Genomic DNA, 72,089 nt, shown 5'->3' with positions numbered 1-72,089 from the left:
GATTTGATTTGAAACCTGTTTCTTTTTTTCATTATTTGACAAAAAGTTTATTATAATGAAGTATATTATTAAAAAAATGAAAATATTTATAAATCGTTTTTATAAATTTATATAAATCGTTGAAGTGTCTATTTTAATTTTCAGATATTTTATAAGGTAAGCCATTAAATAAAGTATGTGTTTTAAAACAAATTTTGATTAAATAAAAAAATTGAATTTTAAACAAATTTAGATTAAATTTGTCGTTTTCATTTTCTAAAATCAATCTCCAATTATTTTGCAGACCAAAACATTTTAACAACCACAAATATTTTGTTAATTTAAATATATAGATAAATTTATATGATAATGTTTTGTGTATTGTTTGGCATAAATACATTGACTGGCAATAGGAATACCAAGAACTAAATTTAAATACATCGACTGAGGATAAGGGTTCGGTCAGGGTTTTATTCATGATTAAAAGGCATAAAAAACAAGTAAACTACATTTCGTTAAAAAGTATTCAGTTTAACTAGATAGTTTTAACGTCGCGTAAATCAGGTAACGTTCTTCCGCTCTAAACGGACGAAAGAAGAAAGCAGTGGTACGGGACCTCATGTATTACTACAAGCCACTACATCCAAGGCTGGCGCAAATGGTGTGTGATTCCCTCCACCTACCCCCTGTCAATGAATTTTATTTCATTATGTCTGCAAATTTCGCTCTTTCAACCCAGCAAATCAGCATATGTAGATCATACAGTATAATCGGCAAAATTTTGACTTTTCGTACTGTCGACAAATTTGAAAAGCGAGGACCTTTTTTTTTTTTTTTTTCAAGACCAAAAAATATTTATGGCATTTTTGCTACAGTCAATAAAAATCCTTGATCCGCCCCTGTTAGTAGTGGTGCAATCGTAAAAGTTTAACAAGAGGAATAATATTTGTTAATTTCCTCAATGATCTCTCTATAATTTTCTTTAATTCTATTTTTTTTATCAACTTCCTGGATGTCTGGGTCACATTTACATTTCAATGAAAAAAAAGAGACATTTTTAAACACTTAATCAGGTATAATAGGCTGAATAATAAGAAGAATGGGTTAAATAATGACAAAGAATAGGTTGAATAATGAGAAGAATTGGATTCCGGAATAGTTTGATAAACTTTTTCATAATAAAGTTTTTGGGTATAGTTTTATATAATTGAAGCTTGATAATGTTCTGATTATCAAGTGTCTGTGTGTCAGACAACAAATATATATATATATATATATATATATATATATATATATATATATATATATATATATATATATATATATATATATATATATTAGAGATGTCATGGATACCCGCTTCGGATCCGGTGACCCGGTAATTTAGCGATTTTACCGGGTACCCGGAATTGGCCATTTTGTTAATGTACCCAGCGCCGGGTATCTTTAAAAATATTTTTAACAGACATAAGGAAACTCGCAGAAGACTAAGAAAAGTCTTTTCATCGAGAACCTTTAAAATACAAAATAAACTAAAAATTTAAAGAGTAAAGACACACATTAATTTTTTGAGGTCTACTGTTCAGTAATATTTTACTATGTATAGTTGCTAACAATTTTTATTTATTTATTTTTTTATATTTTATGTTTTATTATTTTTTTATTTATTTTTATAGCTTAAATTGTTCTTTTTACATTTTATTATATTAATTGTTCTTTTACATTTAATACATATCGATAAAATTGGTTTTGTTAATTATGAGATCTTTTAGTTTTTTCTTCAGGCCAATAAGATTATCCAATTTAGTAAGTTCTATATTTTGAGGTATTGTTTTGTTGTATAAATAGGGGCCACTGTATACAATTGAAAATCTCGAAAATTTTGTTTTTTTTATGGGCAATGGTTCCGGTTCCTTGTGTGATATTTGTTGGCGTTGGTTTGAAAAAAGTTATTAGTAAAATGAGTTGGGACAAGTCCGAGCTTATATTTGAGCATAAATAAAACATTTTGGTAGATGTTAATTTGATAGATATTTAAAGCATTCAAGGTTTTAAGTAAAGGATCGGCATGAGTGAATTTATTTTTATTATAAATCAATCTTGATGCGTGTTTTTGGTGTGTATATAGAGAACTTAATTTAGATTTGTTTGTACTTCCCCAGGCAATATTAGCATATGTTAGATAACTTTGTATATAAGAAAAGTAGAGAACTTTCAGATTCTCCTGGGTAAGTATAGTTTTGACTTTGTAAAGTGTGGCGATACTTTTTGATATTTTTGTATTTAATGTTTTTATATGGGGTTTCCAAGAAATCGTTTCGTCAAGAATAATCCCAAGAAATTTAATAGTTTCAGTTCTTTCGATGTTTATGTTATCAATTTTTAGTAATGGTAGCATGCTTGGTATTTTGTTTTTTTGCTGGTTGGAATGAAACAAGATGTATTTTGTTTTTTCTTGATTTAAAGATAATTTATTTACTTTAAACCAAATGTTTAGACTCTCAAGGTCATCATTTGCAGATTCAAAGAGATTTTCAATTGATGCTGATGAATAAAATAAATTTGTGTCATCAGCAAACATTATTGCATCAAGTTTTTTTAGTGATTGTGGAAGATCGTTAATATAAATCAAAAATAAAAGAGGACCAAGAATGGAACCTTGGGGAACTACGCATTTTATTTTTAGTAAATTAGAATATTTATTACCGTTCAAATAACATATTGTAGTCTGTCGCACAGATAACTTTTAAACCAATCTAGGCTAGTATTTTTTATTCCGTATTTTCCCTTTTTTTTTTAGTAAGATATCATGATTAATTGTGTCAAATGCTTTGGATAGGTCTGTAAAAGTTCCTAATACAAATTGCTTTTTATTAAAAGAATAACTTATGCTATTAACTAAATTTAAAATTGCATGTTCTGTTGAGTGCTGTGCTTAAAAGCCGAATTGTTTTTTATTTAAGAACTTGTTTTGAATTAGGTATTCAAATAATCTATTGTAGATTGTTTTTTCAAGTATTTTAGAAAAGGTTGGAAGTATTGAGATTGGTCTGTAATTGTTTATTAGAAATGTTTCACCGGTTTTAAAAATAGGTACAATTTTAGGTACTTTTAATTTATCTGTTACAGTTCCTGTTATAATTGATGATTTAAATATTTCGAAAATTGGTTTGCGTATCTCCGAAAAGACATTGACGACGGTATTATTGCAAATGTCATCTATACCTGGAGACTTGTTTGTTTTAAGAGAGTTTATTGCATTTTCGAGTTCATCAATTTTTAGTTCTTTAAATGTTAATTCGTTGTTGACACTAGTTAGATAAGTTTCAAATGAGTTGTTTGGACAATTGACTTTTGAAGCTAGAAGCCTATGTTGACAAAAAAACTATTAAATATTTCTGAAATTGCATTATTATTGTCATACTCTTTATTATCTATGACAATTTGAGCAGGTAAACTATTTATTTTGCAGGTTTTTATCCCAATTATTTCTTTTATAATATCCCAAGTTTTCTTAATATCACCATTTGTGTTTTTTATTTTATTTGAGTAATAGTTTTTCTTTGAATTTTTTTTAATTTTTTCAAACAAGTTTTTATACTGTTTGTAAACATTTAGATTTGCCTCATTTCTATTTTTTAAGTATTTAATATAAAGTTTTTTGTTTTTTTTTTGAGGATTTTTTAATATCTTTGGTGATCCATGGACATTTTAAGTGTTTTTCTTTTACTAATTTTACTTTAATTGGGAAATGCATATTATAGTTTTTTAGGAAAATTTTTTCGAAGTTATTATAAGCAGAATTAGTGTGCCCAAGATTGCATTCATTGTATACCTTATCCCACTCTTCTGCCGACAGTGAGTCTTTAAATTGTTGAATAGCAAATTTGTTGATTTTTCTTTTATAAGTTTTAATTTTACAGCTATTATTAGATTTTATATCTTGCGTCAAGGAGAAGAAAATAGGAAAATGATCAGATATATCTGCCTTTATTATTCCTGCCTTTAGAGAAGTATCAAACAATGAAGTAGTTAATATATTGTCTATTGCAGTGATTGAAGTTGGAGTTACTCGAGTTGGCTTGTTAATAATTGGAAGATGTAATGTTGAAGCATTTCGTCAAAAAAAAGTTTAGTATTGGCATGTTTATCATATTGTAAACAATCTATGTTTATATTATTTTAAAACATCAAGAAATACAGTTTCTCTCAATACAAATAATATTGTTATATAAGAAATTTTCGCTGGGTTATAGATACCAGCATCATCAGCTTGTAAAATATTACAATAGTTTTTAATCGTTATAGTTTATATAAAATTGTTACTATTGACGTCAGCGGTTGAATGGCTTCTTTTGATTTTTAAATTTTAAAAATGGCGTCCAAAAAATAGTTTTGACATATTGGCCTTCATCAAGGTTAATTCCGCCGTTTCGCGCAGAGCACATATTGTTTTGTATTTCTAAAGCCTCTCTAATTTTTCTTTCAAACTTTTTATTTTCTACCTTTAACGTTCTTGTTTTTTCCCAAATAATATTTTCTTTGCAAAAGGTTTTATGAAATGCTAATGCAGATTGATTAATGCAAAAAATCTATGTCTCCAATACAAAATATTTTTTTTTTGCTCATTGTTGTTTTTTATAAAAATTTGTTTTAAATGATTGGAAAATTTAAATAAATCACCTTCAGGTGGCCGGTGACATGTGGAGACCAGTATGTTTTTTGATTTGTTGCTAGTTATTTCAATTGTAAAAACCTCACTATCGGCATCTGAGATAGAAAGGTCATCTCTTATTATGGTAACTTGATCATTCCTAATATAAGTTTTTCTTTCAGATGATAATAATTTGTAGTTAGGAATTTCTAAACTTGAATTTATTCTGCATGATTCGTCAGAACACCACGTTTCTGTTAGGCTTAATATTTTATTTTTATCATGATAATTCAAAAGCTTTAAAACGATTGATCTTGGTGTTTTATTATCTTTAACTGCACCGACTCGGTGCGCTCGTTCCACAACTACTTCACTTAATACATTTAGTTTTGTTTTAAAGATGTCTTTTACAGCCTTCTCACAATCACTCCAGTTTTATTCAGGGTTTTCTTTTATGCCATCGATACGTAAGTTATTACGTCTCGAGCGATTCTCTAAGTCAATAGATTTTTTTTTTCAACATCAAAATTTCATTATCATATTTTGTTTTTATATGAATAAATTCATCCCTAGCTTTTTCTTCTTGGAAATTTAAGCTGACTTTTATTTCGTCAACTTCATTTTCAACTCTTCTGATATTTAACTTGTTATTGTTTATTTCAGCGTCTATTTTGTCTAACCTTGCTGTTATAATTTTGAAGTTCGAACTTTTTTTTTTTTTTAAACATCTTCGCTTCCAACAAGGCTGCAAGCAGCCACTAATTAAAGTTGGAAGTTACTGAAAGAGAAAGATGAAGATTGTAGAGCAAGATAACGATTGACGGACGACTTAAAAGATTGCAAATTATATGAATCAGGAAAGCAAGATGAAGGAAGCGAATTCCAAAGAGCTGATGTTCGAGGAAAAAAACTAGACGAATAAGCGTTTTTGGAGCACTTAGGAACAGTCACAGAAAAAGGATGACACTTAATTGAATGACGAGTAACACGAGAATGAATTATAGTAGATGGCACAAGAGACGCTAGTTCTTTAGAGCAGTGCCCATTATAGTATTTGTAGAAAAGAGACAGAGAAGCAACATTACGACGATGTGATAATGGTTGGAGGTTGGCTGCAAGAGCAGGTCCAACAATGTTTACAATGCGTTTTTGCACCTTGTCTAAAAGAGAAAGGGCATCATTAGAAGATCCGCCCCAGATATGGCAACAGTATTCCATACAAGGCCGGATTTGAGATTTATAGAGATAGAGAATAGAATCCGAAGTAAGAAAGTGACGAGCTCGATAAAGAGATGCAACCTTAGCAGATGCTAATTTTGCAACTGATTTGATATATGGTTTCCAAGAAAGATTGGAAGTAAGAGTTAATCCTAGAAGATGAAGAGTAGGTGACTCATCGAGTACATCGCCGTTCATAAATATAGGAAGATCTAAATTATTGCGATAACGATTGGCTGAAAAAAATTGAGTTTTATCTGAATTAAAGTTCACCAGCCACTGTTAGCCCCATGCTGTAACAGAAGTGAGATCCTTTTCAAGCTCAAATGCCCCCTCCAAGCAATCAGAGAGTGTCGACTTCTTATCATGACAAGAATAAATAGTAGTATCATCAGCAAACAATGCCACCTTAGATGTGAGAATATCTGGAAGATCATTAATGTAAATTAAAAAGAGTATAGGGCCAAGGATAGAACCTTGAGGAACCCCTGAACTTACAGAATAAGAAGAAGAGTGTTGTCCATCGAGGACAACTTTTATGCTACGATTGGAAAGGAAGAATTCAATGATCTTAAAGATGTTGCCGGATACACCATAAGAAGAAAGCTTATGGAGAAGACCAGCATGCCAAACTTTATCAAAAGCTTTTGAAATATCAAGAGCGATGGCCTTAACCTCTCCACCTTTATCTAATGCACGATAAAACCTGTCAGTTATTACTGTTAGCAAATCAGCTGTAGAACGAGATGATCGAAATCTATATTGATGGTCAGAAAGTAAGTTATTATATTCAAGATGAGAAATTAATTGCTTGTTAATTAAAGATTCAAAAACCTTGCTTATGATTGGAAGAAGACTTATGGGACGGTAGTTAGACGAATCGGATCGCTCTCCAGAATTTTTGAAGATAGGAATAACAGATGCCGCTTTCCAGCAGGCTGGAAAGCAAGACTCTGATAAGCACTTGTTGAATAGTTTTGAGTGTATAGATGACAGCTCCGGAGAACACTTCAGCAAGACATTAACAGATATGTTATCCGGGCCACAAGCTGTAGAAGAATCTAGACAGGAAATCACTTTAGATACAGAAGCTGGAGTGATATGAATGTCAAGCAATTGATCAACCTGTTTGTTGGCAATATCAGTAGAACGCAACTAATGGAATCAAGAGATGATATTGATGAAATATTTTTAGCAAACAATTCAGCTTTGTCTTTAGGTGAGGTGACAAAGTCTGAACCATACAAGAGAGGTGGAATTATAGATTTGCCCTTATTATTGATATTATTAAAGATTCTCCAGAAGTCACGAAAGCCTAATTTTTGAGATGAGATGCGAGATTTCATGACCTGAGAATAGCGGGCTTTGGCGTTAGACAAAACCTTTTTACAATGGTTTCTAGCAGTAATAAACAGACGTCTGTTTTCTGGAGAATTGTTTTGCTGATAAATATGGAAGTAACGGTTTCGATTGGCAATCGCAGCAGCACAGTGTGAAGAAAACCATGGAGGAGAGTGAGGCTTGACCTGGAATCGTCGATCGAACTTATTATTGTAGTGTAGGAATCGAACTTATTGTCGTAGCAATCGTGTAGGAATCGAACTTATTGTCGTAGGAATCGAACTGTAGTTGTAGTGTAGGAATCGAACTTATTATTGTAGTGAAGTTTTTTTCATGATCTTTGAGTAATCTCTCCGTTTCTACTAGTATACTTTTTTTTTGTTCTTCTAATTTGCTTGTGATAATTTTTTCTATATTTTTAATATTTATTTCCATTTTTATTGTAAATAAAGTTATGCTCAAAAAAAGAAATATATATATTATATATATAAACGTTTACCACTTGTGACACAAAAATTATCTTTTGGTTAAGTCAGAGCCGTTTTTAGAACTTGTGTGGCCCTAAGCAACATTACTAAATAGGGCCCCAAAGTAAGAGAGATAAAGCCCTGAATGGATCATACACCAACGTCAATCATTACCGTTGGTATTTGTGTATATTTTCAAGATGATATTGTGATTTTGGTGATGTAATAAAAGACTTTTTTCAGTCATTTTTACCCACTGTGACTATCTTTGACTTGTTGCTACCAAAAACTGTTGCATGAAAACTAAAAAACAGCATCCTCACTTTTTGAATATATAAGTCAGTGTCTATGAACGAGTTCACAGTTACTAAGTTTTCTTTAGTACTTTAGTATTTTTTTAATGTAAATTTTCAATTTACATTAAAAAAATACTAAAGAATATCTCTTGAATAATCATTTCCTTGATCTTCATTATTACAGGTCCTTTCTCAATGCTGTTCAATTAGTTTGCAGTTTAATTACCGGAAAATTACCGTTAATCCTGTACATTTAACAAAATTCAGAAATGTACAATATTATTAATTTTTTCGAGTCAACAACTCGATAAACGATGGCAAACAACTTGATATCAATGTTTGCCATCGTTCAGGCGTAATGGCGTCCCAAGCAGCGTTTAGTTTAATCCAAAGTTGGCATAAACTTGTTGGAGTTGACAGATTTATGTTTCTGTTAACTTCCTTCCTCAAATTTTTTATCAAACATTGGTCCAGTGACTGTGCGGGCCACTCCAAAACATCAGTCTTGTTCGCGTTAAACCACACTTTTGGCGGTGTGTTTTGTGTTGTTGTATTGTTGGAATTTTTAAACCAAAGAAAGATTTTCCTCTGTATATGGCAACATGACGTTTTCAAATATTTCTTTGAACATGTGTTGATCCATTTTCCCTTGAATTCTTTGCAACGGGCCCACACCACATTATCAAAAACTAGCTCCAACAATCACCTCACCACCATTATGCTTTACAGTCTTAAGAGTATAGAGAGGGCTGAGTACTTAGTTTTGGGGACAACAAACATATTATTTTCCGTCGGAACCGATGAGATTAAATTTAGACTCGTCAGCCCAAAGCACATTTTCCCAAAAACTGTGTACGTACTGTTTTACAAACTTCAAATAACTGACGAGATTACCTTTTAAGACCAATTGTTTTTTTCGGGCAACCCTTCCAATTAGATTATTTTTGCGTGAGCGACTTTAGACAGTACTGACAGACAGATTGACTTGTAAATATTTAGCGGTTTGTTCTTTAATACTTTGTGCGCCAGCACAAGTATTTAGCTTATCCATTCAGAAATGGCTGCGTCTTTTCTGGGGGTTGTCTTTCGTTTGCGAGACTTGCTTTTTCTGTTACCTAATGAACCAGTATCATTAAATAAATTATTATCATGGATTTTGATAAATGAATTACAAGAATATTCTTAATTATTGAATAGAATGATTTTCTTTTGATATTAAAGAAGAACGTTTTTTTAAAAAAAAATGTAAATGTGTGCTATTTAAATAGCACACATTTATGTTTTCTCAAAACCAGAACATTTTCCTGACAATTTTAATTAAAATGACCGCAAAAAAGGTAAACGTGACCTTGTGACCACTAAAATGATCAAAACAAGCAATTTCGACAGATATAAATGTCCAATGAGTAGTTCCATTCATAAAGGTAAACATTGTTGAGGCTATAAAAAGTAGCTATAATTGCTATAAAAACATAAAGTTAGGTATCAAAAAGTAAAACCAACTGGTCTTTGAAGTGTGCTATATATTGTTGCCATTGTATATATGTCTAACTATTAGATTAACGTTTGTTTTAGATAACAGCTCAAAACTGCTAACATTATAATCTTCCTCACCTCATTGTCTGAAAATTATTCTAAAAGAGCCTTTGTCTGAAAAATGTTCTGCTTCTGGGTTCCTGTTCATTTAGCAAAATCAAGATTTTGCTAAATGAACAGGAACCCAGTTTACAAAAGATTTCTTTAATAATAGCAAAAAATTACCAGATTTTTTGTAATGTCAAAAACAAAATATACCAGTAAAAAAGACCATCACACTAATCAAACTAAGAGTAGCACTCATATAGCAGACATAATAGGCTAGAAGCCACATACTAAAGTTAAAAAAGATAACCATGTATTACTTGTTTTACAACTTATATTTTGCCAATCTACCAAAGAAATAGAGTTCAAGTCTTTAAAGGTACAAATCTTTTTGAGGGCGGAAAGTTATGGTAATCAACGATTTATTATTAATTACTAACCTATCCATTCTGCTGATATTTTAGTACAAGTACATAGAAAGATTGGAGATCAAGACCAAGACTCATAGTTTTCAAGACAAAGACTTTAAGATCCAAGTTCAAGACCAAGATTGTTGAATATAAGTCTCGAGACGTCTTGAGAACAAGACTTTAGTCACAGGACTTACATCTCTGTCGCTAACCACTTAATTATTAGGGGGAAAATAAGAAAAGCAAAAATGATCTTTAAGAAGATTGGCAAAGTAAAATTTTTTTATAATAAAACAGGTTCTACAACTTTTATTATATAATTAAACACAGTCACAATTTATATAAATTATATATTGCTTCAATTATATATTTTTATATTTCATACTTCACTATTATCATATTATATATTATATATATAATATATTAAATATCTATCCTTTTATCATCTCTGTTGACGGCTTTACAAACTATAATCTGTTCTGAGAATCACCACTTTCATGTTTACTTAACCGGACAACTTCGTGGGTCACCTGGATACACTGCGTCAAGACAACTTCGTCACATGGATACACTGCGTCTCAAAAGCTGTAAAAATCATTTAGCCTTTTACATCTGCATCACCATTTGAATCATTTTTATTTATGTGACCAAGATAATTTAATTTATTAACAAAAATCTACAACTGGCGCCATAAGTAAATAAAGAAAATCTGTTTGACACAATTTTACAGTTTTAGGTAACAAATTGTGGTATTATAAAGATATAGACAATGGTTTAAAACTTAAATTAACTAACAAACACATACAAATAAATTCTTACTCTACTATTACTGCCAAACTGACGGCTCAAAATTCAAATCAAATAAAAAGTTTGTTTTGAAAACATTTGGAATTGCAAAACATATGAGACATCTAAATTTTGTAAAAATTTAACTTATAATTTCTTTGAAAAAATACAAAGAATAAATAGGAATCTTGAATTTATTTCTATTTAAGCCGCTTGTGTAAGATTTTAAAAATTGGAAATGAGCTTTTAATAAAAGAGTAAACTAAGTGGTAAATATTCTTTTGAAGCTGAAGCCAAAATGTTTTCTTTACATTATACCAGTTAAAGCTTAACTAATAGTTCAGTAGTAGAGGATTTAAAGTTTTTGTTAGGTATCATAAGCTTGCAAATAAATTTTTTTAAGACCCAATAAAGGAATATTTTAGTGTTCAAAGGAAATTAGGGCGCTATTTAAATGCTAGCTTGGATCTAGACTACAGATGTAGCCTCAGCAATGCAATCAAAGAACTAAATGACTTAGTAAAAGATGTGAACTTACCGAAACACAATTTATATAACAAAACCGCTCAAAAATATTTTCTGGATTTTTTTTCAACTTATTAGTTTAAAACAGAGTATTTTATCAAAATTGAATTTTTTTTTCAAAGAATAAATTATTTTGAAAAAAAAAATTTATTATCAGCTAGTGATTATGAAGCCTTTTTACTCTTTGTTTTCGTTGGTGACGTTTTGTGCTCCACCGCTTTTAGCTGGAGTAAAAGTAGATGACTGTTTGAGATCATCATATTGATATCGTATTGATATCGAATTAATATAAGATAAGATAATATTAAGATAATATAAGAAAACATTAAGATAATATCATATTGACATCATATTTATATCGAAAATATTTTGTCTGTATTGGCAATCATGAACCCCCTTCAAAAAAAAGAGGGGGTGGTAAATTTTACATGGTCATAACTTTTGTTAATTTACTTATCTGTCGATAAATTTAAACTAGTTTAAGATGATAAAGTTAAAAATTTTACTAGATTAGTGCCTTAACAAAGAGCAGGAAGAAGGGGGGGGGGGCATTTTAGGGCTTTTGCACAACGCGTGAAAGTGTCCTATCTGAAACATCAAAATATCCTGCCCCTATGATCCTTCATCATCACGTCAAGTTGTAAAGATATAATATAGTATAAATTAAATGCTGTTTTCTTGTTTTACCAAGAAAAATGAGTCTAACGACAGTAGATATTAGACTATAACAGTCGTTTTTCATTAAAGCGTTTTAGTTTGTTTTTAAAATCATTTACAGAAGTTGCATTAATAACATCTTGATCTATAATATCCCAAGCTTCTACAACACGGTTGGTGAAGAAATTATGCCTAGATAGTGAGTTTCTTACATATTGTCTTCTTAGTTTTTGATCATGCCCTCTCGTAGTATTAGTTATTCTTTCAGGTTCGTTATGCCAGTTTATTTTATCTATATTGTTTTGAAATCTAAGCATCTGAGTGTGATTGTCTCACAACCTTCTATCAACCGATTTCAAAGGTTCTATATTTTGTAACCTTTGTTCATAGCTAATACCTTTTGGGAAACAAATTTTAGTTGCTCGTTTTTAGACTCTTTCTATAAGATTAATATCTTTAGCGTAGTATGGGTTCCATATTTGACATGTATACTCTAAGTGAGGTCGCACGAGTGATATGTATACTAGTTTCATAATATTTTTGTTGATATAGTTTTATTAACCCTAACTTACTATTAGCTTTGTCAACAACAGACTCAATAAGATGCTCTTATTTTAAATCACTTGAAATATATACACCTAAGTCTCGTTTTAACGATATCTCTTTAAGATTTTTTCTAGAGGTTCCTAACTCTTCAGTATTGCATTTTAGTGTGTATTTATTTTTTAGGTTATCATGACCTATGTGTAATAACTTTTGTGTCATCTGCATATAATTTAGCTTTGTTATTTAAACCCTGTGTTAAGTCATTGATAAAAATTACAAAAATTTAAGGACCAAGAGTTAATCCTTGCGGTACTACACTTTTTATAGTTTTCCATTCTGATACATATTTTCCTTTGTTTTCTGCTATTCAAAATTGACACACACCAGTTAATTAATAACCCCATTATACCGATTGACTCTAATTTGAGAAATAATCTTCTATGTGCAACAGAGTCAAAAGCTTTTGCGAAATCTAAAATGGCAATATCATCATAGATATCTTTTCTTTAAGATCAGTAAGCATATCTATGTTTCTAGCAGGTTTGTAATGCAGCTTTTTGTTTTTATAAAATCATGTTGGTCTTTGGTTATTAAATTGTTATCAACAAGGTGTTCATTATTGTATCTCTGACAAAATTTTCCATTAGCTTGCATACTATTGAGGTTAAAGAGATTGGTCTGTAGTTGTCAGCCTTTAAGTGATCTCCTTTTTTAAACAACGGTGTAATGTTTGCTACGAGCCAAAGTTCTGGTAGTGTTCCCAATTCTAGCGATCGGTTGAAAATAATGCATAACGGTTTGCTAAAATTTTCTGCACAATTATTTAGGACTAATGGGTGAACTTTGTCACTTCCTGGAGATATGTTTACATTAAGTTTAGATAATATGTTTGCTATATCAGTTTCACTGAACAAAGGAATCGGACAAATTGAATTTGTTACACTTTCACATGATGGAATAACTTTAGGATTTTCATCTGTAAATACAGAACAGAAGAACCTGTTTAAATAGTTTGCAATAAACTGTACATCATTAGATAACTCGTTTTTATCGGTAATAAGTGACCTGATGTGGTACTTAACTTTAAATTTACTATTGATTTAGGCATAAATTTGTTTTGGGTTTTGTTTTGATTCTACTTCAATTTTCTTTTCGTATGCTTTTATGCTACTTTTAACTAGATTTTTTTCTTTTTTTTTTTCTTTATATTCTTGATTTAGTTCTTTATTTTTAAAATCTGATATTTTGTAACAATACCAAAGGTTTCTCTTCAGTCTTATTTTGTGCTTAGGTTGTGCATTCATCCATAAAGATCTTTTATTGCTTCTGAAATTTATTTTGTTCGATTTAAGTTTAGGTATACATTCATCGCAACCCTTTTCGTAAATATTAATAATCTTTAAATAACTCGGATTGACGTCTAAATTTTGAATTCCAATTGTGGTTATTCAAATACTCTGTGAATTTTTTATAATTTCCTATTCTAAATAGTAGCTTTGTAGTTTCGATTGAATTTTCTATATCCATTTGATCATTTGGCATGGTGTTGAAATTAAAATTCAGAACTTGATGACCTCTTTGGGTGTCACCTAAAGGCTCAGTGTGAACTAAATCTGATATTTGAAATGGGTTTTGCTGTTAAAATTAGATCTAGAATATTTGTATAATCATTTAATTTTAGCTGTAATGTTGGTTTTATAACATGTTGCGTTAAATAAGTTCCTTAAATACAATTGATAAATAAAGACTCTTTCGGTTCAACACTAACACTTTGGTACTCGTTGTTCCATTTGCAATTTAAAGATGGAAAATTAAAATTGCCACAAATCAAGACATTAGTGTATTTTTTGTTCTTAATAAAATATTCATATCTTCTCTTGATAGAATTAGTTAAAAGACGACAGTTTTCAAAATCTTTGTTTCCTGGTCTGTATATACAACCACATAAAATGAATTCACCACTTACTTTAATAGAACACCATATTTGTTCAACTTATTTGTTATTGAGCACATTGTCTTTTATTTCAAAAGCGCTTATTTTATCTGAAGTAAATATGCAAACACCACCTCCTCTGCTTTTCTCACGATCTCTTCTGTAAAGATTATAACCTGGTACATTTGTTATTGATAAATTATTCCACTATGTTTCTGTTATAAAAATAAGTTCTGGCTTTTTTACTTTTATTTCAACAACAAGTTCATTTAATTTGTCTCTTTCTAGCGATGTTGTATTTGTGTATAAACATTTTAAATAACTGGGTTTACTTGAAATACTCAAATTATGAGGTGTTTGAACGCTTATGATATTCAATTTACTTTGAGATTAAACCATCTCACTGTTTATATTAAAAATTAAATTTATTTAAGCTGAATCATTGTTTGGTGAGTTAATTGGGTTTTTAACGTTTTTTCGTTGCTGTCATCTTATTTTTATCACTTTGTCTTTTTGGATACCATAATAAAAATCTTCTCTCTCTCTTTGTTTTCATTATTTTTTTCTCTTCATTCTTGCCTTAAAAACTTGGATTTATATCTTTCTGTTTCTGTTAAGTCTGGATTGTTAAAAACTTTTTCATACTCTTTTGAGTCACGTAATTCTTTTGCTTTTTTTAATATTGAATTTCTTTTTTTTTATTGAATTTATCTTTTAGTATAACTAAAAACGGGGCTTGTTTATCACTGTTTGATCTTAACTTAATATAATACTTTGTATGCTTACTTTAACTTGCAATTTGTTAATAACTTTTTCAATAGTCTTTTTGTCGTCTACTTTAACTTTGCTTATGTCTTCTTTGTCTAAAGCTTTTGCTCCATATTTCAATTCAAATTTTTAATATCTGGGGCAAAACCTCTAATATTGTCAAAAAAACATGTCAAATGTATATCAACCTGGGTCTCAAAAGAAACATATTTTTATAAAGATTTAAGGAAACATTAAAATTTTTACTGAAAATCTATTGATTAAAAAATATTGTTATAAGACAATAAAAAAAAACCTAAAACAATTTGTTCAAAGTTTTTATATAAGGTTGCAATAATAAAAATAAAAGTATTTACAAACGAAATTTTAAAATCTCCTTTTAATTTTTTTTTATTTAATATTATTTTAAAATCTCCATGAAGTAGAGTACACTACGCTTTTTTTGAGATACTTTTGAATAAATTACAATAGAAAAACAAAACAAAATTTTTTCACAAAATTTGTGCATAAGAATCACAATGTCTATGTGTATTTTGCGTATTACCACAAGGTTCTCTATTATAAGACTTATTCAGTCTTCTACGAGTTCCATTTAACAATATAATCTATCTTATCAAGTCTTTCATAATATATTCAACTAACTAAATTTAAAATTATTTTTATTATTTTGTTGTTACTTCTTTTTCAACCGAGTTTTTTCTGTTTTTTGTGACATTTTAGCAGTATTTGGTTGAATTTAATCTTTTTTAACGGAAGTATATTTTGCTTATATTATGATGTGTAAAACATTGCAAATAATATGCAGCTGTGAATATATATATATATATATATATATATATATATATATATATATATATATATATATATATATATATATATATATATATATATATATATATATATATATATATATATATATATTAGGGGTGTTCAGAAAAAAAATTTTAGAATTTGAAAAACCAAACCGTCTAGATTTGCAGCAAATATGTTTGAACTTACTCACAAAAAATTTCAGCGCCATTAAACCACTCTTTCCTTGCCCTCAAAGCACATGTTTGGAAAAAAAGGACCCAAAAATGACCAAAAACGGATTACTTTAAGTGTCTTGAGGGCAAGGCTAGCATAAATATTTATAATAAATTTTTTTTTCAGGGTTTATATAAATATATGTATTTTTGATTAAAAAAATATGGTTTTTTTCTTTCTTTTCAAAAAACAGTATAATTTACATTTTAAATTGGCTAAAAAACGTTTATTACGTGGTGCGGCGTTGTTTTTATAACCTTTTCAACAATTAAATTCAAACTTTGTTATTTAGATTTATAATACAGTTTGCAAATGTATATATTCAAAATAAGAATAGAATTACTCATTTTATGTACGTTTAATACCATTACCAAACAAAAGATGTTCTTAACTTATAACTAGAATATTTTTAATTTTATAAGTAGCGATATGAAAAAAAAATTAAGATAAAATGTGTTGTATATATCATTTAACAAGTGAAATAAAGCTATATAAAATATAGCAAATATTTAAATAATGCAATAAGTATTTTTCCGGCTTTTATAATATTTACAAATACATTCTTGGTTATTTAGATTAATGATAATGATAAATACTAAACTTTACGATAAATATGTATAAAGGAAACGAAAAGTGCAAGTTTGAAAACAAATTTAAGTCAAGATCTAATAAAAAAAAAGAAGTTTATTATTAAAGCAGCTAAACCTGAAGTTACAGATAATTACTAGCTTGTGAACAATTTAATGTATATTATATATTTAAGAGAGAGAGAGAGAGTGATCTAAATTATCTCAATAAAATATAATTAACAAAAACAAGTATGCATTTAGATATTCAACTTCCAACAGACATGGATATACAACATCTAGCATACATGCAATCTATACTGCCTAAAACCACCAAAAAAATCAGCTTGGTTACGTGCTCGCTTCGTAAAAATTTTGGAAGATGTAAAAATTTGGATTGTAACTATGTTTTAGCTAAGGTAAGAAACCCTGAATAAATGCAGGGTTTGAAGTTGAAAGTGACACTCAACTATTAAAAAATCTTATTAAACTTGACAAGCAGTATTCTTATTTAAAAAAACAAAAAAAGAGGCTCTCCTAAAGATTTAACAAATCAGAAAAACTTTGAGAATTACTTAAAAAAGGTTTTTTGGGTAGGCAAGTCAGATTTGAAGAATATTATTAGGACCGACAAAAAAAGATCTGACAAGTATAAGCTCGAAGACTTGATGTTTTAGGAAAATCAGGAAGGAGAAAGAAAGTTTATTCTTGACCAGAGAATAAGAAATTTTGTAGAAAGGTAAAACTTAAAAATTAAAAGTATTAAGTGATATTTTTCTTATAAAACATTTAGTTATAATTAATATTATTTTATGCTTGTAGACAGCAGAGAGTAACAGAAAGAAAAATAGAACGAAGAATGTGCAATCAACAAAATCTAATTATCAAATTCTGATTCATCTTATGATTCTGATTTTGAGCCTAGTAACTATTATCAAAAAGAACCATCTCAATCTAACTGTACAGTAGCTGCAGAAATTCCAACAGATGTGTATGCCGGGAACGTTCCCCTAATGGCTACGTTAAGTGATGTTTTGCCAAATGTTTTGCAAAAAGTGACAAGTGCCATTTTAACTGAAGCTGGTGTTGAACGTACAGATATACATTGCAGTAAATCAACAGCCTTTAGAAAGATGAAATTAGCAAATGAAAATATGTCAACCTTAACAGAAGAGGATATAAAAAATGCAATAGAAGCTTCTCCTTATCCATGTGTTATGCATTTTGATGGAAAAACTCTTTATGAAATTAATGTAAGAAAAAAGTTCAAGATTGACAGGCTGGCAATTCTTGTGAACATTGAGGGTGAGACGCACCTACTAGGTGTTCCTCCTTTAATTTCCTCTTCTGGTGAGGATCAATATACAGGTATTATGAACCTATTAAAGGAATATAAACTTGAATCAAAAGTAGGATGTCTTTGTTTTGATACAACTGCAAGCAATACCGGAATCAAAAATGGTCCAATCATAAAGATATCCAACAATTTGAATACATATTTTTAAAAACTAGCATGCAGGCATCACATAACAGAATTAAGAATGGTGCATTTTTGGAAACATACAACATATGAGTTGATTACAGGACCAGAAAACTTATTATTTCAAAAATTTAAGAGCCTATTTGAGCATCCTAATTTTAGTTATGCTCCAAGTGATCTGTACAAGTTTTACTGAAAGGAGATGAGTGATAGTATAAGTGAAAAGGCTGCTGAAGATTACTTTGAACTTTTGCAAAGCATATATAGAAAGAAAGGGGATAGCAGGAGAAGATAAACGTGAAGACAGAAGAGAGCTGGCTGAATTAGTTATGGCTTATCTATCACCTTCTGTTTATAAAATCAGGAAAACTGGAGCTACCCATCATGCCCGTTTTCTTGCTAAAGTAATATACTATCTGAAAATGCAACTTAAATTAAAGCAATTCTCAACTTAACTTTGTTCAAAAAAACAAATCTCGTAAAAGAAATCAAACTTATCGCGGAGTTTGTGGTCCGTTTTTATGCCAAGTGGTATTTAGAATTGAGTAATATGTCAAAGGCCCCTAACTTAGATATTATAGCTTTCCGTCAGATGCATCAATTTCGAAATATTTGGTGGAATCCAAAAGCAGTTGATGTTGTGCTTGGTTCGCTTTACAAGCACACTTGGCACTTGGACTCAACTATGATTCCACTAGCTCTATTGGATGAGGATTTGCCTTCGCATAAAAAACAAAAAATTGCAGCAGCAACTCTTTCATTTAAAATACCTTAGACTGAACACTTTAAAAAAAAACAAAAAAAAAAAGAAAGACATCAGAAAGAAGATAGAAAAAATGCTAGTACTGAGAAAGATCCACCAAGCTTAGTCCCTTTTGGTAGATGAGTTTTTTTACCTTATGTTTAGTTTTAATGGTTTAAGTGAAGAAAGAATAAAAGACTGGCTTTTACTTCCACCGCATTACTGGCATACACAGTCTTCGTTTAAAATTTTTAAAAATTACGCCAATAGTCTTTTGTTGTAAATGACTATTTGGAAAGTGCCGTCGGCATGATGTAGCAATATGTCCATCGTTACAACAACGACGAGGAAAAACAGAACAGATTGATATCAGTTGACAGAATTCACTCTGCTTTCAGGATTTTTAGGAAAAGCTCCACCATTCTTACCAAAAAAAGATAATCTGATAGTCTTTCCTCCTTAACAAAGAAAAAAAAAAAAACAAACAAAAAAGATTAATTAGATAAACTATAAGAAACTTCTACGAAATCTTTTTAAATATTAAAAAAAATTTTTTTTTAATTTAATAAATAATGTTGAATTGTGATAAGCATAAACCAGATATGTTACAAAATCAATATTTTCGGTAAATTTGAAAAAACCTTTTTTTCTTAATTGTTAATGATTTGTTTTTTAAGACCACTTGATAACCGCGTATTTACTGATGATGTAAGGTATTTTGGCATATGTTTGATTTTTTCAGAATATCATTGATACTGCACATAAAGAACATTTTTCGCAATAAAATCTCCAAATTTTGCAAAAAAGTAAAAAAATGCAAACTGTAGTTTTTGAAGACAAGTTAATAAATTGTAATCATAACTTAAGGAGCATTTTATTTTATTCTGATTAAAATATTACAAATAATAAACGTACATAAAATGAGTAATTCTATTCTTATTTTGAATATATACATTTGCAAACTGTATTATAAATCTAAATAACAAAGTTTGAATTTAATTGTTGAAAAGGTTATAAAAACAACGCCGCACCACGTAATAAACGTAATTTAGCCAATTTAAAATGTAAATTATACTGTTTTTTGAAAAGAAAGAAAAAAACCATATTTTTTTAATCAAAAATACAGATATTTATATAAACCCTGAAAAAAAAAATTTATTATAAATATTTATGCTAGCCTTGCCCTCAAGACACTTAAAGTAATCCGTTTTTGGTCCTTTTTTTCCAAACATGTGCTTTGAGGGGAAGGAAAGAGTGGTTTAATGGCGCTGAAATTTTTTGTGAGTAAGTTCAAACATATTTGCTTCAAATCTAGACGATTTGGTTTTTCAAATTCTAAAATTTTTTTTTCTGAACACCCCTAATATATATATATATATATATATATATATATATATATATATATTTGACAATGCTTTGGTTTTTTTTTAAAGACAACGATTTTACCCCAAATGCTAATGATTTGATTCCAAATATCTTTCAAACTTTATATGATGGTTAAATATGGGTTGCATTTTTGAAATATAAACGTGAAATGCTACACGATATACTGTTTGCTCGATAATACAAAGAAAAAAAAGTTATTGGTCTGTGTTATTAATGTTTATTTTCATATTAAATTTACTTTTGTTTTATTATTTTGTTTACTTTACTAGCTTACAATGCGAAAATTAATTTTTTTGTATCATCATTGAAGGTTTAATATTTATTGACAGAATACAGTGAGGCTACCTCGGATGTGCCTACACTGACTAAGATCTACTGCTTTTCATTATCCCCGTAAAAATAAGAACCCTGGTAAGAAAAATGCATAAACAATGTACGTTAATTACTTCCAAGGATACGAAATAAATGAACATATAATTTTTTTTACCATCAATTTCAAACACTTTTCATAGAAAACTTCATTTTTGCACCCACAGTGCGCAATTGCAGACATTGTATGTATTATTCTCAAGAATGGTGCAAACCAATCAGCAACTTATGTTGCACATTGAAATTATTGTTTGTTGTTGAAAATTGAGTTAAGTTATTAGCTGTCTTATATGTATCTTATTGCACAAAAGTTACGCATTGTTTTGCGCATAAGTTACACATTGTTTTGCACGTTTCACTTGTTTCGCACATGTTACACATTGTTTTGCACATAAGTTACATATTGTTTAGCACATACGTTACACATTGTTTTGCACATAAGCTTCACATTCTTGAGTCACTGAAGTTATTGCTGTATTATATTAAAGTCATAAAAACTAATAAACTTTTTACAACTTACAAAAACGATAGGTTTATTGTTTGTACTAAAAGTTTTTTTCTAGTTTCTTTAATTTTCTGTTTTTGTTATAAATTTAGGCTGTTTATCTTTTTTTATAGCTTTTTACCTTGACAATTTACCTTTTTTTTATAATTAATGCAACCTGGGCTAATATGGCATGTATGGAAACTAACTCCCTTTGATTGGTGGTGTTAAAAATACAACAGTTTTTGCCATGGAGTTTTTTTATAAATAATTTTCCAAAAATTTGTTTAATTATTGCAAAAAACTTGCTACATACATTCAAGCATACAAAACATAACGAATTGATATTTAATTATTGCAAAGAACTTGCTACATACATTCAAGCATACAAAACATAACGAATTGATATTTAATTATTGCAAAGAACTTGCTACATACATTCAAGCAAACAAACATAAACGAATTGATATAACATTAAAGTACAAAAAAAACATCAATGAATAAACATTAAAGTACAAAAAATGATATAAAGCATTAATAATGACAATATTAAATTTAAAATAAGAAATATAATATTATTGAATAAATATAGAGATGTGTAAAAAGTAAATATAATATGTAAATATAAATTAAAAGTTACAAATTTTTTCTTCAATTTACTATTCGAACCAATGAGTCTGGAGTAGCTCGAACTTTCCATTCAGACCACGAACCATCATAAACTGGAACTTTTCTATCACATGAATGGTGCAGCGCAAAAGATAAAATACAAGCTGAAACTGCCGAACCGCAAGAAGCAACAATATCTTTACTTGTATCAACATAGTTATCTGCAAAATATTTATTTATTAAGTCCTTTCCCAGTAAACTATTATTGACTTTATCAAATAGTCCTTCAAAAGGAATAGATAGAGAAGAAGGAATGTGGCCACCTTCTTTGTCAATACTACCATCATTTTTAATACCTAAAAACCTATTGCGATTTCGTGCATCTACTACCTGCACAGGTAATGTTGAATTTGAATTTTTCTGAATCCATTCAAAATCTTTTACCCACGAGTAATTTAACGATGCTTTATAATGTTTCTTTGAAGCTGTAAGTCATTAAAAAGAATTTAATTAAACCAAATTTAAAAATAGAAAAATTTACTTTTTAATCAATTTTAGGGGTCTTCCACAAAGGTAAGTACGCAGGTATTTGGGAGGGGGAGTTATCCAAATACGTACGAATGCGTACATAAGGGAGGGGTGTTAAAGACAACGAGTACGCGTGCGGTTTGACTATCTATCATGAAACTTGATTTCTTTTTTTAAACAAAAGCATTGAAATTTAAAATCAATATTACGTTAGGTAGCATAGAAATGTCAAATTAACTAAAATCCTTTTTGTTTTCAATGTTTTGAGAAACGAATGGGTTCAAGAAGGGTGATGATTTTGTAATAAATAGTGAGAGCCTACGCAGAGGGTAACAATATTTGGGTAACCTTGACTTTTATTGATTCTCAATGTATATGCCAATCGAACAGGAAACTGAGGACTTTTTAGAACAAACAAAAATTGGGGAAGGATGGGGGAAGGGAAGGGGAGGGGTAAATAATTAAAAGACAATAATAATTAAAATATATAAAAACAGCTTTCAAATACATTGAAACACAAATACAAAAACATGTTCTCTTAAAATACAAAAAACATCAAATCCAAATATAGGGGAGGGGTCGTTGAAAGCATCACGGTGCATTCAAGGGGGAGAGTAAATCTGTAGCTTTATTGCGTATGTACTTTATGGATACCCCTTAAATAATAAATTATATAATTACAGTAGAATTCCGTTAAATCGGAACCTCAAGGAGAGCAGGTATAGTCCGACAGGCGTATGTTTGAAAAAGTCCGATCTTACGAGATTTTGAGAAAATTAAAAGTTCTTTAATATATAAAAATTATTTCATATAATATAGAATTATCTCATTTTAGGTTAAATAAAATATATTATAGTATGTAGTATATACAGTAATATGTAATATATAATAATACTATATAAAGAAAAAAATCCGAAATTGATGTTTGAAAAAATTTGACCACCCAGAATTTTGTTTAGGGCATCAATTGCCTTACGAATTTCTTATATAAAATATAAGAAATTCGTAATATATATATATATATATATATATATATATATATATATATATATATATATATATATATATATATATATATATTAAAATCAAAAGCAACTTCAGAAAATTTGCTCTTGTGTTAGAGTTTTATATTTAAGAGTTTTATTTGCACTTATGCAGTGTGAGATAATGACATTGCATGAAGAATCTTTTATTGCAGCTTTTTTTAACTTTTTTAAAAATTGAATTTTTAAACAAATTAAAATAAAATGAATTGATTGATGAATGATTGAACTTGGGCAATGGAATAAGAATGAAATGAATAAAAACTCTATATTATTTTTAATAATATGTAAATATCAATTTTCGATGAAACACATGAGTTTGTTTTAAACAAAACATTGTTTCTTTAAATGTCACACCCAAGTTCTTTAGCAAAATACAAATTTTGACTTTGAAAATAGTTCCAGACAGAAATGTTTTAGTGTTAGGTATTTAAAGTCACTTTAACATGCTTAATCAAGCAGACTCGCCCCCTGATTCTTTTTGCAAGTCTTATTTTTTTGACTTTTGAATATATTGTTGTTTTTTCTTTTAACAAACCAATCTTTGCTTTTGAACGCCGTATTTTATTGATATGGATGCAAATGATTCTCTTTTGTCAACTTGCATTTTTCAGTTACAGTTCTTGTTTTGAGCTTTCTTTAAGTTTCAACATTTTATTTTAATAAGTAGTATCTAATCGAAGCTTAATCAAAATATTTGAATTATATTTGACATGAAGGTTACCCAATTAACTTTTGAAGTTCTAAATTTTACCCAATTTGAACGTTTGAAGTTCTAAATTCTTATTATAGTTTTTGAATTTTTTTAAGTTTTATTATAGTATATATATACACTAATAAGCAGTTCGAAATAAAAGTTTGACGTAATCAAAGTTTTTTACCTAAGGGACTCAAAATAAACAGAATTCTAATAGCTTGATTTAACTAGCATACAGTTTTACACCATGTTGATTAAGAAAACTCATAGGAAATTAAAAATCTGTCCAACTTAGTAAAATTCAGTATAATTCTGGTTCCGAGTTAGTGAGATTCTACAGTATATTAAATATAAAATATAATTGTTATAATATAACTGGTTATTTGTATTGCTTGGTGTTTAAAGACTTATTTAGGAAACAATAATAATAGAATATTTATCTAACTTAGAAATGAACAAAAATGCGATTTTAACATGGCGGGTCAAAGATGACCAATTTATATATAGTCTATGTTTTTTCTCAAGACCCAGCAAAATAAAACCAAAAATATAGCCTATGAATAATTTCATGCTAAAGCAAAAAAAAAAAATTAATTAAATGCAACCTTTTGAATTTGGATTTTTTTATATTTTAACATTTAATATTGTTAAATGTTAAAACTAAATTATAAAAGTTGAAATTATGTAAAAACTAAATAAAACATAAATTTAACATATATTTTAACATAATTGTAAAATAGTAGAAACTTTTAAACATTGGTTAAATCACAAAATTGCATGATCTAATTCCTTGTGAGTACCTAAGATTATTTCAACTTTAGATGTTTTAGTCAATTTTTAGATTAGAATATTTGTTTATATGTAAATGATAAAATACCTAAAAATCAATTTCAAATAATGGCAATTAACTCAAGCAGGTTGGGATGTGTGTTAAATTATCTCAATTGATAATTTTAAAATAAATTATCATGTGTTTGAAGTGCAGAATAATGAATAAAGAAAAATGTTGAACATTTTTATTTAAATTTATATACTTTTTTTATATTTATAATAAACTAAATAAATTAATGTTATTGATTTAGCAAATTACATTTTATTAAAATTTCTTGAAAGATTTTGTTAAATTCTTTTTTCAAAATTTCTCTGATATTTTTTTTGGCACACTAATTGCAATTAAGATATTTTATACTGTTTTACTTTATATAAATTTATGTATGTATGTATGTATGTATGTATGTATGTATGTATGTATGTATGTATGTATGTATATATATATATATATATATATACACATACATATATATATATATATGTGTGTATATATACATATATATATATGTGTATATGTACATATATATATATATATATATATATATATATATATATATAAATATATATATATATATATATATATATATATATATACATAAATGTTCAAACTAAAATGAGTAAAATATATTTATTAGTAAATTTTAACAAATATTATATATTTTTCTCTAACCTTTTTTTTTTTACCTGGAACTTTTACTCATATATATATATATATATATATATATATATATATATATATATATATATATATATATATATATATATATATATATATATATATATATATATATTATCTTGTTTCTCCGCGCAGCGGCCTTGTTCGTCGAGGTTCGTGTTTCGGAGTTATAGAGTTGAGAGAGGGTTATAACCACTATTAAGTAGCCTCCTCATCTGTAGTGGCCTTCATGGCCTTGAGGAGGTGAATAACAAAAAAACAAAAAAAATTAGATATGTATTTTTACTAATTTACATATATATATATATATATATATATATATATATATATATATATATATATATATATATATATATATATATGTATATATATATATATATATATATATAGAGATCTATAGTTTGTTGGCTTTGGGAAGAGCGGAAGGAAAAAAGTGATTCTTACGCCAACACATACGTCACTTTTAATTACTTTTGACTTTCGTCCAACATTTGCGTGTTGGACGAAAGTAAAAGCCATTAATTTAATTACAAATAAATCGTTTTTTAAAAAAACCACAAAAACGCAAACTTAATTGACCAGAATGTTTTTAACAATATAAACAATGTTTTTTTTTTAATAAAATGTTTTTATTTTTAATTTTTTTAATAAAATGTTTTTATTTTTATTTTTTTTTACTGTAAATCATGCGCGGAGTGTTGCTACATTGACTATCTTATAGCCTGACTCGCAAGGGAGTGCTGCTACATCGACTGACAAATAGCCTGACTCGCAAGGGAGTGCTGCTACATCGACTGACAAATAGCCTGACCCGCAAGGGAGTGCTGCTACATCTACTATCTTTTAGCCTGACCCGCAAGGGAGTGTTGCTACATCGACTGAGGGTTTGGTTGGGGCAGGCAGTCTATCAATTAATAAAAAAAAAAAGTTCCGGTCTTGCATTTTATTTTTTACTTTTTGTCAACAAAATATGGAAAAAACTTTCGGACAACATCTACGGTTGTATATATATATATATATATATATATATATATATATATATATATATATATATATATATATATATATATATAATTATATATATATATTCATACTTTTTTGGCCAATAAAACTGTTCAGATAGCAAACTTCATCTTGATATCACTTTAACTTTTATCCTTTTGGGTGTACTCTTAGGTGCTTAATATACAGTAGGGTTTTTTAAAATAATTTTTGGAAAGTTTCCTCACCCACCCCAAGCTTATTAAGATCCCCCTGCTTAATAATTTTTACTTGTTATCAACAAAAAAAAACAAAAAAACCATCTTAAAGCTAAAAGAAATTAGTAAAAATATATATCAGTCACCAATAAAAATGATAACTTTCAGTGTAATCAGGCTTTAAAAATTGTTGGCACTTAAAAAATCTTGTACCTTGTTTATATCTTCATTTGTCAAAAATTAAGTTTTAAGCAGAACCTTTATATTAATATCTTACAACTTCTCCTTTAAATAATATAACTTTTCCCTTAAATACTATTCTCTTTTATATGCGCTACACCTAACACAGAATAGAAATTTTTATGTTTAAAATAATTCAAAATAGGATAAAAATATACTAACATAATTTATAGATAACAAATAACTAACATAACTTATTCAAAATGAGAAAAATAAAACCTAAGATTTACTAGTAAGCCACAAAACTTTTTTGAAAAAAAAAACACTTTTATACTTCAACAAACTATTAATAATCTGAAACTCTGAGAATTCCCTTAAGAATCAAATTATATCTTAGAGTATACATTTAACATTAAACATACCTTCCAACTCTTCATTTGCATAAGGTCCAGTAACTGTGGGAAATCCAGCCTCAACCCATTTTCTTAAACCACCATTCAAAACAGAAACCTTTTCATGGCCAAAAGCTTGAAACATCCACCATACACGAGGTGCAGAATAAAGTGCAAAAACTTCATGATTATCATAAATAATAACATGGTGATTATTTGTTATACCCAAGTTGCTGACATATTCTTCAAAATAATTTTCAGAAGGAAGCATTCGAGGATAAGCAGATTTTTTATCACAACACTCATCAAATGAAAAGTACTTTGATCCAAATATTCTTTTTGATAAATGCTTTGCTCGGTAATCCTCATTCTTCAAATCCCATTGCGCATCAAGAATTCGATAACTTTCATACCACAAAGGCTTTTTCATGAAGTCAAATAGTTGTGAGCAAGATATCAAACTCTCTGTCGATGCAAAAAGTTTGCAAGATTTTAAAGTGAATTTAATATTTAAAAGTAAATTTTTTTTCAAAAACATTTTAGATATTTATTTTTCTAAAAAAAATTAAAATATAATATAGTTATAAACACCAGATTTTATAAATATTGCTCTTTATAAATTCAAATATGTATAAACTGTTTTATTATAAAATGTGGGTACAAATTGAACAAAACAAAGCAAGACTAGAATAAAATAAAAGAATTTTCTTTTAATTAGAAAGCACACCCTTTTAAAACCCCTGAGTTGATGTACACACCACAGCGTTTATGGCTAAATCATTTTATGCATGTTCGCCACAAGTAAAAATAAAAATTTAGAAAATAAAAAACAAAAGTTCAGTAATCAAAACTTCTTTTTTTGGTTTTGTAAAAAAATAAAAAAAATAATTTACTTCTGCAACTAATGCACTGGTTTTCACAAAAAGATGACAATTAAAAGTTGCTTTATTTATTGCTTTTTTATTGTTTAAGTAACAAAAACGTCATCAAAAGATTTTTTTACCATAAAAGATTCTATAGCGTGTGTGTGTGTGTGTTTGTGTGTGTGTGTGTAGATGTAGAATTATAGAAAAAGAAAAGGTGATGAAAAATGAAAGAAAATGTGATGAAAATGTAATGAAAATGTAAAGAAAATGAGAAATAGAAAAAGAACATAAACATATTGCTTAAATAAAAAATAATGAAAAATAACAGTACAATACATTAAAGAGATGCATAAACATAAATATCAGAGCATCATAATATGTAATTTAGTATGAGCTTTATAAAGTTATTAGTAAAAAATTAACTAAGTATTATAATTAACAAAATGTTTATCATAATAAACAATTAAAAGGCATAAATGATGCTAAATACTAAAAATACTAAACTACATATGATGATATAAATGCATACATACATACATACATATATGTATATATATATATATATATATATATATATATATATATATATATATATATATATATATATATATATATATATATATATATATAGTAATTTTCAAAAATTTAGACGCACTCACTTTTTTTTTACATATATGCAAGAAAATACTTAAAATAAAAATAAAATAAAAGTGCTACAGCTTGTTTGATTATATATAATTTAATATATATAATTTAATAGAGGAAGTGAAACTATTATAGAGTACCTTAATTTTTTTTACAGGATGTTTATTACTCATTCTATACCAATTAACACAAAAAAGTTAATTGATAAGCTTGATTTTATTTTATTCATATATTTAGACACACAATCAAAAAAGTCTTATATCTTGTTAATTGATAGTTAATTAGTAGTTTTTTTTTCCATATTTCTCATTAATAGGCCTAAATTAATTGATTTTGTCAAAAAACCTTATATAAATATGACTTACCTGGAATTAGTTAATCATTATTTAATAAATAAACTAAAGTTGTTAGTTTTGCACTAAAAAGACGCGAAAAATAGGCAAAAGACGTATCACTTAAGGTGGAAGGTGGCAAATTATTGCTCACATCAAAGAAGGAACCAAAAGTATTAGAGAAATCGCCAGGTTAATTGGAGTTTCTGAGAAATGCGTGCGGACAATGAAGCAAAACTTTCTTCACACTGGTGGTGCCAGCGAGAACACGAGGCCAGGTAGACCCTTATCAACCACCAGGAAGGACAATAGTACCCTTTTTAGAGCTGTCAGAGCTAATCCAAGAATTAGTTACAAAGAATTGACCACAGAATTCAATACAACGTGAAATACATCTATTTCTTAAAGCACAGTCCGCCAAATACTTATCAAATACAAGATTGGAGTCTACTCTGCTTTGAAGAAACCGCTCCTGCATCCATATGATAAACAAAGGGGACTAAAATGGTGTTGTGAAAGAAGGTATTAGACAATAGAACAATGGAAAAACATTATGTGGAGTGATGAGAGTAACTTTGAGCTTATCAATCGCAAATCTAACATAACAGTCAAAAGAATGGCTCACGAAAAGTATTACACCAGATACATTAGACCGACTGTACAAAGTGGAGGAGGCTCGATAGGAATCTGGTCATGCTTCAATTACAAAGGTGTTGGTATGTGCCAAACATACATACATACATATATATACATACATACATATATATATATATATATATATTTATATGTATATTATATATATATATATATATATATATATATATATATATATATATATATATATATATATATATATATATAACATTCCATATAAAACACAAATAACAGGAGTTTTTTCTTTTTGTTGTTGTTGTATTTAGATCTGAATAGAATAGATCATTATTAGGCATAAAATAATGCTATAATAAAACTTTTTTTTAAACATCTTCACTTCCAAAGAGGCTGAAGTTACTGGAGGAGAAAAGATGAAGTCTATAGAGCAAGATAACGATTAACAGACAACATAAAAGATTGCAAATTATATGAATCAGAAAAACAAGATGAAAGGAGCGTTACAAAATAAATCATGATAAAATATCATTAAAAAAAGCAATTATTTTATAATTTTTAAATGAATTTCTTATTGAAAGACCATTAGCTTATATACGCAATTTTATTATCCAATCATGAGGAAGTCATATTTTTTTACCTTTATAAACTTTTTTGTATGTTATCTTTTGAGTGTACAGTGTGAATACGAGAAGCAACTTCTTTCATTGAAACATTTTTCATGTTTTTATTAGTATAATGGTGTATACTCAATGTTTATAAAAATCGCTTTAATTCAAACTAATTTCTCCTTTCAACCAAAGTTCAACTTAACAGGAATTTGCTTTAGTGAGATTTGTTAATTTGAACCTTTTTCTTTGGAGGTTCAAGCTAACAGGAATTAACTGTATATTAAAATTATTAATATGTATTTAAATTTTTAGACTGCATTGCAAAAACCTATTAAAAAACTAATTTTAACTATTAGATGTAAACTAAAGTATGTCTACACACATAAAACTAATTATGTATCATTAAAAAAAAACTTAATACCACCCAGATTTCAAGCAATCATGTTTATATTTACCAACTACTTTATTGTTCTACAGACTAATTTATTGTTCTACAGACTGCTTTGTTGTTCTATAAAAAAGATATTTTAACTTTGAAAAAAAAAAGAGATCATGTATTTACAACAGCTCATAGCTGCTCATGTTTTTTAATACTAAAAAAAATGTAAAATATATGTTTTATAGTAACATAGTTTATTGTTTATAATGATATTGACATAGTAACATTGTTTTATAAGCTATATTATGTCAATAAATACAAATACTAACAAAAACTAGAAAAACTTCCCTTATTTAATTAACAGAAAAAACTACATTTATATATTTTAATAGAATAATGAATAGATAAAACAACTTTTAAACTCAATTCTCACATATTTATATTTATACATTTTCAATTTCTTTACTATTAACATGAGTATAATTATTTAAAATATTTTTTCTAAAGAGAGAAATCTCTTATTTCAGTTCTTTCTGAAATTATTTTTCAAAAGTTTTGAATTCCAGAAAAAAATATTTTTAAATTTTACTAAATAAAAAAAACTTTAAATATATTTTTTACAAAATATTTATATTAAGGTTTTAAATAATAATCAAAATTTACAAAAAAACAAACAAACAAATCCAAAATTGTGAAATTATATACTTATAAATATTTTTCATGTTCAAAAAAACTTGTTTGCAACATTTGCAAGTAAAAATTTTAAGCAGTAAATGATTGATAACATTAAAAAAACATATAGAATTTAAATACCAATAGAATATACCTTTTTTTTATGGTACTAAAACATTAAAAGACAGTTTTGACAAAAAAGAACAATAAATACAATTATTTACAAAAAAAACATATAGTGTATTTATACTAAGTAAATTGAAAGTTTTTACAATACTTTTCAAGATTCTATTTCAAAGTATTAGAACTAATATTTCAAAATTATGCTTATGTAATCAACAAATAGCAGAAGGTCCATCAACAGGAGTCTCTATTGCTGGCATGGAGAGAGCAGGAGCACGTAGTTTAAGAACTAAAAAAAAAATAATCAAATGGTGATGAATTTTAAAACTTTAAGTACATTGACTATAAAAAAAAAACAGTAAAAAATGTTTGGAGGAAACAAACTAAAATTAGAAAATAAAACATACAAACATAAAACAAATATTACCGTATCCATAACCTTGCAAAAAATAAATAAGGGCATTAACTACTGTATTGGGCTGTTCCTCTAAAACCAAGGTAGAAGCACTTGAAATTTTCATCCAAGTTGAATTTGTGGGATCTAGTTTAGAGTTCATATCTACAGTGTCATCAACAGCTGGTGAATTATCACCTGTTATTAATAAAACACCACATTTTAAAGTGGTCATGGGCGACTGATTACTGGCTGGGCGGCTTATATTTATTGGTGTACGTCTGGCATGAGATTCGATAAATAAACCAAGATTACGAGGATATTTAATTCGATTCAATTGATCCACCATCATACTGACAAGATCGTTATTGTAATTTTCCTCATTTCTTCCAAAAAAATGATATCGCAGATAATCAACAGAAAATTGAGTCATTCCTTTTGTTTTCAAATAGTAACTCATAAGCTTGTAAAAACAATAGGATTTTATAACAAAGTTATATTTGATATAAAACAAGTCCCAGAAAAATTTTGTGCACGCTCACTTATTGACTAAAGAATACAACAGATATTTTTATTCTTACATTTAAAAAAAGCATAATATGCATCAAAATTAGATTTTGCACTTGATTGAAAAAACTAAATTTGTAATTACTCAAGATGTGCGTAACATGAAAAAAATGCAGAAAAATATTAACATAACAAGAAATGTAGAAAACACCTTGCATTTTTTAATGCAAAATCAAGTGTTGTCAAAGTAAGAAATGTCTGTTCATCTGGGAATTCCACTAAGAACTGTTCAACATGGTTAAAAAATTTACAATGATAATGAAACTATTAAAAGTTTAAAAAAGATTTAACTAAAAAAAAGTGTGGAAATGGTCGAAAAAAAGAGTTAGTATTAAAAAAAAAAAAGGATTGAAAGTAGGTGAAAAACTCAAGTGATCCATAACTACCGCTACAAAATTTAGCTAAAAAAATTCAACAAGTAAAACTACAGTTAAAAGAATTAAAAAATCACAAGGTTATAGGTCCTATAAAAGAAAAAAATCCCTAGGTGTAAAGATAATCAAAAAATAAAAGCAATTCATTGTTCAAAGCTACTTTGTTAATTTTTGAGGAAAAAAAAGGTAGGCATTGAAAAAAAAGGTAAGCATTGAAAAAAAAGGTAAGCATTGAAAAAAAAGGTAGGCATTGAAAAAAAAGGTAGGCATTGAAAAAAAAGGTAAGCATTGAAAAAAAAAGTAGGCATTGAAAAAAAGGTAGGCATTGAAAAAAAAGGTAAGCATTGAAAAAGTAGGCATTGTAATGGACAATGAAACTTACTGTACTGGTTTTTTTAAATCATTACTTAGACATCATTTTTACTCTTAAAATAATTAAATCAACATTTATTAAAAATTTAAGACATTAAATTCTGAAAATTTTGGGGATAAATATCTTGTTTGACAAGCTATTTGTGGCTGTAAATGATAAAGTAAACTTTTTTCCACTGCAAGCACTATAAATACTAAAATTTAAATAGAAGAAAGTACTAATAAAAGAATAAAAGTCTTCAAAAAAGACTTTTCTAAGATCTCAAAAAAGAAGACAAAAAACTTTACTTTGGCCTGATCTAGGAACATGCTGTTATTTAAAAGATATAATTTTACGGTAACAACCAAAGCCAAGGACATAAATCCACCAAATTAAAAAATAGGATATTGCAAAAAACATCGCAAGAAGTCACAAAAGCATTGATGATTTCAAAGAAAAAAAAAATTTTGATGTCAAAGGTTAAACACGAAATTCCCCAGTTTCAGCTCAACCAATAAAAAGAATTCTTTTTTTTTTTCAAAGTCATTGTATAATATTTAAAAAAAATAAAAAAAATAAAAAATTTTTTAAATACATTTTTCTATGCGCAAACTTTTTCTAGGACATGTTTTATTACTAAATAACATAAAACTATAAAAAAATGTATAAACATTACTTTAGAATGTTTAGAAGCAGTGAAAGAAAAATATAAAAAACTGAACAAGATAGATTTATTGCATAAAATTAAGAAATATAGTAAATTTACCATAAATTTATATTTAGTGTAAAGAATTCAGGAGGATTAAAGAAATATAAATAAAAGAAAATAAGTTATTTAATTCCGCTGAAATTATTTTGTGACACAAATATATTAGCAATAAAAAAAATCCAATTTAGAATGTAGCAAAATCAATTTAAGCCAAACAGTTGTTATTTTTAAAATCTTAATCTAAGTGCAATTATTTTAAAACACATATATAATGAACATATAATGTGAATTAGAGGATGTTAGATATAAGAAAATAACAATACTAAGAATAAATCTATTAAACATTCATAAACTAAAGACGTTAATATCTAAAAAATAGAGAGAACTTACTTTTTCGTATGACCAGTCCACCCAAGAGCATGCATTTACAACTCCATTAATGGCTATTAGGCAATCTACATTGAAGGTATTTTTTAAAGCAAGACGAGTAAAAACATTAGCTCCAGCACCTATTCCAAAACATACACTCTTTTTAATATTGTAATATTGTAGCACCTCCTCCACCATATCAGCCATCTCATCCATAGTTGGGTAAACATAATTCTATTGGTATAAAAAAATTGACTCTCTTTAATACCTCAATAATAACTGAATAATGCATCTCAAATATGTCATTTGGGAGTTCCCACAAACAACATAAGTTTTATTGTTTGATGAACAATTTGCTTTTTGTTGAAAGTTGTTAAACTTTGTAATTGATTAATCCAAATTATGTGTATAGTTTGGACTAACTTAATATATACAGGTTTCAACAGGAGTAAATGAGTGCACAAGCTGCAAAATGTCAGTTTAAAACAGTCTAGGGGGCAACACCAGCCACTTGCTTTTATAGTACTTGTGCAGGCAGTCAGCATTTTGCAGGTTTTTTAATATTTAAATAATAAAGCTCATGAAGAAAATAAAACGATTATGATTATGAAATGATTATAAATTGATTAAACTTTAGTAACAGCAATGTATCATATCATAAATACATCATAAATACATCGGAGAAACAAATTTCTGATATTTATTCAAACATCATAACATTTTCTAGAAAAATTGTTAAAAAGAAGGTTGCATTTGATCAAAATTATTTTTACTATACTTTAATATATATTTAGATTGCTTTTTTATTAAAACTTTTATAAATAATAAAAATAAAAGTTAATTTAATACTCTTCTTCTTTATGAAAATTTTTTACTAATTTGAAAACTTTAAAAATCGCACTGAAATAGCTCCAAGTGAGAGAGAGTAGTTATGAGAAAAGACTTTTGTAATTAAAACTTGAATGAATAAGCTCTTTTAAAATCGGTTTGTGTTCACATAATTCAAATTAAAACAAACAAATTTTTATAACTGTTTATAAAAGAGGATTTTATTCAAGTTATTAAATAAAATCTTTACTATGTGTGTCTATTGCTTTTGCTTTGATTAAGTCGTATTTTAGATACAAAGTTAAAAATGCAAATATAAAAATATAGGGCATTAAAAAGTTTTGTGTTTAAAATAGTTTTAAATAAATAGTAGAATAAATGAAATAAAAAAAATAAATTTTTTTATTAAATTTAGTTATTATTTTATTCTTTCTTTAAAAAAGTTTTAAATTGAAAATATTTAAAATTTAAATAGCATTTTAAAAACTATTAAAGCTTTATAGACATAATAATAATATAATAAATAATGTAATAATAAATTTTTTGCTTTTGTTTATTATTGCATAATTACAAGATACTTATTATAGCGATTATTAATAGAATGTAAAATTGCAATATTTTATTTAAAATTTAAATGATGTTTTTTACTATTTTTGTTTATATAAGTAAAATATGATTCAACCTCAAAAAGATAAATTTTGCTGTTTAAAAAAAAAGTTGTGTTTTGCACTGGCTTTAGTTATCCAATTTATATATATATATATATATATATATATATATATATATATATATATATATATATATATATATATATATATATATATATATATATATATATATGCTGTTTGTTATTCACTACCCAGCTGATTAATAGACTCATAAATAGTGCATTGTTCCACTGACTAAATACTTGGAGTTTTAAATTTGTTATTTAAATTTATGTTGTTTAGATTTATATCTTAAGTTTTTATGGAAATAAATTATCATTTTCTTTACATTCATATTCACTATCCAAAATAATAGGATTGTCATTTGGGCTTGCTTGAACTAGGATATGATTTCCTTGAATTGGGAATTGTTCATCAAGATTAACAAGTTCTTTCACTTCTACAACTTTTTTGCAATTTGTCATAAAAATCTATATCATTATTTGTACACAAAAATTTGTTAGTAAGAAAAGTTGATAACCTATCAGCCTTGAAACCTTCATCATGGTTGTAGCACCATCATGAGCACTATGCATACATAACTCCCCATACTGTTTGCTGAACATATCTTTAATAACATACTTCATAAAATCTGCAATTTTTCTGCAGTATGGTTTTCCAGTAGTGCACAAGCTAAAGTGAAAATGTTTCTATCTCATTCACCTGTAATTACTGAACGATTTACACCGATAAGTGATAGTCTTTTGTATTTACTTGTCCAGCCATCAGAGAGTAATGAAGCAGCATTTGAGTATTTCAAAAAATCCTTTACACAGGTCTTGACTCTTTGAACATATCAATTAAAGCTCTCGGTGTCATTATTAAACATGATTTAGTGACTACACCAAAAAAAAATTTACATCTTTTTTTACAAAACCGTTTTTTGTATACAAGGTTCAACGACAACAAATTAGTACAAACCAAAAAGTAATGTCACATTTTTTCTTTTCAAGCAGACTGATTTCTTAATATATTGTTATTTTTTTCTTCAGTAGTGACAATTTTTTTTTATCAGTGACAATTTTGTGTACTAAAAACAAATGTTTTTCATGTTTTCACTAGAAGTTGAACACTTTACTGAATGAATTTTATACAAAAGAGAAAGCTTGTTATTATCTAATTTGGCTTTTTCAATTTCCAAACAAGGTTTGCAATAATAATTAATTTTATATAGATTTTGACCATCTCTCACTATTAATTCTCCATAATAACTCCAAGTTCTCTAAACGGATAATTCACTGATATTCATGGTCTTTGGGGTAACTTTTCTTCTGTTGAGTCTTATCTCTTGCAAAGTTCACCAGATCTACTTGCTCTTTGTGAGACTAATTTGAGTTTGCTGTCTCATCTTGTGATCTTAGTGTTGATGGTTATCTTCCTTTAATTCGTGAAGACTTCAATAGCTACATACTTGGCCTAGGCATTTACATTTGCATGAATTCACCCATTTGTCGGGAAACTAGGTTTGAATCCACCGACTACTCTTTTATGTGTTTTCCTTTCACTATATCGCTTTTCTTTTTGCTCTATATCGCTCTCCTTCATCTCAAGACTGCACTTTTGATGTTATTTCTGATCAAATTGACCAAGGCCTCTCTCATTATCCATCAGCCAATATCCTTGTTGTTGGTGACTTTAATGCTCATTACACTGAATGGCTTGGCTATAGGGTGACTCTGCAGACGTTAAGGCCCACAATTTTTGCCTTTCTCAATCTCAAACTCAAATAGTCAACTTTCCAATTTGCTTTCCAGACAACCCAAATCATTTACCTTTTCTACTCGATTTATGCTTTGTTTCTGATCTGAGTCAGTGTTCAGTTTCTCCACATTCACACTTAGGTCACAGTTTGATCTCTTTAAAACTATTATCTCATTCTACTTCATCATCAGAATCCCCCTATCATCGTACCTCTTAAAACAACCTTACAGCTGACTGGGACTCTTTCTGTGATTTTCTTCGTGATGGCCCTTGGGTAGAAATCTTTTGTCTTCCTGCAAATGTGTCTTCCTTCCAAAAAAATGTGTTTCTTACATAAGTTCTTGGATTCAGGCGGGCTTGGAACCTTTTATTCCCTCTCAACAATTCCAGGTCAAGCCTCACTCTTCTCCATGGTTTTTCTCACATTGCGCTGCTGCAATTTCCAATTGAAACCAATACTTCCATATCTATCAGCAAAACAATTCTCCAGAAAACAGTCTGTTTACTATTGCTAGAAACAATTGTAAAAAGGTTTTGTCTAACGCCAAAGCCTGCTATTCTCAGGTTATGAAATCTTGTATTTCATCTTCTGGAGAATCTTTAACTGTATCAATAATAAGGGCCAACCTCTCTTGTATGGTTCAGATTTTATCACCTCACCTAAAGACAAAGCTTAACTGTTTGCTAAGAACTTTTCATCAATATTATCTCTTGATTCCACTAGTTGCATTCTACCTGATACAGTCAAAAAACAGTTTGATCCATTGTATCACTTCAGGTTGACATTTGTATCACTTCAGCTTCTATATCTAAAGTAATTTCCTGCTTAGACTCTTCTACAGCTTGTGGTTCGGACAACATACCTGTTATAGTCTTGCAGAAGGGTTCTCTGAAGCTGTCGCCAATACTTTCAAAACTATTTAGCAAGTGCTTATCAGTCTTATTTCTAGCCTGCTGGAAAGCAGATCTGTTATCTCTATTTTCAAAAAATCTGAAGAACAATCTGACTTGTCTAACTACCGCCCCATTAGTCTTCTTCCTATCACAAGCAAGGTTTTTGAATCTTTAATTAACAAACACTTAATCTCTCATTTCTAAATTTTTTGATAAAGTTTGACATTTCTAAAGCTTTTGATAAAGTTTGGCATGCTGGTCTTCTCCATAAGCTTTCTTTATATGGTGTATCAGGTAACATTTTTAAGATTATTGAATCCTTCATTTCTAATTGTAGTATAAAAGTTGTCCTTGACGGACAGCACTCTTCTTCATATCCTGTAACTTCAGGGGATCCTCAAGGTTTTATCCTTGGCCCTATACTCTTTTAAATTTACATTAACGATCTTCCAGATATACTCACATCAAAGGTGGCATTGTTCACTGATGATACTGCCATTTATTCTTGTCATGATAAGAAGCCAACACTCTCTGATTGCTTAGAGGGGGCATTTGAGCTTGAAAAGGACCTCACTTCTGCTACAGCATGGGGCTCACAGTGGTTGATGAACTTCAGTTCAGATAAAAACCAATTTTTTTCAGCTAATTTTTATTGCAATAATTTAGATCTTCCTATATTTATGAACGGTAATGTACTTGATGAGTCATCTACTTTTCATCTTCTTGGATTAACTCTTACTTCCAATCTTCCTTGGAATCCATATATCAAATCCATTGCAAAATTAGCATCTGCTAAGGTTGCATCTCTTTATCATGCTCCACACTTACATACTCCGAATTCTATTCTTTATCTCTATAAATCTCAAATATGTCCTTATACAGAATACTGTTGCCCCAGATACTATTGTATCTAGGGCGGATCTTCCAATGATGCTCTTTCTCTTTTAGACAAGGTGCAAAACCCCATTGTAAACATAGCTAGATCTGCTCTTGCAGCCAGTCTTCAACCATTATCACATCATCGTAATGTTGCTTCTCTTTCTCTTTTCCATAAATAGTGTAATGGGCATTGCTCTAGAGAGCTAGCGTCTCTGGAGCAGTGTGCCATCTACTAAAATTCATTCTCGTGTTACTCATCATTCAATTAAATCTCATTCTTTTTCTGTAACTGTTTCTAAGTGGTTCAAAACATCTTATTCATCTAGTTTTTTTGGAATCAGTTCTTTGGAATTCACTTCCTTCATCTTGCTTTCCTGATTTATATAATTTGCAATCTTTTAAGTTGTCTGCCAATCATTATCTTGCTCTATAAACTTCATCTTTTCTCTTCCAGTAACTTTCACCTCTAATAGTGGTTGCTTGCAACCTTGTTGGAAGCGAAAATATTGAAAAAAAATAAATACAAGTGACTAACTTTTTTTTTAAAGTTGCGCAACTTTATCTTTAAACATTTTTAAAATGAATTTACATTTGACAACAATATAAGATTGTATTATCTATTTATCTTATCAAATTAAAACTGTATTTAAATATTAATTATCAATTATATTTCAAAAACTAACTTTGGATTTAACATTATCTGATTATATATAATCAGGCAATTTTAATTTTATTATTATATAGAGCATTAAAATAAAAAAATCTGAAAAGTTTACACAAATCATTCAGGATGTATTTTTAGCAGCTGTCGGATTTCATTTAAAATAGTGGCTATTAATAAAAAATTGGCGATTACTGGCTGTAAATAAAATTGGCGGTGGTGGATAGCAAGTTTAGCTGCGGCCCACTTAAGACATTCAAAACATTGAAAATGTTTATTAAAGCTTGCATTTTTAATAGATACTCTAGTTCAAGTTTTTTTGCACTAATACAACAGTGACAAATGAAAACTTTTAAAAAACATAATTAAAATTATTTTTTTCTATAAAAAACTTTCAATATACACCCTTTTGTACAAGGTATTTTGTTGCTTTTTTCATTTAAGAAATTTTTACTAGTATATGAATGGAAATAAAAAAAAACTGTATTAAAAAAAAAAGTTTTTTAGGGAAAAATAAATAAGAAAATAAAAAACTTTAAAAAACCAGTAATTTATAAAAATAAAAAACAAACCTCTGGTAGAGCTTCAGCATTCTCATGTTGGCCAGGAAAATTTAAATGATAAACAATAAAGTTATCTAACAGAGGTTTTAATTGATGAAAACAGAAAAATGACTGAAATGCAACTATGTGATTCTGACCAATGTCATGCAGAGTTAAAAGCACAGACTTTTTATTTTCTGACTTGCCTTGAATGGCCACAAGAATATCACCTAAAAGAAAAATTATTTATTTCAATGGAACAAAGAAATTTAAACAATTTTAATCTAACTTATCATAAAAAAGCCTGCGATTTGCTATTAGTTTCTTATAAAAAATGCTTCTAAACTTAAAATTTTTTCTCAGATACCATCATAAATAGTTGTGTATTACTGCACTATAAATGTATTATTTGTTTACATTTCTTGCAGGTATTAGATAAAAGTAAAAATAATTCTAAAATTTACTATTTTATAAATTCTATATTTTTAATGGTTAATTAATCAAATGGCAATTAATTTTTTTTTTATCAATTAACCGTTAATTGGTCACCATCCCTAACACATAGGCTTTACAATCCCCAATCCTAGGATATTGAAATCCCGGATCCCGTCTAATTTTATAACCCCGAACTCCTTGGAATATTCTATAAATATCCCTGTTTTAGAAATTACAAAACTATGATTAAGACCTGCGTTTAAATGATTAATAACTGTTTAAACTGCATCAAATAAAACAAAAGTAACAACAAAGCTATAAAACGCAATGCAATGTTTTCATTATTGATTTATAAGTTTAAAGTAAGTTTAATCAATCTTATATATTGTGACCATTACTGGCGCGTTTATTAAGAAATAGTAAGTAAGGAATTTTTATTAAAACTAAATTATAATAATATAAATAATAACAATAATAATAACATTAATGGGAAAAAAATTAAAAATTTATTTGTATAAATTTATATTTTGTTTTTGTAATAGTAGAGTATATTCATTTAAACTTTAAAAATTCAACTTAATAAGAAAGTTAAAATAGTTAATAAAGTCTTATATTTTCTTTCACTTGTCAAATTAGGATACCATGTCAAATTTCATAGAGTTTAACAGCAAAACCCCTATATGAAAACATTTTCTGGGCAACAAAGAAAATGAAACAGCAATGTGTAAGCTAAGTTATTGCAAAAAAAAATATTGAAAATTACTGGTGGATCAACATAAGCTCTTCATTCGCATCTATTTCAGTTACATAAAATAAAATTCAATTACATAAAATACTTTTTTTACTCACAGAGTAAAAAAAGTAAAATTAGTTTATATTTTTCATCGAATATGAATAAAGAAGACAGCTTGTCTGAGGTGCTTGCAAGATTAACAACTAAATATGGGATTTCTTTTAACATAATATGCAGTTCCATTTATATGTGTTGGGCTAGCTATGAGGCAATTTGTCAACATACCTAAATCTCCAAACACTGTTTAAAAAATGGTACTAGATTTTTCTAACAATATAAAGAATGTTATAAAAAATGAATTAAGACAAAAATTTACAGTGGAACTGTTAAAAGTTTTCAATTTTTTTTGATGAGTGGATATCGATTCAGAATACTTGTTATTTGAATATCAATTTACACGATAGAGACAATTTTTGGAATTTAGGTTTAGTAAGGATTGCAGGGACAATGCAAGCTGAAAAGTGTGTAATTTTACTTAAAGAAAAACTCTCTGCGTTTGGTTTGAATCTTCAAAATAGTATTGTGAGCATAATAACAAAAGGAACCAGCATAATGAAAAAAATTCAAAAACTATTGCAGATTAATCAACAGCTATGCTTCGCTCACGGTATTCAACTAGCATGGGGCTTTCAGTGGCTGGTGAACATTAACTCAGAAAAAACTCAATTTTTTTCAGCTAATCATTATTGCAATAATCTAGATTTTCCTTTATTTATAAAAGGTAATGTACTCAATGAGTCATCTACTCTTCCTCATCTAGAATTAATTCTTACTTCCAGGCTTGGACAGGAATGGCGTGCGATCGCAGGCTGTTACTGACCACGCTTATAATATTTTTTCTTTACAATTTGACTCGGCGGTTTTGATGTTTTAACAATTTAAATGCTATAAAAAAAATTGTTACATTATGAATAACTTGTTGATCTTTTTTAACGTTTTTATTTTATGCAAAGACTTTAAATAAAACAAAAAATTAATTATAGTGATTGTTTAAAATAAACGCATTTTATGTAAATTAACAAATAATGTTATATTTAAATTTTTTTTATGTAGGCATGTTCTGTATGATAAATTTAAACGTTTGAAACTATTTCTTGAAACTATTCCATGTCTTTCTAAAAATCTTTTGAAAAATAATTTTTTAAGTTTCTTTAAATTATGAATAAGTTAAATTAAATTTTCCATTGCAATGGAATGATTTAATTGCTTAATTTTATTTATTTTTCTAATTTCACAAAGATTTGCTAAAAACTTTGCTAAAAACTTTTTTTTAAACTTGACTAACAAATCAGAACATGAAATAAGTAAAAATTACTATTTTAAATAGACTACAGTATTTTTTGAAACGTTTTTTTTATTGTGCAACTTTTTGGAAAAAATAAATGTTTATACAATTTAAAAGTAATTTATATAACACTTTTGATTAATCTAAATAAAATTTGTTTATTCATTAAACAATTGTTAGAAGTAATCTGTAAAAGCATTTTGCATGACTTTAATAAAACCTTTCAAAACATAAGTTTTTAAGTAATTCAATCTTTAATGCAATTAAAAACATAACAAAAAGTAATTTTTGCTTTAAGTTTGAGTTATTTAAGTTTTATTTTAGTGCTTAAATATTTTCTTTTTTTATAAGGAGTTGTTTTCTTTTTTCATTAATTTTGTTTTAACTTTTTTCCTAGTTTAAGCTAAGCTAGCATTTCTTTTTTCAGCGCATTTCTAAAATGTTCAAAAATCATCTAAAAATCTAAACAGTCGTGATCAAGTTGTCAAAGAACAAAATTATTTGCGTGGTCAGCAATAGCGCTCAATCGCATGCCATTCCTGTCCAAGCCTGTACATGCCATTCCTGTCCAAGTCGTTCTTTCTTGGAAACAATATATCAAATCGATTGCAAAATTAGCATCTGCTGAGGTTGCTATCATGCTCACCACCTTCTTACTACAGATTCTATTCTTTACCTCTATAAATCTCCAATTCTTCCTTGTATGGAATACTGTTGCCAAATGTGGAGTGGATCTTCAAATGATACCCTTTCTCTTTTAGACAAGGTGCAAATTGTAAACATAATTGAACCTGCTCTTGCAACCAACCTTCAACTATTGTCATATAATCGTAATGTTGCTTTTTGTTCTTTTTCTATAAATACTATAATGGCGATTGCACTCAAGAGCTAGTGTCTCTTAAACAGACACAACTAAACAAACACAAACTTCATAAGTGCAAACTGACATAAGTACAAATAGCATAAGTGTGAACTAGCATAAGAGCAAACTTGCAAAAGTGCAAACTGGCATAAGTGCAAAGCAATTGCAAAAATTGGCAAAAGTGCAAACTGGCATAGGTGCAAACTAGCATACATGCAAACTGGCATAAGTGCACTAAAAGAATTTGCAAACATTGGCATAAGTGCAAATCAGTTGCTAAAACTGGCACAAATGCAAACTGGCATAAGTGCACCAAAAGAATTGGCAAACATTAGCATAAATGCAATTGGCATAAGTGCAAACTGGCATAATTGAAGCAGTTGCAAAAACTAGCATAAATGCAAAATGAAATAAGTGCACCAAAAAAATTTGAAAACATCGACATAAGTGCAAATTCTCATAAGTGCAAACTGGCATAGGTATAAACTGGCATAAATGCAAAGCAGTTGAAAAAACTGGTATAATTCACACTTATTCCCATTTTGCAACTGATTAACACTTATGCCTGTTTGCACTTATACCAATGTTAAAAAATTCTTTTGTGGCACTTATGCCAACTCGCATTTATGCCAGTTCGCACTTGTGCCAGTTTTTGTAACTGCTTTGCACTTATGACAATTTGCACTTTTGTTGATCCTTACTTATTCAAGTTTTTGTAACCGCTTCACACTTATGCCAGTTTTTGCAATGCTTCGCATTTGTGCTAGTTTGCACTTATGAAATTTTTTATTTGTCTAGTTTTTTTCCTTGAACATGAGTTTTTTGGAATTTGCTCCTTTCATCTTGTTTTCCTGATTCATATAATTTACATTCTTTTAAGTCATCTGTTAATCATTATCTTGCTTTATAAACTACATCTTATTTCTTCCATTAACTTCAAACTCTAATAGTGGTTAGTTGCAGCCTTTTCAAAAGTGAAAATTTTGACAAAAAAAAAAAATATTATAAATATTATAAAAGAATTATAAATAAGGTTTTCAAACATATCATCAAAATATCTTTTTGGTTTTAAAAATATACGCTTATGAGACCTGTGGTCATTTGAACCATAATCTTGGCATAACTTTGGAGGATGTGAATCAATGATTCAGTTCAAGACATCAAGATCATTTTTAGAGCATAAAGGGACAGATACAGTAAAAAGATGCAACTTTGCTTTGATGAGTTAAGCAAGAATGAATTTTGGTCGATGGAACTAGAGATGATAGCTCCTTTGATCAGCAACAGTGACAGAATTTGTAGTAAAGAGAAAGAGATGCAACCTTACAACAATGGAATAGTGACTTAAACATGGCAAATAAAGCAGGACCAACTACATTTACTTTTTGTTTTTGAACCTTGTCTAGAAAAGAAATAGGAATATCAACAATATTGTGATAGTTTGTTTGCAATAAATAATTGAGTTTTGTTAGATAAAACTCACAAGTAATTGCAAACCCCAAGCACAGACAGAAGAGAAATCAGATTTAAGATCAGCTACCTATTCTGAGTAATCCAAATGATTCAAGAGCTGAATTAGAGGAAAAGTTTTTTCAAATAGTTCTACTTTATTTTTGAGAGAGGTAATAAAATCAGACCTATGAATTCCAAATGGAATGTTCGACTTACCTTTTTGTTAATGACACTGTTAATCTTATTGTGAAAATAGATCTCTTCGGTTAAAATTTCAATAATAGAAAATAAAGTTGTTTACATACAAATATTGTCATTTTTAAAATTTCATATACTTTTATCACAGGGATTACAAATTTTATATGGTCATATTTTTTGAACGCTTAGAGATTGTAAAACAATACTTAAAATTTATTGATGAATAAAATTTAGTTAAGAATAGCAAAAAAATTGTTTCATCAACTTGTTGCTCTCACGTTTGGGGGAGAGTGTTCTATTAAAGTTGGTGAATTAAAATTATTACGTATACGTGGTAAAAGTCACATAGATAATTGTGATGAAAGTCACGCATTCATTTATGATTATTATTTTACTGACTATTGTAGCTTTATAATTGTCGTGGGAATTATAACTTTGTATTTAGGTACGATTTTTTGTAATAGAACAGAAGGTTGAAAAACGCTCAGATAGTTGCTTTTAATATATATATATATATATATATATATATATATATATATATATATATATATATATATATATATATATATATATATATATATATATATATATATAAATGAATGCAATAATGCAACAAGCTATTTTGGCTTTTATGCCACCAGTATTTGATGGCAACCATCAACAGTTTATCCGTCAACTGCAAACATATATTGCAGCAATGGACATTGACGAAGCAAAGAGAAAAATGATAACAATAACATGTTTCTACCACAGATTTATTCTGCATTAGAAGATCTATGCTTGTCGGCATACCCAGAAGACGATTCAGTGACTTACAAAGAGATCAAGGAAAATATTATGAAGCTTTTTAAACCAAAGTCATCTTTAATACTATGCTTTGGATTTGCAACAATTAAAAAGGCAAGTAACGAGAGTGTGACAGAATTTTCACGACAGATTGCAAGATCTGCTAAACGATGCAAATTTACGGATAGAGATGACAGGATGCACGACCAATTTATTACTGGCTTTAACGATGGAGCTACGATCAAACAGCTATTGCTGGAACCTGAAGAATTTACATTTGCAAAGGTTGTTGAGCTTGCTGTTACTTTGGAACGAGTGACTCAAGAAACCTGACAGCTGGATGGTTCCGATAACATGATGGTTGCAGCAACATTGCTACTTCCCCAAAATAAACAGAATGTTCCGAATAGCATAAATTGATTCTGGATGCTCAATTACAGTGGTTCATGCTGAATCTACACATGGACTTGTTTCAAAAAGTGAAAAATTCATCACAACTTTGGGAGGAACTGTGTAACTAAGTACTAGGTAAAATGGTAATCAAATTAGAAATTGATGGAATATATCGAATGGTTAATTCATTAATTGTAAAAGAATTCGGGTTTGATTTGATTTTTGGAATGGATGCTATTGAAAAATTTGGAGGAGCTGTATTCTATGGTGATAAAAACTGTACTGTCCGAATGTTAGCATGTGACACAACAAAATGTGGTGCAAATAATATAAGAAGTAAAGAGAACAAAATAAACGAAAAGAATGAAATAAACGAAGAGAACAAAGTAAACGAAGAGAACGAATTAAACAAAGATAACGAAATAAACAAAGAGAAAGGAATAAACAAAGACAACAAAATAAAACATCAGGACTTTACGGCAAAGTTTTACAGAAAAAAGTGGACAGCATTGTGGAACTGGAATAAAGAGCCCGCAATTAAAAATACGATCAGCGAATACAAGATGAGCGAAGAGCATGAACGTAGTTACCAAAAAGAAATAAATGAATCAACTCTAGCATTCTTGTGCCGTATAACAAGCAAGCATTAGGACCACCTAAAGTATTGATACCGCTTATGTGTGATGTGCAAGAAAATAAAAGTAGAAAGATACGCCCAGTGGGAGACTTCCGAGCTCTTAACGAACTTGTCACACAGCAAATGCCAACATTTATCAAGAGAAACTGCGTCATTGGAGGAAAATTGAAAATGCAAAAATTCTTGATCTTAAGAAAGCCTACCTTCAAATTCACATTGACAAAAAACTGTGACCATATCAAATTGTGATTATAAATGGGGAACGATATTGTTTCACCAGAATGTGTTTTGGCATCAACATGGCTCCAACAATAATGACTACAATTTTTTGTCATGTGCTCAATATGAATTCTACCGTGAAGAAAGCATGTGATAATTACATTGATGATATATTTGTCGATGAAAGTGTAGAAACAGCTAAAAATGTAGCGAAGCATCTTGATAAATTTGGGCTGCAGTGTAAACCTCCAGAAGACCTAGAAAAAGGACATGTTTTAGGATTGAGAGTTGAACGAAATAAAATTAAAATGGAAGTAGGACAATGTAGTACAACTTGAATCTTCAAATGCAGTCACACGATCACAGCTTTTGAGCAATTCAGGTAAACTTATTGAACATTACCCAGTGGCAGGAAGTTTGGGTTTACAAGCTTCATACATCAAACGATTAGCTGGAAATATTACATGGAATGAGTATGTTTCTGAAGATTGCAAAGAAAAAGTGAATGAGTTGCTTCACCGTTTGGGAAAAGAGGACTTGGTTGATGGGAAAAAGCTGGTACCAGTGAATGGAAAAGCTGAGCTTTACTGTGATGCATCATCCATAGGACTTGGTGTAGTTCTTCTAATTGGAGGAGTAGTTATTGAAGATCCAACATGGCTACAACCAACAAGTGATATGCACCATATTAATATAAGTGAACTAGATTTGATACTTCGAGGGCTAAATTTAGCCAGTAAATGGGATATAAAAAGAACTCACAGTATACAGCGATAGCAAGAGCACCGTGGGATAGTTAAACGCAGTTTTACAATAAAGAAAATAGCAAAAGATATTAAGATTATTGTACAATGGATTCCATCTGAACTAAATTTGGCTGATCGACTTTCATGAATCTTTAAAAAATGGCGCAGAACAGTGTGTGCAACTGGAATAATCCAACAAAAAGACATATAAAAGTTCACTCAATTGGTCATTTTGGTGTCGATCAAACATTGCAACTTTGTTTACGAAACAACCGGAATCACGTAAGGAGGTTTCAGCAGTAATTGCAAGTTGTAACCAGTGCAACTCCATTGATCCTTATTCTGTAAAATGGAAGCATGGTCAGCTGAGTGTAAAGCAGAATTGGAATCCGGTTGCCCTCGGAGTAACGCATGTAGGTGCAGAACTGTACTTATCAATGATTGACAGCGGCCAATCACGGTATACAGTATGGCGTAAACTGGTAACCAAAACAGCGGCTGAAATTATCGGAAAGCTGGAAGAATTATTCTCCTTATTTGGACCGCCAGTTTGCCTTCTCACGGACAATGAATTTCGTTCACATACGCTAACAAGGTTTGCTGACGAATGGGACTTTGATTTAGAATATCGAGCAGTTCATTGAGCTCAAGGTAATGGTATCGTTGAACACATACACAGAACAATTAAAAGAACAGTCACCCGCTCACGTTGTTCTATCGCTCTGGCAGTATTATTATAAAATGAGACGATATCATCAAACTGTAGTAAAAGTCCACCGCAGCAATTTAAGCAAAAACCAAGGTCATTTATTCCAGGTGTCAATACACGTAAGAAAGCCAAAAAATATGAAGTAGACAATATATTCAAGGAAGGTGACAATGTTTGGGTAAAACCAGCTCAAGAAACATAATGTGATTAGTGGTGGATACCAGGTATCATGCGAAAGCAAAATACCTGGTCATTCAACATCAAAACAGCAAATAGGGTATTCCCACAATATATCTCACATTTGCATCGCTGTATTCCAGACTCTCAGAATATAAATGACTCATTTAACGATGGTCTTGATATACCAAAAGACGAGGTTGAGAACGGTAAAGGGAGATATAACGAGAATGCCGTTCAAGTTTGAAATGATTCTCAAGGATGCAATGAACAAAAGATAATGTGCTCCAGATGAATAATAAGAGCCCCGCAACGATTAGACTTATGAGTTAATTCACCAAGAGGATGAACTAACTCATAAGTCTAATCATTATAATTCCCATGACAATTATAAAGCTACAATAGTTATTAAAATAATAATCATAAATGAAATAATGGAACAATGCAACACAGGGTGGATAAAATTTTAATTCTTTTTTGTTTCCAGCCTCCAACCATTGAAATTTTCTAAAAAGCACCATTATTTGACATGAGTATAAACATACAAATGTTTGAATTATGCTCCAATTTGTTTAATCTCAAACACTAAAAAATGCTGGATCTGTCACTGCCACATCTCTTATTTCTGAAGCAAATTTGCTTCAGAATTCAGCATTTAAACACTGCAAATGGACAATAAATATTTATATACATATAAATTTTCAGCTTAAGACAAATATCTCAAAAAAATATGTAAAAAAAAAAAAAAAATTTAAATGTACTTTTAAGGTTCAGAGTTTGCAATTAGGTATCAGATTAAAATTCAAATTATTAGAACCATTCAATCACAAGAAAGCAAGAAAGCAATCGCAGTTACTAACTCCTTGAATCCACTCTTCTTCTTTTTAATGGTTTTTTACAAGAGCTTTTTATTTGATGTAGCTTCTGAAGCTTCTCCAAGCTCATCACATTATCTTGAATAAATTTTACTGTAAGCACAGCAAAATTGAATTGTTTATTACGAAGTATTTTTCTTAAAACAAGAAATATGTTTCTTTTTTTAAGAAATAAATATCCTACTTGCAAGTGACCGAGGTTAATATTTGACCGAGGGCAAATTTGATAAAATATAGTGGGGCCGGGTTTGTGATTAAGCTGCATAAACACTTATACATCCTAAAGTAATTTTTTTAAATTCAAAATTCATGTTACATTTTGCATACATATGCATATGTAAAAATCATTATGATCAACATGATCATCATTATCATCATCATTACTATCATCATCATCATCATCAAGATCATTATCATCATTATCATCATCATCAACAGTACAAAAGAGGAAGGCTAAAGCCATCATCATCATCAACATCATCATCATCATCATCATCATCATCATCAGGCTTTAGCCTTCCTCTTTTATGCTGTTTCTCTAATATAAACAATCTAAAGCATTTTTTTTCTTAGCTAAAGCTCATTCATACATTATGTAAGGCACTATCTTCAAGTTTTCTCACTTTTACTACTACCATTTTTTAGTAAAGCTGTGACCTAAATTACTTTAATCTTTTCTACATGCTGTGACCTAAATTACTTTAATCTTTTCTAACAAATGTTGTTCGATATAACATTTTTTCTAATCTGTCTAAGATTATGCCTTCTTTTCTTGTTTTGCTAGAGTTGCACCACACATCCATCTAATCATCTTCTCTTTAGGCAAATACTAAACCAAATAAATACTAAAGTTTATATATAAATAAAAAGATATTATATACCAGCATTTAAATAAATAGTAAACATATAAATTTATATCCATAATATGTATGCATAAAGTGCATCTTCGAAGCTTTTATTCCTTCTGGAATAAAAGTTTGGAAGCTTTTATTACATCTCTTCAATTTTAAGTCAAGCCTCATTCTTTTCCACATTTTTCACCATCTTGAGCAGATGTTTTATCAAAAATTAATCATTTTTTTCATCTTTTTTGCAAGAACATCCCTCTTAAGAACAAATGTTCTTTCATTATTCCAAGAAGCCAATGTAAAAAGGTCCTGTCTGATGTTAAGCTCTGTTATTCTCAGTTCACTAAATCTTGTATCTTATATCAGATGTTAAGTATTAGAGACTTTTGGTTAGTCTTCAACATTGCCATTAACTAAAGTAAGTCTAACATTTAATCTCAAATTCATAAGTCTGATCTTTTTACTTCTTTAGAGTAAAGCAGAGTTATTTGCAAAGAAATCTTACTCTAATTTGACTCTTGAATATAATGGTCCTACTCTTCCACTTAGTTAAACAGATTAACCCATTGTTATACATCGAAATCATTCTGGCTTTCAATGTTAAAGTTAATTCTGGATTAAACACTTCTACAGTTTGTGCTCCAGAATAGATTTCCACCATAGTCTTAAAAAAGTGTTCTCCAGAACTCTCTTCAATTTTTGCTAAACTTTAAAAAATGCTAAATAGGTAGTTTCAATTTTTCAAAACTCTAGAAAACACTTTGACCTCTCTAACTATTTTACGATTAGTCTTCACTTTGTTATTAGTTTCTTTATATAAAGGTTTTGAGATTATTAAATTATTTATTTGTAACTGCAGGAATAAAGTTATTCTTGAAGGCCTACCCTCTTTTTTATTTCAAGTAACTTTAAGGGTGCCACAAGTTCCATCTTTACTCCTGTATTGTTTCTTATCTACTATAACGATCTTCATGAAATCTAAAGTGGCTCTATTTACTGACAACTCAATTTTATACTCTTGTCTTGACTAAAAATCTTAACTTTTTGATTGCTTAGAACAAGCAGCCAATTTTTAATATGATCTCTCTTCTTTAACATGCTAAGGCTTGCAGTGGCTTATGGATTTAAATTCTGGGCTTAAAATCCACTATTATTGTTAGACATTAAAACTCATTTATTTACTGCAAAAAAATATTGCAATATTGTTGGTATTCCTGTATTGACAAATAACAACCCTCTTACTCTTAGACATAGTCTAAAAGCAAATTTTAAATGTAATTAGACCTGCTTTATCTGCCATGCCTGAGCCACTCTCTCATTGTTGTAAGGTTGCATTTTTTTTCTTTTTTCTACTAATACAATCATGGTCAATGCTCAAACGAGCTATCATTTCTATAACGATAAATCAAAATTCATTCTTGCTTGGCTTTATATTCAACAAGTTGCATCCTTTTAATGTATCTATCGCTCTTTCCCATCTTCATGTTTTCCTTTTTTATACAACTTACAACTTTTTATGTCTTCAGTTATATTTTTCCGAGTATTTTAACTTATTATCTATTTCAAAGTAACTCATAACTTAATAGTGGTTGCTTACAATCTTGTTGGAAATAAATTAGAAGATAAAAATATATAAATGTATGCCAGTATTTAATATTCAGTAAATGTAAGCATAAAATTATAATTTAAATTAATTAAATTTTATTCTAGCCCCAGCTATCAACCCTTACTAAAAAATTTCATTAGAAAACAAAACCTTGCAAACCTTGCATTTTATGACACTAGGCATATTAAAATTTGTTCATGAGGGTCAAAATGGGATGGGCTAATGAACATTATTGATGGAGTTTTATACTTAATAAATTAATATGTTAATGGAGTTTTATGATGAATGAATATGTTATGTAAAATTGTTATGGAGTTTTACACTTTATGTTCAGCTTTGTCAGCTTTAACAAACTGTGTGAAAAAATCAATTTTAAATGATATATTTTTTGTATTTATTTTCTTTTTATATTTGTTTTTATTTTACTTTATTTTTACTGAAACACAAACAAAATCAAACCAAATGAATAAAAAAATAAAACATTTAAATATTTTACTTTTTAAAATCATGTAACCTGAGTACTTTTTAAAATCATGTAACCTGTGAAGTCTCCCCATTCGGCAGGAGTTTCACTTTTTTCTTATTAGCAAGTTTTAACCAACTAGATTTCTACTTTTTTTCTTTTTTAAAGGGTTTTTTGGTCTGATTTGTGTTTTTGCTTGTCTCTTTTTTTTAGGCAAAGACATACAGAAGGCAAATTGATCATGGTGGGTCAATATCATAAAGTCTCCCTCATATCTATTTTTTAAACTTGACAGCTCTGTGTAAATAAAAAAAGTTGTTTCAGTGGTCTAAGAATATTTTTAAAGAAGAAATGTTAAATATTTGATACAGTAGAGGCAAGTTAGTACTTATGACAGAACTTAAAACTTAATCAGGTTTTTCGTTTTAAAAAAGATGCAAATTTTCAACAAAACTACTTTAGTTCAGTTTACAACAACTCAAAAAATATTTTTATTCTAAAACTTTACAAAATTTTAATTAATTTATTCAAAAATATATTCAAAATCAATTAAAAACAACCTTTACATAAGCTAATTATGAAGTTTCATGGTGGTAAATTCAATTTAAATAAAAACCATTCAAATTTACTAACTTTTTATAGATACATAAAAAATTTGAATATTTGCCAATTTCAAAAAGACACATCATCACTTAGAAACTAACTAGAAACATGATTTTACTTTATTTATCTAAAAATTTATCTGGCTTTCAAAATAAATATAATTTTTATAGTTTAAAAAAAATACTTTTTTTTTGCATATTTCCACCTCTAGACTACTGTGAGCTATTATATAATGGAAGTCTCTCACTTAAATACTCCTTCAAAGAACAAAAATAACTAAACTAATGCAAAAATCATGTATACAAATATGTATACTTTATTTCATATTAAAGCTTTAGTCTCTTGAGATATCTACAGATTTCTTGAAAATCTTTATGGTTTAGACACTTTGAATTGATTAAAACCTTTACATCTGTATAAACAAATTAATTATTTGTTTCCAAAGAAAATATATTTTTTAAAAGCAGCCATATTTAACTTAACATCTATTTAAAAATAATAATATTACTATTGACTGCAAAGAAAAAATTGAACCCTACTAAACACATAATGAACTAACTTAAATTTAACTCCAAGGTATAATCACAACTAGAGCTGTTGATGGACTGGGTCTGGGTCAGGTATCAAATACCCTACACGGATCCAGCTTTTGAGTGTGTAGACATGGCCGTGGGTGTAATTGAAACAGTTTTCTCAGCTATCAATAATGAAAATACTTAAAAACTAAAGCAGTTAGCCATAAAAAATTACAATAAGGAATGAGTATCCAATAGACTATTTATCCAAGGAGATCACAAACAATCTAATCAGGGGCATCACAGACAATGCTGCCCTGTGTGTCTTCCTTATAAAATGTGGTTTTTATTTGATTTTCCTGAAAATATGTGATACAATTTTTTTTTCTTGGTTATTTAATTGTTCCAAGAAAACCCAACAGCCTGTCACAAAACACCGCAGAAGAACACTTACCTATGAATTTCATGCTGCTTTCCTCAGTTATGTTGCGATTATAATTAGAGCTGGAATCTAATCTTTGACCTTTTAATTTCAAGACTCTAACCATTAAAAGCATTCTTTGTTTTTACCAGCATATATATGATCAAAAAAATCGCACAATTTTAAAGTTCTGACTGGCATTAGTTAGGAAAATGTTGGTCGGGGATATAATAGGTATGTATAGTACACTACTTATTCAGTTAACTTTTTTCCGTTTTTTTTCAAATTTATTCAAGCATAGCAAGGTTATTCATTTAATAATTAATAGAAAATACTTTTTAAATGTCTGTAGTTCTTGTGCTTTTTTTCTTGAAATTTTAGCGCGATTATTTTTTTATTAAGTTTAATCTAATATTAATTTATTCTATTAGCTAAAACGGTTCATTTATGTATTACTGGTTTTTTAAAATTTTTTTAGGTATGAAGTCTATTAAGTTTAGTTTTGATATAGTTATGTTAAGCACTTGTGAAGAAGAAACATTTTAACTAAAAAACATTGAACTTTTTTTAAAATTGATACAACTTAAGGTTTTCATTAAATCCATTCAAAACAAGGACTGTGTCAATGTACACAAAAGCAAACTTAAAACAAGCTATAATGCCTAACAGAACTGTTATTGAAAAATGATGTTTAAATCCTCTGGGTTTCAAACAAATGATTCAGATAAAGTAACTTTAATTTGGTGTAAAACTTGCCAAGAATGATTAGAGCTTTTAAAATATTTAGAAACAGAAATGTTTGTATGCAGAACATCAGTCATAAAAAAGAATAACTTTTCAGACCATATTTTATGTTCTCATACGCATGTGACAGCTGTGTAAAGTTTATCATTTACATACATAAAGTTACAAGTTCATACTATGCTACAATTAAAAAAGTGTTTTTTAATTAAAGAAAGGAAAATAACGAGTAGGAGAAGTAAAATCTTATTCCCAATAAAGATTAGAACAATAGAACATAAACTGTAAACAGGTATAAATCGTCGTCTCATTATTTTAAACAAATTGCAGTTGACAAAATCTTTTAAATCACATTAACTAAATTTGTATTTCTAAACAACGTTCTTTCTATAACCTTTATATCTATTTAAAATACCAATAAAAATATAATAAATATTTTTTTTTGCTGTTGTTAAAAAAACATCAAAACTAAAAAACCACTAATTTTTAAATTTGCTATATACTTACATAGAGTTCAATTGCTATATTCTTTAAAATATTGTTGTCTAAAGCTAAGCTTTTAATCATTACCCCTTTTGTAACAGAAAGCAAAAAATCCAAACAAATTATTTGCCGACCTGACGTCAGCTTAGTACGGTAACCTCATGCATATATTTAAAAAGAAAAAAAAAGAAACTATTATATTTCATGTTTTAGAATTTGCAATTAATTGGAGTATTGAGCTTGATAATCACATAAAAGATGTTGTATATATTGAGTTCTAAAACTTTACATAGCAGGGCTCGAATTAACGCAAAAAAATCTATTCATAAAAAAATAAAACTTTTGAAGCTCCCCTCCCCGGCACCACTTTGCAGTAATAGGGGTTTGCATTAGTATAAAATAGTATCTTTGTACTTTAGTTTGTAATTGTTACTTTTTCAACATAATATCTCTCATACTTAAATATCTTATAATTTTCTCGTTTGGCAGTGTTTGAAATAGCTAGGTTCTACTAGCTATTTTAAACACTGCAACTTAAACTTTTTAAACTATAATTCAAGATGTAAACTATAACAGTAACTTAAGACACAAGCTCTTTATGTTGTTTTAGATTAACACAAGTTGTGTTAATCTAAAACAACATTGCGACGCTGTTTTATACAATTTATAACATTAATAAGGTAAAATTTGTTTAAAATAAAACAAAGTAAATAATTAGAATTGTTCTAATTAATTAATTAAAATATTATCGTCATAGAACTATAAACTTCAAATTTGCGCAAAAACATGCTATTTATATACCATATGATTAAGATCAAAAGAAAAAAACATTAGATGACACGTTTTTCCCAATTTATTGCTTCTTGATCTAGCATCTTTTTAAAAATTTAGGTATAATTAATTTTTTCATTCAAATGGTTTTTAAGTTGACATTTTTATTCAATTTTTTTGTTTAAATTGTTTTGTAATAAAAAGTGAGAGAAAATTTTTTTTTTTTTTTTAAACATCTTCATTGCCAACAAGGCTGCAAGTAACCAGTAATTAGAGTTGGAAGTTACTGGAGGAGAAAAGATGAAGATTGTAGAGCAAGATAACGATTGACAGATAATTTTAAGGATTGTAAATTATATGAATCAGGAAAGCAAGATAAAGGAAGCGAATTTCAAAGAACTAATGTTCAAGGAAAAAAACTAGACGAATAAGAAGCACTTATTTTATAATTTTGGAACACTTACGAACAGTCACAGAAAAAGGATGAGACTTAATTAAATGACAAGTAACACGAGAATGAATTTTAGTAGATGGCACAAGAGATGCTAGCTCTTTAGAGCAGTGCCCATTATAGTATTTATAGAAAAGAGTAAGAGAAGCAACATTATGACTAGTGAATCCATTTTTTTGTAAAAAACTGAATTCCGGATTTTTGGAATTACAGGAGATGAAATCCGGAATTCCGATTTAATTCCGGAATTATTATAGAAGAATTTAAAAAATATAAAGAAAAGAAAGTACATTATTTTTTAACATAAATGAATTTAGTTCAAAACAATAAAATTAAAACAAATTACAAAATAAGGAAATATTTCATATTAAAATATTTTTGAACTACGTAAATAAAATTGCAAAATTTAAGTTCAATTTTCATTTCGATTTTTGAAAAAGCTTCTTAAAAAGCACTAATTATCCAATGTTTTGTCATTGAGCCTTGATCGAATTTTTGTTGAAAATGCTCCTGCAGCGGAAAAAGCGCGCTCTGACTCCACACTAGTTGGTGGAATTGTTAATAAACCCTTGTAAAGATCTTCCAAAAGCATTTTGCGGGATCCCCCTTCATCCCAAAATTTCATTTCACTGCGAATTTCGGAATGAATCGATGATTTTTGTAGAACTTTTGACCGTGATTCCGAGAGTGATTCCTTTATCTTTTGATGAAGAATTTCCTGCAAGGATAACTGAGTTTCCAATGATTCTATAGGTTTATCGTCATCCATTTTAGTAGACTCAGATACTGTCGGGTCTATTTCTAATGCTACTTCACCACTAAGTCTTTGGATTAGGGATATGATAATTTTGGTTATTTCAGTTTTCGAGCGACGCAAAATGTTCTTGTGAATTTTGGTTTTACCCCCATTATGCAAATAATGAAGAACATCGGATACCACAGTTCTTCTTCGATTAATTTGAACTTCAAACTCTTTTTCCATTTCACGGCCAATTTCTTCATTCTCTCAAAATTTTCTAACACAAGCGTAAATGTTGCATCCGCAGAAAGTAAATTTGCATCAGCACGGCATAACGCGTCTACGGCTAATTTTATAGGCTTTGAATTTCTAGAAACTGTAGATATTATATTCCATTCTGAATCATTCAAAAATGTATCCGCTTTGATATCAATTATTGCCTTTTTTATTGAACTTTTCAAAAGATTAAAACGTTCTAACATGGACATCAGGCTACTCCATCTAGTCTTCGAATCAAGCAATAGCTGCAATTTCTTTCCATGATCTTCCTTCACATGTTTTTGCAACACTTCATTTTTTAAAGGGGAACGTTGAAACATTCGAACAATTACCCAAACTTTCATGATTACATTTCGCAATGTAAACTTTTCAGTAATTTCTACATCACATTCATTTCTCGTCCCCACTTGCATTCCTTCATCATCACTTAAATCTTCTTCATCAGAGTCCAGATCTAGGATACTCTCATAATCATCTTCATCTACCTCTTTCTCTGTTTGTTTGTAGATCACATTTACAATTGCAATCTGAATTGCATTAGCAAAACACAAAATTTGTTCAAATGGTAATAATCTACCCACTTTTTGCATCATAGAAGCACCATCAGTTACAATACACGAAATGTCGTTCCTTATATTTAACTGAAATGATTCTAACTTGTCCTCTAACAATTTTACACAATTTTCAGCCGCAAATTGACCATTAATTCGAGAAAGACCCAAATTCCAGATATTTTTCGACCCATGAACGTTAACATTCATATAACGTCTATTTCGAGAGGACGTCCACTCGTCCAATGTAAGACTAAAGCATAAATTCTTTTTTAATTGATTAATTTCAGCAATTTGCAATTGTTTAATTTTTTTAGTATAATCCATCACGACTTTCTGTATGCTGGTGGGTGATTTTGGAATAACACCGAATCCACGCATTGTTAAACATTTTCTTAAATCGTTTGATGTACAAAAAACACGAAACAGTAAACAATCAGAAGCAATCATTCTAGCTACTACGGCAGGAAAAGTTTCATCTTTTTTTGACTTGAAAAAATCAATGATCGTGTTCGTTTTTCTGGTTGTGCTCACAACACTATCAATACTGTCAGATGTAGAAGCTGTTGTACTTTCATCAAACTTTCGCTTGTTCAAAACTGTGTTGTGCTTAGAACGAAGATGTGTGTGCATGGGAGTTGTACATCCACCCAATATCTTTAAAACTTGCTTGCATTGCATGCATTTTGCCACCTGATTTGTTTTCCCTCGTAGAAAATATTTCCACACTGAATTTGATGAGCTTTCTTTTGAAATGTCCATAAAAGTTTCTTCAGATTTATCTACCATACTTGGGTTGGGATTTAAAACAATAACAATGAAAGTCTACAAAATTTTTGAAACATAAAATTAATATAATGACTTACTTTGTCTGCTCTGCATACAATTTAATTTCTTTATGTTAATATTTCATTAAAAAAAAATTTTAATGCATTTGCAGTAGCCTAAGCCTACTAAAATTTAAATTTTTTGAATTTATAACAATGAAAGTACACAATGCTGCCATCTATAGTAAAAGTTCTTCTAAATTCAAAATTCTAAAAATTTCAAAAAAAAACTTTTGTTTTGTTTTTATATTATGTATTTATTCCGTTTTAAAAATTTTAATTTTTATTACTAAAAACTGTTGTATTATACTACTGAGGATGACAACTTTGTTGTTGAAAAACGTTTTTAGTAATAAAGTTAAAATTTTTAGAACGGAAGAAATACATAATAAAAAAAAATAAAAATAAAAAGTTTTTTTTGAAATTTTTATGAAAACAGTTCTAAATAACTTCAAAAATTAAATAAGAATTAAATAATCGAAATTCTAAATTTGAAAAATCCGGAATTTGCGTTTTTGAATTCCGGATTTTTAAAAATTCAAAATATGACAGAATTTCAGAATTCCGAAATCCGGATTTGGATTCACTAATTATGACGATATGATAATGGTTGAAGATTGGCTGCAAGAGCAGATCTAACTATGTTTACAATGCATTTTTGCACCTTATCTAAAAGAGAAAGGGCATCATTAGAAGATCCGCCTCAGATATGGCAACAGTATTCCATACAAGGCCGGATTTCAGATTTATAGAGATAGAGAATAGAATACTAAGTAAGAAAGTGTCGAGCTCAATAAAGAGATGCAACCTTAGCAGATGCTAACTTTGCAACGGATTTGATATATGGTTTCCAAGAAAGATCGGAAGTAAGAGTTAATCCAAGAAGATGAAGGATAGATGACTCATTGAGTACATTACCGTTCATAAATATAGAAAGATCTAAATTATTGCGATAACGATTGGCTGAAAAAATTGGGTTCTATCTGTATTAAAGTTCACCAGCCACTGTGAGCCCATGCTGTAGCAGATGTGAGATCCTTTTCAAACTCAAATGCCCCTCCAAGTGATCAGAGAGTGTTGGCTTCTTATCAAAGTAGTTCTTCTTACAAAGTAGAAAGTTTCTTAATAGAAACTTTTTACTTTGAAAACTATTTTTCAGGAAACAAAAAATAATTAACTATTCAAAATGTTTGAGATATGAATAAAATTGCACTATGTTTTAAATCTGATATTGATACTGTAGCTAGATCTATATTCAATTTTCAATACTCCTCGCTATGCCATCGGGTATTACAGATGTTGCTGCAATTAAATTATTAATTATTGAGTTGAAAATCTTTTAAATTTTTCTAATTTTTTTTATTCTTTACAAATATTCTAATTTCAATTTCAAAAATTATTTGAATAAGAGAATTTCAAAAGACTAAAATTCTTTTTTTGAAATAGATTACTTTTTGAAAAAAAATCCTAAAAACAACTTGCGTATTTATAGAAAATGTTTTATCTTGATATTTCTTTAAATAAAATGAAAATATTTAAAAAATGGGATTGTGTTTTTTATATTTTATTTGAGATTACTTGTTAAAATAACTTGTATGTTAAAGCTTATGTGTTACAATATATAAGATATAAATAGAAACATATGTTAGTTAACTTTTGCAAGTCTTTTAGTATATTCAGACAATCAATACTGTTTTCGATCCTCTCGCTCTACAGCTGACTTGCTAACTGCTGCGACCGAAAGATTTTATTGTGCATTAGATGGAGGCAGAGAGGTTAGTGCTATTGCTCTTGACATATCTAAGGCTTTCGACAAAGTTTGGCATGTTGGTCTTCTCCATAAGCTTGTTTCATATGATGTATTCGGAAAAGTTTTTGAAATTATCTTTATTAAAGTCATCTTTGAAGGCCAACACTCTTCTTTATTTCCAGTAACTTCTGGAAATAAAGAAGAGTGTTGGCCTTCCAAAAGGATAAAACCTCAAGGTTCTATCTTTGGTCCTATTTTGTTTCCTATCTACATTAATGATCTTCTGGACAAGCTTACATCTAAAGTAGCTCTTTTTGCTGATGACTCAACTTTATACTCCTGTCTTGACAAAAAGTCTTCTCTTTTCGTTTGCTTAGAACAGGCAGCCGATCTTGAATCTGATCTCACTTCTGTAACAGATTGGGAGTCACAGTGGCTTGTAAATTTTAACTCCTAAAACACTCAGTTATTTATTGCAAACAACAATTACAGTACTATTGATATTCCTATATTAATGAATGGCAACCCTCTCACTGAGTCCTCTTCTTTACGTCTTCTTGGATTATTGTTTACTATTGACCTTTCATGAAAAAACCATATATATAATTGATTGCTAAATTAGCATTTACTAAGGTTGCTTCTCTTTATCATGGTTACCATTTTCTTTCTTCTGATTCTATTCTCTACTTCTACAAACCTCATATTTGGGCTGGTTCTGCTAATGATGCTCTTTCTCTTCTAGACAAGGTGCAAAAATGCATTGTCAACAAAGTTGGATCCGCTCTAAATGCTAAGCTTGAGCCTCTTTCCTATTGTTATAAAACTACATCTCTTTCTCTTTTCTACAAATACTATGATGGATGCTGCTCAAAGGAGCTATCATCTCTAAAAAATCTAGCCAGTTAAAACTAAAACTCATTTTCGTTTGACTTGCCATTCAGTAAAATCTCTCTTTTTTACTGTATCTGACCCTACATGCTTTAAAAACTTTTATTTGTCTATTTTTTTCCCCCATACTTCAACGCTTTGAAACTCTCTCCCATCTTCATGTTTTCCTGACTCATACAATCATTAACTTTTTAAGTCTTCTGTCAATCCTTTCCTTGCTCTATAACTCTATACTTTTTTTCTAGCAACTCCCAACTCAATAGTGGTTGCTTGCACCCTTGTTGGGAGTGAATCAGAATTAAAAAAAAAAAAAACTTAACTGGTTGTTTTGATTTAGTTTATAAGTAAATTTACTGTGATGTATTTATAACTTAGTATATAATAGCAGGCTTGGTCAGGAAGCGGGAGCGACCACTATTGATTACTGACCACGGAAATATTATTTAGTTGTGAAAAACTGACTAGATTTTTTAGTCATTTTGAGAACATTTCAAAAAACAAAAAAAAAGCGCAAAAAAGATTAATTGGACTGATAAGAAACAATTACAAAAAAAAATTATCAAGAAAAAGAAAATAACTTTTAACGCAAAAAAACTTAAAGTAAAATAAATTATGTTTATAACAAATTTTATATAAAGTGCTTAATAAGGAAACAAATATTCTTTTATTTATCAAAGAGTATAATATAATTTTTATTTATATACTCGTGTCTTACTTCCAGTACTAGATTAAGGAGGGTTGTGTTAGAGGGGGTCATAGCCCTGGGCCCCGCATTGTTAGGGGCCCTGAAATAGTCAAGGAGACCTTTTTTTTAGTCAAAATAGCCCCCAGCCCCGAAAAGTTCAACAAGATTGTGATAAAACTAACGCTATTTTTAGTTTTATTTAAGCTAAATTATTTTATAAATAAAAAAATTATTTTTTTTAATAACTATTTTATGCTTCATGTAGTTTGAAAAGTTTAACATATCTGAAACAATTCTTCTTAGTAAGATGAGCAAATGAAATAATTAAATCATTGAATTACTGTAGAAATTAAATTAACTAGATAGAAATCAACTAAAAAGGTTAAAAATACTTTGTGAAGAGGCAGAACTGTTTCACAATACCGCTAATGATGTTTAGTGAGTGGGCTTTTAAGGCCAATCTTTATTCAAATTTTTTTAGTTTTGAGAAATAATTTTTTTGTTGATAACAAGTAGAAATTAATAAACAGGGCAGGGGGGAGAGGTTGACTTACTACGCTTATGGTGGATGGGAAAATTTTCTAAAAATTAATTAATAAACATCTGCCCCAACCACTTCATTAAGTACTCGAGAGTAAATATATATACATGTATATATATATATATATATATATATATATATATATATATATATATATATATATTTGTGTTCTGTCGTGACCTCAGGCGCAGTGCTTGTTCATTCGCCAGTTACTTTATATACATGTTTGCATTTAGTAATCAGGAACTTCTTGTATGTTAATTTCATAATAAGTTTGATTAACTTCAATGATTATTAATAATTTCATTGAAAACGCAAATATTGTTGAAAGTCTTTTTGTTTACAAAATAAATCGTAAAGATTTCATAGGAATTAAAAACAGATACAGGGCTCAAATTAAGCGTATCGCGAATTGCGATTGCTTTTCACACCTTTGCGATTAGTTTTGTCTTAAAAAAATATTTTAGCGATTTTTTTTTTTCCCATTGTTAATTTACTTTTTTTTCTAATTTAGCTTTTTTTTTTACAATTCTTAAAAGTAATGTTTTTGCTATAAAGTATGTAACTCTAAATTTATCTTGAATAGAATAATCATTTGCTCTTTTGCGCAGAGATTTTCATTCAACCTAAAGCACTTTTGAATTTAAAGTACTTTAAATCTTTGCGTGGAAGCCAATAATATTTTAAAAGGTCATTAAAGCAAAAAGTTGAAAAGGGAAAAGATGTTAAAGAGAATTTTTTCTTCATTCTTTTTTTTAACAAAACAGCCTGGTTTTTATTTTTGTTTTTTCTATAAATGTTCAAGTTGTTTTTAGAAATTTTATTTAAAAAGAAATCTATTTAAACAAAATTATTTTAGTTTATTAAAATTCTCTTATCTAAATAATTTTGCAATTGAAATTTGAAATTAAAAAAAAAATTATAAAATTTTAAAAGAATTTGAAGTAAAAAGGGTGAATGAGATAAAAAAGTTTTTTTTTCGTAAATCATAAATTTCGTAAACATTTTAAATAGTTAATTATAATTAAATAGTTTCTTGAAAATAGTTTTAAAAGTTGAAACTGCTATTGCAACCATTAAACCAGTAATTGCAAAAATTAAAGTGAAAATTAAATTAAAAAAAATTAAAACTAATAAGTAATTTTACTTCTGGTCAAAGAAATTTTTTTATAAAAAAATAATTTAAGCATATTCTTAAACTTAAAGAAATATAATTCAATTTATTAAACTAAATTTTTTTGTTTCACTTTCTATTGGAAAACAATTTGAATAGAAAAATTGAATGAAAACATTTAAAAACCATTTAAAAGACAAACTTAATTATACTTAAACTTTTCATAGTACGCTAGATCAAGAAACAATAAATTATAAAAAACGTGGTATCGAATGTCTTTTTAGTGTTTGCAAATATTAATTTATTTTATCACACCAAAATGTTTTTGAGAACATTCAAATTTATATATGTTTCCATGTATGTCCGTAAAACAAAAAATTTTTGTTTTACGGACATACATAAATTTAAATGTTCTCAAAACAACTAAAAAATCTGGCCAGTTTTTCGCAACTAAATATTATTTCCATACCCAGTATTCGAGAGCGATCGCTCCCGCTTCCCGACAAAGTCTACTTAAATAACTCAAACTAAATATAAATTAAAAATATTATTGGCTTCTACGCAGAGATTTAAAGTAATTTAAATTCAAAAGCGTATTATGCTGAATGAAAGTCTCCGCGCAAGAGAGCAAGTGATCATACTTCTATTCAAAAGATAAATTTAGCGTATCCTGACTTTATGACTCTTAATAAAAAACTTAGACAAGAACATTTCTTTTAAGAATGGTAAAAAAAATGCTAAATTAGAAAAGAAAGAAAAAAAAAAAAACAAATCGCAAAAATACTTTTTTTGAGAAAAAACTAATCATGAAGGTGTCAAAAGCAATTATGATACCCATAATTTGAGCCCTGCATAAGATAGCAACTCTTTCATTATGCAAAAGTATAAATGGTAACTATAGTCAAGATAACTATGCTCTAGCTTAGACTTATAACCCAAAAGATCTAATTGTGACTATGGACTAACTTAACTACAAATTACATATTGCCAACATTGTCTTAGAAACTAACTCCAGAGCATAATTAATTTTGCTGTTTTTGAAAGTTGCTGACGGTAGTGGTGTAGTGGTAAAGCGCTCGCTTCAGAAGCGAGAGGTTTGGAGTTCGATCCCCACCACGTCCCTGGTAATACCACGCTCAACTTGTTTCCCCGCGCAGCGGCCTTGTTCATTGAGGTTCGTGTTTTGGAGTTATAGAGTTGAAAGAGGGTTATAACCACTATTGAGTGGCCTCCTCATCTGTAGTGGCCTTCATGGCCTTGATGAGGTGAATAACAAAAAAAAAAAAAAAAAAAAAAAAAAATCTGGAATAACTTAACTAGAATAACTTGAAAACTGTATACACAAAAAGTAGATCTATGCTTAAAAATAAAACCAACTCTTCCAATTTCAAAAAACACTATTTATCCTGAAAAAATGTTTTACTTGCTTACAATTAATTTTGTTACTATCATATTTTTTGTTGTGAAACATCTTTAATTTATTTAGGGGGATACTGTGTGCCCAACTTTGTATGAACCTATGATTTTTTTAGAACATTTATTTTATTTATAGAAACAACAATTTTTATAAATAAAAGTCTAATTTAATTTAATCTTAACTTTAATACAAAAAATAAAATAGAATTAAAAAATTTGAAGAGTTTAACCTTTTTTAGTTTTTACAAACTCAGTTTCCAAAGAATGAAACGCATGAGTATCTACCTCATCAACATGACGCCTAAGTGAGGCTTTCTCATTTACACTATCAAGAGTCAAACTAACATCCCAACAATCTGCTTCATGGTCATCATTTACAAGCGATCTTCTCATGGATGACATTTTCTTTACAAAACAATTTTAAAAACTCTAAAGAACATAATATATATATAATATATATATATATATATATATATGTATATATATATATATATATATATATATATATATATATATATATATATATATATATATATATATATATATATGCATACAACTATAAATGCATGTTTAGATGAGCACTTTAATATCACACTGAAATAGCCGGGTGCTAGGGACTTCAATATATTGACTATCTTATAGCCTGCTGCTGCAAAGGATAGCTGCTACATGGACTGAGGGTTTGACATGGGGCAGCTTTATCTTCTTTCATTATTCTTTGTTTTTTAATTCTTTTTCTGAAAAAACTGTATGCTATAAAGTTAAGCAAAACTAGTAAGCATATGCCTATCTAAACATGATATAGTAGATACTATTAAATCCTATCATTAAAACATTATGTAAAAATATAAAATATAAAAGTAACTATAAAAAACCATTATAAATACAAATAATAAAATCAAATTTAAAAAAAAAATTATTTAAAGAAAATATATATAAAAAAATAAAAATAAAAAGAATAACTTGGTGAAAACTTTTCAATTCAAAAAAGTTTTTTCACTAAGTTTTAGCTTTTCACAAAACAGACATCTAACAGTAAAAATGGAAACACATCAAGCGGTCAAACACTTTTTTTAGTTATCTGACCACTCTTTAAATGCTTCCAACTGTATAGATTTACAAGTAAAAATAAGACTTAAAAACTAAAATTACAGTGTATTAAAAGCAAGATTGAAAAATTTGTTAAAACCAACAATAAGTAAAGTTGTCTACTAAAAAATTTTTATCATTAGAAATTATTTATTAAAATATAATACAAAAAAAGTAAATTCTTTGTAAAGAAAACCACAATATTTCTAATTTTTGACATGTTTTGTAGTTAACATTTTCAAAATATTTAACTATAATTTAACTTTTGAAAATGTTGTATATACCAGACTGCATACCAGTTTTATTTGCAAATTAAATGTGCATAAAAATCATTATTATATTAATGTATAAATATGTATCTACAAAACATGTCAAGAATTAAAAATATCGCATTTTCTATAAAATATATAATAAATGTATTTATTATAATGTACATTAATATTAAATACTTTTTTTTTTTTTTTTTTAAATTCAACTGTAATTTCTGAAATTCTTGAAATCAATCACATTGATTTTGGAATTTAAAATTGGAATTTCTGTAATTCTTGAAATCACAATAAACTTTAAAATCCTGATTTCATCATAATAAACTTTGAAGTAACTTATAACAAAAATATTATTAAGTATTAAACAAAATCTTACTTTCTTCAGCATTCAGCTACACCTAAAATCGCTTTTTAAATAAATCTCAAACTGTTTCTAACTATTTCACTAGATATACGAGTACATATTAGTATAAAATTATACAGTTGAACAGCTAATAAAATCATTTTATAAAGAAAACGCAAGGTAGATCATTAAAAACTTTAAAATGTCTTTGAAGTTAATCCTACTGTTTTTAAACTATTAGCTTACCTGTAACTAACAATAAAAATATTAATTTCAAAATCATTTACATTAAATTTCTTCAACTGTAAACAATACAGATTTTATATACATAAAAAGATAATTATCTGCATGAAAAAATATTTTCTAACCTAAAGTAAATATTACTTAAAGTGAATCAGGATTCTTGATTTCATTATTTATACTTAATTTTATATATTAGTATTATATCTTTTAAAATAATAAAGATAGGACGTAAAACAAAAATACAATTTATACAAATTTTCAACCTTTAAAATATTGAATATAAAAACTTTCAAACATTATTAAAATAACAAATGCATTTTATTATTTACAAAAAAATTCTGAAAAACTTTCATAGAGAAAATAAAACAAATTATTTTGATTAAGAATTAGCTTCAAACATATATCTACGATATATGTATACATATAAATATACATATATATATATATATATATATATATATATATATATATATATATATATATATATTATGTATATATATAATATATATAATATATATATATATATATGTATATATATATATATATATATACACATATACATATACCTATATTAACATATATTAAATATAAATACATTTATATATATATATATATGTATATATATATATATATATATATATATATATATATATATATATATATATATATATATATATATGTATGTATGTATGTATATATATATATATATAAATATATATATATATATATACATAAATATATATAATGTGTGTATATATATATATATATATATATATATATATATATATATATATATATATATATATATATATATATATATATATATATATATATATATATATATATATATATATATATATGTATGTATTATATATAGTTCACATGTAATAATTTTAGTAGTTAAGTTAGCCTTTAACATAAAAACTTAGAAAACATTTCCAAAAGAAATAACTATTTTAAGTTTTTATGAAAATATAAAACAAACTGGATTTGATAATAATTATTTTCAATTGCAATAAGATCAAAAATTTGAGTGAAAATCTCAGTAATATAGTTTATTATATATAAGAATACATAAACACCATTCTTCTTTAATTATAAATGTGTTTGAGTAGCATAACCAGAACTTAATGCAACTCTATTATTACTTCCAGAAACTTTCTTAGAATGAGCATCGTCATTTTCATACTCTGAATCATCTGAATAATCTGGAAGAGGTATAGCTGCAATTTTTTTTGCATAACCATTTTCGTGTTTCTTTTCTTCAAAATGTTGTGGAAATTTTCGATAAATTTCTTCATCATAATTTGAATAACTATTTTGTCCATTTTTCTGCAAACTAGTATCTTTTTGAACATGTCTAGGTGGACTGGTCGAATTTATTCCATTTTCTAAAATTTTACTACTACTTTCCTTTAATTTTTTTCGATCTGCACTGTTTTTAAAACTTGATGACTTTTGATTATTTGGCTTCTCATAACCAGAAACTGTTACTATATTATTAGATGACAAAACTGGTGACGGAGGACGCCCAATTGGAACCTCAACAATACTTTTACGATCACCGGAGCTTCGTGCACGCTTAGAAGCTGTCATAAATGAATTTCTATCAGGAAGTGTACCAAGAACTTTAGTAGGAAGCTCACTGCTAGAAGGTGGAGGACAGACATCTAGTTTAGCTTTTTTTAATTCATTCATTGATTCCTGTAATTCTTCTAAAACCAAATCATCATTTAAGTTTGAATTTGGAATTTCCTCTTGTAAAAAAGGAGCAATACTTTCAAAATCCATTTTCATGATTCTTTTTCTAAATATCTTTAGAATATGATAAGCCATAGCTGTTAAAATACGATCTCCATCAATCATATAAATATCATAAACTCTCAAAACTAAAGAAAATGGTAATCGATCTAAAAAGCATTGCATAAACCATTTAAGTGTATATAAATTTGTATTAACATTTTCTTCTTCTAAATGTTTTCCGAGTTTTGGAAGAAGTTTTTTAACTACTTTGTCATGGTGATTTTGGAAACGTATAAGTTTTGGGAAACCAGGTACAAATAATCCGTGCATAGCATGTTTACGATCAGCCAATAGTTCAGACAAAGCCCAAAATGTAGCCTCTTCATCCATATACATAAGTAATAAAGCTACAATTCCGCTCATCCCTTGACAATAACCAACTTCTGTATTATAAATTGAATAAGCAGCTAAAACATTGAATAATGCTTGTTGTTTAACTCCAAACCTATCACGAAACATAATATGATCACGATAAGTTCTGTTAACATCTAAATCTATTTGTCTTATATCAGGACTATTTTCCAAAGCAACTTTTTTAAATTTTTCATAAACACCTTTTTTTGCAACATTTTGTAAATTCAAAATTTTTTTCCAAGCTTCCCCACGCACACGAGGTGGAATACCTTTATAAATTCTGCGTCTGAGTTTTTCTGAAGGTTTGTCTCCATTAAAGTAATTTTTCCAATTAGAAAACATCTTTATCCATTTACCTGCACGTTCAAGTTCAATTTCCTCCATCCTTGGATCTCGAATAACAGGCAATGGATTTTTATGGAGAAAACCATAATGATCCATAACTTGATAGACAATAAAGCTTGCATCTTCCCATGGATCAACTGGTCCTTGTGGACCTCTTTTATATCTCTCAACTATAGCTGCTCTGACTTTCGCACTATCCTCATCGTCAATATATTCACTCATTATTTACAGTTTTTAACTTTAAGATCATTTTGTAAAAAAACTAAAAGAAAAAATAATTTAATAATGTTAATATATTTTTTTAAATTATATATATATATATATATATATATATATATATATATATATATATATATATATATATATATATATATATATATATATATATATATATATATATTAGGGTGGTGGTAAAAACAACTTTTTTTGAAAATGTCAGCTGACAACCCCTAAATGTGTTTTATATAATAAAATAATACTGGATTTAAAAAATTTTTGAAAAACTTTTTTTTTTATAATATTAGGAACCTGTTTGATGAATAAGGGCCTTGTGGCACCCGTAAAAATATTTTTTATTCATAAATTTTTTAAATCCAGTATTATTTTATTATATAAAACACATTTAGGGGTTGTCAGCTGACATTTTTAAAATAAGTTGTTTTTACCACCACCCTAATATATATATATATATATATATATATATATATATATATATATATATATATATATATATATATATATATATATATATATATATATATATATATATATATATATATATATATATATATATATGTATATATATATATATATGTATATATATATATATATATATATATATATATATATATATATATATATATATATATACACACATACATACACACATACATACATACATACATACATACATACATACATACATACATACATACATACATACATACATACATACATACATACATACATACATACATACATATAACTACCATTTATGATTTAAAAAAGAACTGCTTTTAAATTGGTTTTGTTGTTAAACTTGACAAAATTACAAGACTTTAAGTAAAAAAAAATTTAAAAAATTGAGGAAAAATGTTTTTTTTAATTCAGATTATTATTATTATTATTTTTAATTGTTTTTATTACTTAACTTTGTATTTTTTAAATTTAATTTGTCATTTATTTTTGTCTTATCAACTGAAATATTGAGGGATTAATGCAGCCAAGTGAAAATAGATAGACCAACTCACATAGGTATAACATGTAGGAAGTGAGTATACATCAACTGACATAAATAGATCGAACATATTGAGAGTGTACATTTACTGACTAACTTAAATAGGTAGAACATGAAGGAAGTGTACATACATCGACTGATTTAAATAGATATAACATGTATGAAAATTACATACATCGACTGAGGGCTTTGGTTTTGGCAAGCAATCTATCAATTAAAAAAATTTTGTATACTTTTTCTGGTATTACTTTTTTTTAACATTAATGTTGACTATAGGTAAAAATGGTATAAATTAAAGATAACCATTTAAAAGTGTATATATATATATATATATATATATATATATATATATATATATATATATATATATATATATATATATATATATATATATATATATATATATATATATATATATATATATATATATATACACTAATATCTCTACTACAAATAAAATTACTAATCTTTTTAATTAACCAATAATAATTTTTAAATTTTAAAATTGTGCAAGCAACTTTTACAGCAGAATAATACTAAACTAACTCATCCTTAACCAGAAGCTAA

The 72,089-nt window shown here is 28.0% G+C and overlaps 3 protein-coding genes across 3 annotated transcripts; all 3 read right to left on the bottom strand.

Annotated features, from left to right (window-relative positions):
• Positions 1-21,610: 21,610 nt before the first annotated feature.
• Positions 21,611-27,952, bottom strand: LOC100198464 (thiosulfate sulfurtransferase). The gene is made up of 2 exons (XM_065806161.1): positions 27,400-27,952; positions 21,611-22,308 (listed from the first exon to the last, which is right to left on the bottom strand). Exons 1-2 carry the CDS (start codon positions 27,905-27,907, stop codon positions 21,866-21,868), a joined length of 951 nt encoding a protein of 316 aa, XP_065662233.1. The 5' UTR covers positions 27,908-27,952; the 3' UTR covers positions 21,611-21,865.
• Positions 27,953-31,420: 3,468 nt separating this feature from the next.
• Positions 31,421-67,659, bottom strand: LOC100211576 (USP6 N-terminal-like protein). The gene is made up of 6 exons (XM_065806160.1): positions 67,574-67,659; positions 66,073-66,271; positions 40,614-40,813; positions 34,393-34,605; positions 32,034-32,463; positions 31,421-31,895 (listed from the first exon to the last, which is right to left on the bottom strand). Exons 2-6 carry the CDS (start codon positions 66,242-66,244, stop codon positions 31,819-31,821), a joined length of 1,092 nt encoding a protein of 363 aa, XP_065662232.1. The 5' UTR covers positions 66,245-66,271; positions 67,574-67,659; the 3' UTR covers positions 31,421-31,818.
• A 1,109-nt stretch (positions 67,660-68,768) lies between these two features.
• LOC100211576 (USP6 N-terminal-like protein) lies at positions 68,769-70,551 on the bottom strand. The gene has a single exon (XM_065806159.1). It carries the CDS (start codon positions 70,505-70,507, stop codon positions 68,879-68,881), a length of 1,629 nt encoding a protein of 542 aa, XP_065662231.1. The 5' UTR covers positions 70,508-70,551; the 3' UTR covers positions 68,769-68,878.
• Between the last annotated feature and the right edge of the window lie 1,538 nt (positions 70,552-72,089).

The sequence above is a fragment of the Hydra vulgaris genome, chromosome 09 (assembly GCF_038396675.1).
Source record: "Hydra vulgaris chromosome 09, alternate assembly HydraT2T_AEP".
Taxonomy (NCBI): domain Eukaryota; kingdom Metazoa; phylum Cnidaria; class Hydrozoa; order Anthoathecata; family Hydridae; genus Hydra; species Hydra vulgaris.
This window is presented reverse-complemented; position numbering and strand designations above follow the sequence as displayed.

What these genes read in the sequence shown, in the direction of transcription:
- LOC100211576 (XM_065806160.1), bottom strand. Translation starts at nt 66,244, where the DNA reads ATGTCATCCATGAGAAGATCGCTTGTAAATGATGACCATGAAGCAGAT. An exon ending in ATGCTGAAGCTCTACCAGAG is followed by an intron (nt 34,606 to 40,613) that starts GTTTGTTTTTTA and finishes TTATACCAATAG; the next exon opens with AATTATGTTTACCCAACTAT. An exon ending in TGGACTGGTCATACGAAAAA is followed by an intron (nt 32,464 to 34,392) that starts GTAAGTTCTCTC and finishes TGTTTTTACAAG; the next exon opens with CTTATGAGTTACTATTTGAA.
- LOC100211576 (XM_065806159.1), bottom strand. Translation starts at nt 70,507, where the DNA reads ATGAGTGAATATATTGACGATGAGGATAGTGCGAAAGTCAGAGCAGCT.
- LOC100198464 (XM_065806161.1), bottom strand. Translation starts at nt 27,907, where the DNA reads ATGTTTTTGAAAAAAAATTTACTTTTAAATATTAAATTCACTTTAAAA. An exon ending in TGCAAATGAAGAGTTGGAAG is followed by an intron (nt 22,309 to 27,399) that starts GTATGTTTAATG and finishes AATGACTTACAG; the next exon opens with CTTCAAAGAAACATTATAAA.